We start from the raw sequence: 52,644 nt of genomic DNA on the forward strand, positions 1-52,644 counted from the left end.
AAACAATCGACTAGTGGATGGTGGAAAGTGGGAGGGTGGCAAGTCACTGAGACCCGGAGGGTTCTCCCCGTTCTCCAGCTGACTGGAAGTCCTCCAAGGCTGCTACTCCCTCCTCTTCCTCCCCTGGTTGCTGTGATGTGGGGGCTTTTGCTGGCTGTTGATATGACCGTTTTCTTCCGATGACGCAATAGCGAGTTATAGATTAATAACCACAACGTTCTTTGAAGCCTTGGTAACAAATTATTATCGACGTTATAACAAAACAACATGACCTGGGACGACATTATGCAAGGACAGCCTGGTACTGTATTTTGAAGACTAATCGAAAACAAACCTGTGTGGTACTGTGCACACACGACTTGATTGCCAGAGAGGTAGGCCACAACGCGTTGGTACAAACAGAGTCTTTATTAAGAGCTCGCACTTCAGCACTGGGCGGGCTCGAGCTTAGAGCCCGCATATATGTCCCGAGGCCACGCCTTGTCCCCGGGCGTGGCCGATCGGTCGAAAGGCAGGACATGCGCTTTCGTTCCCCGCCTGGACGCTCGCGCCACCCACTGGTGCGCGGAATTATTGTCCCTTGTGCCCGCCACACGTGCCCCCCCCAGAATTCCCGCGCACCTGAAGGGTGAGTTTGCGGGGAAGCCGGATGACCCGGCCGAAACGCCCCCTGGTGATGTGTGCAGGGCTGGGGGGTAGCGGGATGGCGGGGCTGGGAGGTGCCGGGGGTCCGACCGCCGGGGGGCGGCCTCGACGCGGAGGCAGAGCTGCTTGCGGGGGGTGGTCCGGATCGAGGTGGGCCGGCTTCAGGCGGTCCACGGAGATGCGATCCGGGGCACCGCCGATGTCGATGGTGAAATATTTGTCCCCGGTCTCCAGCACGCGGAAGGGCCCATCGTACGGGGGCCGTAGCGGTGCCCGGTGGGCGTCGTGCCGGACGAAGATGTACTCCGCCGTGCGAAGCTCCGGGGCGACGTGGGAAGACGGGCAACCGTGGTGTGCCGTCGGCACCGGGGCGAACCTCCGGGCGGTCTCCTGAAGGGCGGAGCGCTGCTGCGCCGCGGACCAAGGAGCCGTGGAGTCGGGGATAAATTCGCCCGGTACCCGCAGTGGTTGCCCGAAGACCAGCTCCACCGAGGACGCACGCAGGTCGTCCTTGGGCGCCGTCCTGAGGCCCAGCAGGACCCAGGGGAGCCTGTCGGCCCAGCTGCCGTCGCGGAGGCTGGCCCGGAGAGCGGCCTTCATCGAGCGATGAAAGCGCTCGCACAGGCCATTGGCCTGGGGGTGGTAGGCCGTGGTGCGGTGTAGTTTCACGCCGAGCCCTTGCGCCACCGCGGCCCAGAGCTCCGAGGTGAACTGGGGGCCGCGGTCGGACGAGATGTCCGAGGGGGCACCGAGCCGGGCAACCCAAGTGGCGATGAAGGCTTGCGCCACATCAGCCGCAGATGTCGTCGCCAAAGGGACGGCCTCCGGCCACCGTGTGGTGCGGTCCACCATGGTGAGGACTGAGGTGGGTGAACCCCCGCGAGGGGGGCAGAGGTCCCACCAGGTCGACGTGCACGTGGTCGAACCGACGCTCGGGCACCGCAAACGGGGCCAACGGGGCCTGGGTGTGGCGGTGGACCTTTGCGCGCTGGCATGCGAGGCACGTCCTGGCCCAGTCGCGGACGTCCTTCCTGAGGCCATGCCAGACGAACTTCGCCGCGACGAGCTTCTGGGAGGCCTTCGTGCCCGGGTGGCACAGGCCGTGGATGGCGTCGAACACTGGGCGCTGCCAGCCAGCGGGCATGATGGGGCGAGGCCGGCCGAGGGAGACGTCGCACAGGAGGGCCGCGCCCGCGGCGTCGAATGGCACCTCGGTGACGCGGAGGCCCGTGACGGCGGTCCGCAAAGCCTGGACGCCGGGGTCGGCGGTCTGGTCCTCCGCCATCCGGGCATAGTCGATCCCGAGGTGGACCGCGTGCGCGACGGATTGGGAAAGGCAATCCGCCACCGGGTTGTCTTTACCCGCCACGTGACGGATGTCCGTCGTATACTCGGACACGGCAGAGAGGTGCTGCTGCTGCCGTGCCGACCATGGCTCGGCGACCTTGGCCATCGCGAACACAAGGGGCTTGTGGTCGACGAAAGCCGTGAACGGGCGGCCCTCCAGCAGATGGCAGAAGCGTCGGACCGCCAGGTGGAGCCCGAGCAGCTCGCGGTCGAAGGTGCTGTAGCGGCATTTGTGCGGGCGAAGCTGCCGGCCAAAAAACGCCAGCGGCTGCCAAGCACCACGCACCCACTGCTCGTCCACCGCGTAGTCCGACGCGTCGGTGGTGAGGGCGATCGGCGCATCGGGCGTCGGGTGCGCCAGCATGGTGGCGTTGGCCAGGGCCAGCTTTGCGCCCGCAAACGCCGCGGCCATCGGCTCCGACCAGGTGATGTCACCTTTGCCCGGCTTGCCCCGGAGGGCCTCGTGCAGGGGGCGGATGAGCTGGGCGACGTGGGGCACGAAGCGGTGGTAAAAATTTACCATGCTCAGGAACTCCTGGAGCCCCTTGATCGTGCGGGGTCGCGGGAAATCCCTGACCGCCTCCACCTTGGCCGGCAAAGGGACGGCCCCCATGCCTGGTGATGCGGTGCCCCAAGAAGTCGATGGTGGCGATGCCGAAACGGCACTTTGCGGGGTTGATGATTAGGCCATGCTGGCCCAGGCGTTCCAAAAGCGTGCGGAGGTGGAGCAGGTGCTCCTCCCGGGATGCGCTCGCGACTAGGATGTCGTCCAGGTAGACAAAGAGGAAAGGTAAGTCGCGCAAGGCGCTGTCCATAAGCCGTTGGAACGCCTGGGCCGCATTCTTCAACCCGAAAGGCATTCGCAGGAACTCGAAGAGGCCGAAAGGGGTGATGACGGCCATCTTCGGGACATCGCCTGGTTGTACGGGGACCTGGTGGTAGCCCCGGATGAGGTCCACCTTGGAAAACACGGTCGTGTTTGCCAACCGGGCGGAAAAGTCCTGGATATGCGGGACCGGGTAGCGGTCGGGGGTGGTGGCATCATTGAGCCAGCGGTAGTCCCCGCACGGCCGCCATCCCCTGCCGGGCTTCGGCACAATGTGCAGAGGAGAAGCCCAAGCGCTGTTGGAGCGCCGTACGATCCCCAGCCGCTCCAGCGTGGCGAACTCTGCTTTCGCCACGGCGAGCTTTGTGGGTTCGAGTCGGCGTGCCCGGGCGTAGACCGGTGGCCCGACCGTGGGTATATGGTGCTCCACCCCGTGCTTAACGGCCACCGCTGAGGTGGGCCGCGTGAGGGCCGGGAAACTGGCTAGGAGGCGGGTGAAGTCGTCCGCTGCCGGAAGCGTGCAAACTAAACTCGCCGGGACGGAACCTTCCAGCAAGCCGCTCGGTGAGCCGCTCAGTGAGCCGCTCAACGAGCCGCTCAGCGAATAAGCGAGCGAGCTGAAGGTTTCGGCCTGGACGAGACGTCTGCACTTCACATCGACCAACAGCTCATGCGCACATAGGAAGTCCGTGCCCAGCAGGGCCATTGGCACGCTGGTGGTCACGAACGACCATTGAAAGCGCTGCCCTCCGAACCGCAATGAGAGGCAACGCTTCCCGAATGTGCGGGTGGGTGTACCGTTGGCGGCAAGCAAAGCGGGGCCCCGGCCCGCTGCTTGCTTGTCGGACGTGGAGGCGGGAAGGACGCTTACCTGCGCTCGTGTCGCAAAGGAAACGGCGCCTGGACAAGGTGTCCGTGATGAACAGGAGGCTGCCGGAATGGCCGACGCTCAGGGCCGCTAATGAGCGCCGGCCCGGTCATTTCCCGACCCGTCAAAAGAGCACGGGGGGCAACACGTTTTAGCCTTGCGGCCGAACCTGGCGTGGTAGTAGCACCAGGTTTGCGGCGGTGACGGCCACGGCGGCCGTGGTGGTGGCGGCGGCGGTAGTGGGCGGGGCGCAGCAGCGGCCACGAGGGAAGCCGGGGGCGCTGTAGCCTCTGCCCCGGGATCCACTACGGCAGCACCGTAAACCGACCGCGTGTCGCAGGCCGCGAAAAACTTGTCGGCCTCTCCGGCCAGGGCGCGGGGTTCCGTGATTTTGGAACCGGCCAGCGCGGGGCGCACCTGTATCGGTAGCTGGCGGAGGAAAAGTGCGCGAAACAAGAAATCCGGGCTCTGGTCTCCAAGCAGCGACAGCATGTAATCCATCCGGACGGATGGTTGTGTGTTGCCGAGGGCGGGAAGGTCCAGGAGGCGGTCGGCCCATTCGATCTCCGTGAGCCTGAACGTGGCGAGGAGGAGATGTTTGAGCGCCTCGTACTTGTTGTCGCCCGGCGGGCGCCGAAGGATGGACACGACTCGGGTGGCAGTGCCGGGCCCGAGGGCGGCGACCACGTGGTAGTACCGGGTCTCATCTGCCGTGATGCATCGGAGCTGAAATTGAGCTTCGGCCTGCACAAACCAAACGTCGGCTTGTGCTTCCCAAAACTCCGGGAGTTTGACGGCGACGGCGTTGGTAGCCATGGCGCATTCGGGGGTCAGCAACTGCTGTACCAATCGGGGTCACCAATGTGGTGCTGTGCACACACGACTCGATTGCCAGAGAGGTAGGCCACAACGCGTTGGTACAAACAGAGTCTTTATTAAGAGCTCGCACTTCAGCACTGGGCGGGCTCGAGCTTAGAGCCCGCATATATGTCCCGAGGCCACGCCTTGTCCCCGGGCGTGGCCGATCGGTCGAAAGGCGGGACATGCGCTTTCATTCCCCGCCTGGACGCTCCCGCCACCCACTGGTGCGCGGAATTATTGTCCCTTGTGCACGCCACACCTGCTGTTTTAATACACTTTGGTTCTGAATTCGTCCCGATCGCATATTGCCCAGAGAGGAGCGAATTTTGTTTTTTTTACTCAGTCTGCCTGCCTTCCAGTGAAAAATCAAATCAAATCATTAAAAACAGGAAACTTACTGTTTTTAACGACGTCGTAAAGGACACAAACAACAGGCACAAAGAATGAATGTAACGTGTTAGAGTGGTGTAAAAGACTGCGTAAAATGGTGGTAAATCCCAGAATTAATTTATTTATACAACTTTTACAATCTTTATTTTATTTAAATTGAATTATTGACTGTACTTGAATACTGTAGAACACAAATAACCTTCTTTATACTTTCAAAATTCTTCTGTTTAACAGTACGTGAACATGTTCAATAAGGTGGTGTATAAGAATGTTTCAGTAGCGCTAAACGTCCCGATTTTTTTTAACGATCTTTAAAAACTTTATTTTATTTAAATTGAAGTTTATACTTGAACAATGCATGGGCTCACCTTCTCTTCGCAAAGGACTCCGTGGGATCTTTAATGTCCACAAACTAATGCCGGCAGACGAGACGCCTAGTTTAACGTCCATCCGAAGGATGGCACAGACATTGATGAATCACCCTGCCTGTGAAACATGGACATGACAGTCTACAGCTGTGTCAGTATTCAAACCCAGGGTAGACTGCTTATTAGGCATGTGCATGTACATATAGGCCAACCTGTCAGCCCTAGCAGCTTCTGCACTGAAATAAGCAAATTGACTCGGTTGTTGGTATGTTTAATGTGAACAGCCGTTTTTTTTTTTTTGTTTTTTTTTTTGTATACAAGATCGAGGCTCGTGAAAGAGCTAACATTAATCACACAAAAAGACAAACCGACACACAAAACACAAGGGGAGCGGTAGACAAGATGGGGAGAGAGGGGGAAGGACACAAAAGAGAGGGGGAAGGACACAAACACAACATTTGAGAGCAGGGACATCGGGAGGACTTGGGGGGAGGTGGGAGAGGATTAAACCATATGAACACTGCAAGGACTCTGGGGTGAATTACCGGGGGTAGAAAAGATCAAGGTTTTCGATGGGGGAAGATAAGAGATGGTGGTGAACAGCTGTTTTAAAGACCTGGAGGGAGGAGTGGGATTGAATGGGCCTTCTTCAGATACAAACGTCAACCACAGTCCAGAGCATTTTAATTTTTAACATTGGATTCTATAATAGTTTGACCAGTCATTGTACCTGCCCATTCATACATTTCCATTCTGCCAGTTTCTAGGTGCATGTTATTCAATTTGATTTTGAACTCAGGATACAAAAGGATTTGATAGACAGCACACAACCTTCACTGTTGTGCAACATCAAACATTCTCAGTTTGAGTGAATAAAGCCGTTATGCTCCACTGCCACATTTTATTCTTATTCCAAATTATTAGAACTGGAAAACCAATTTGGAAGAGTACATCAAATCACCCACGGTTCAGACGATAGTGTTCATATAGTGTTGGTGCATGGAAGGGGGGGGGGGGGAGGGATCCATAGCTAGACTGTGGTAAGTGTCGTATGGCCTGTGTTTTGAGTAGGTTAAATTGCCATGTAACAGAGACCTGTCAGACTAAGTCGTTTGTTACATGTGCCGCTGAGAAGGCAGCATATGTAATTTATGGACAGGTTAGACATTAATGTTGTGGGTGTAAACACCTCTTGTTTGTCAACAAGACTGGTGAGGATTTCCCATAACAGATGCACACGTGTCACATGTGAGCGAAAGGCCGATCACTTTCTCCTTAGCCAGTGTGTGTCAGCCATGGTGGCACAGTGTGCTGTGGAACCAGAAGTGCCAATGTGCAATTTATTGTCCCCCATCGCACAGCGGAGCGAAAGGGGGACTATGGCTTTCCCCTCCGTCCGTGTGTCCGTCCGTGTGTCCATCCGTGCATGCGTAGGCGAAGGACCGCATTCGAATTTGGTGTGTGGGTGCAACCCCCGTCAAAATCCAAGATGGCCGCCGCCATGTATGTCTGATGCCATGTATGTCTGAACCTTGTAACCTCCATATCTTGAAAAATAAGCGAAGTACCAACTTCTAATCTGGTGTGTGGGTGTATCTAGGCATAAGGAAGAACGCTATTGAAAATTTGGTCGCCACGTCAAAATCCAAGATGGCCACCACTATATATATGTCTGAAACTTGAGCGAAATATCTCGAAAAATAAGCGAAGTACCAACGTCTAATCTGGTGTGTGGGTGTATCTAGGCACAAGGAAGAACGCTGTTTAAAATCGGGTCGCCACGTCAAAAGCCAAGATGGCCATCGCCATGTATGTCTGAAACTTGTGAGATGGATATCTTGAAAAATAAGCGAAGTACCAACTTCTAATTTGGTGTGTGGGTGTATCTCGGCATAAGGATGAACGCTATTGAAAGTTGGGTCGCCACGTCAAAATCCAAGATGTCCGCCACCATATATATGTCTGAACATTGTGAGCGAAATATCTTGAAAAATAAGCGAAGTACCAACTTCTAATCTGGTGTGTGGGTGTATCTAGGCACAAGCAAGAACGCTGTTTAAAATTGGGTCGCCACGTCAAAATCCAAGATGGCCGCCGCCATGTAAGTCTGATGCCATGTATGTCTGAACCTTGTAACCTGCATATCTTGAAAAATAAGCGAAGTACCAACTTCTAATCTGGTGTGTGGGTGTATCTAGGCATAAGGAAGAACGCTATTGAAAATTGGGTCGCCACGTCAAAATCCAAGATGGCCACCGCCATGTATGTCTGAACCTTGTGAGATGAATATCTTGAAAAATAACCGAAGTACCAACTTCTAATTTGGTGTGTGGGTGTATCTCGGCATAAGGACGAACGCGATTGAAAATTGGGTCGCCACGTCAAAATCCAAGATGGCCGCCACCATATATATGTCTGAAACTTGTGAGCGAAATATCTCGAACAATAAGCGAAGTACCAACGTCTAATCTGGTGTGTGGGTGTATCTTTTGGGTCGTCACGTCAAAATCCAAGATGGCCACCGCGATGTATGTCCGAACCTTGTGAGATGAATATCTGGAAGAATAAGCGTAGTACCAACTTCTAATTTGGTGTGTGGGTGTATCTCGCCATAAGGAAGAATGCTATTGAAAATTGGGTCGCCACGTCAAAATCCAAGGTGGCCCCGCCATGTATGTCCGAACCTTGTGAGATGAATATCTTGAAAAATAAGCGAAGTACCAACTTCTAATTTGGTGTGTGGGTGTATCTCGCCAGAAGGAAGAACGCTATTGAAAATTGGGTCGCCACGTCAAAATCCAAGATGGCCGCCACCATATATATGTCTGAACCTTGTGAGTGAAATATCTCGAAAAATAAGCGAAGTACCAACTTCTAATCTGGTGTGTGGGTGTATCTAGGCACATGGAAGAACGCTGTTTAAAATTGGGTCGCCACGTCAAAATCCAAGATGGCCGCCACCATATATATGTCTGAACCTTGTGAGCGAAATATCTTGAAAAATAAGCGAAGTACCTTCTGGTGTGTGGGTGTATCTAAGCATAAGGAAGAACGCTATTGAAAATTGGGTCGCCAAGTCAAAATCCAAGATGGCCGCCTCCATGTATGTCTGACCCTTGTGAGCGAAATATCATATCATAGCATGTTTTCTGCGTGTTCCACTTGTTCAACTCACATCACTTCCCCGACGGGGGACCTAGGCGTAACGCTTGTTGTTATGGGGATCGCCCCGTGAGTGGGACACGGGACAGCCAGAGGAGATCTCTGCCAGGAGGGGGAACAAGAGAACTGGAGATGAGGAAGAAGAGGCTCTCCTGTGTTTTTGGAAAGAAAAGAGGAAGCCTTGTGTGAGAGGACGAGCAGAGCAAGCCGTTCATGGAGGGGTTTCAGAGGAGAGATTGCTCGTGGTTTTCTCGGGGTGAATTGACCCAAACTGGAATCACCTTGTGTTTTTGGAGGGCCTGGATGAAGAAGATCGAGGGCAGACCAGGAGACCTCAATCTAAAAAGGACAAAGGGTTCCATACCATGAGGCCTGGTTGAGGAGCTACTCAGTCCTGGCCTGCGTCGTGACTGATTTTCGTGCTGTTTGGCTTTCCAAATCGGGTGCTACTCGTCGCTGGTGCTGCTTGTGAGTTTTTCTTCGTCTTTGGATCAACTCTGTCACTGGCTCTCGCCTGGCACCTGGTTTCCAAAACAGGCTACATTGAGTCCTGTGTCCACCCTGCACATCGTAGAGAAAAGGGAAGTCCTCGTCTGCATGTTTAACTTTTCGTACAACTGCAAGTCTGACCTGTGACGCCGATAATAGGTTAGGATTTGCTTTATTTATAATTAATCGTTGTACATGTTTGCATATTCCCATCTACCTTTTTGTGTTTTGATTCGCCTGGTTCATACCGTTTGTTATTAGCGTCTTGTCCACCCTCATTTTGCTGACCTCGGAAGGATAACAGGCTGTCAACCCACCTGGCGTTATTTCAATAGCACAACAAGACCCTAAGATCTTAAGCCAGCCACCTTGACCATTAAGCCAACACCAGGCATACTGTAGATCATTTATGGTCCCAAGATAATTTATTCTCCTCTGCATTTTACGACTCCCAATTTAACAAAACATTTTCCTCCACAAGTCGTCTCTCGATGAAGACAAAACAGAAACTCAGGAGGTCGTGTCTTCGACCCGCCTGGGTCTCTCCCCCAAACTGCAAAAATGTCGTCTGGCAGGGTGTTGCATCTTACAAGGTACTATCATTCAAGGAGACATTAAGGCAGCCATCTTGTTTGCTACGAGTTGCAGGTGGACATCAGGAGATCCCATGGTGCCTTTTGAAAAGAGAAAGCAATAATGTGCTGGCACCGTGGCAAAATTGGCTATTTCTGCTATTGTGGAAGGGTACTTTGGACGCAGCCGGGACTGGAGTGGGAATTTGTCTGGGAGATTTGCAGCAATAGAAACGTTCAGGATTTATCATGCAAGGAATATGGGAAGAATTGATTATAAACTCTGGGACTGATCTGTTTGTTCTTTCTTCCTCAGCTGTTCCATGACGGAAATGAAAACGACGCTCCAGCTGGCGGTGATTAGAAAAGTACGATTTTTCCCAATTCACTCTGCATTTTGTTCTTTAAACTCCTGCTCCCAAACGAAGGGAGATGTTTGGCAAAATTATAAAAACACCAAATATTGAAACAACATCATTCTATTACAGAGATCAAAATGTAATGAAAACTTGCCTTTTGCTTTTCAGATCCATCAAGAAAAAGATACAGTAAAACTTTAAAAGTTGTTGGAATGCAAACTTGTTTAACTTTTACCTCCTTGTAGTTGAAACACTTTCCTTTTGGGAGATAAGGGCTACTGCTCAAAGACAGCATTGAATGCACAGCCCAAGTTTCCCCAATAAAATGGTGTGTAAACCACTACCCTACCATGGGGGAAGGTTGGTGTTGTTTGGGAATTGCAGGATTTCAACCCAGCTGCAGTGAAGGAGCAACAACATATGTCCAAGTCAAGATGTGTGCGACTCAAGGTGGTAAACTATTCATCACGAAGCAACGTTTGTGGTTTTTCAGATGACAGCTTGCACGGGTGTGAGTTGTTAGACCAGGAAGGGCAGGTATATAAATACTATATTACAAACTGCAGCTACACATCATCTAGACTCTAGACCTAGAGGTTCTGAACGGAGTCGTGTTTTCTGAGAGTCTCTCGCTCCACTTAACACAACATCGCTCATTCGCCTTCGTCCTTTCCTGACGGGACAGGAGAGGCTATTGCAATCGGTGTGTCAGTGAGGCTCTGCATGAAGATAAACTAACACAGAAGGTTACATTCACCACAATCTACAGTGCATTCAGAAAGTATTCTTTCTGAATTCAAATCTGTCTCCAACCAAACTAAATGTCTGAGGTTTAAATAAGACAGGTTCCTCCAAGATCCTCTCTAACGATGTTCTAATCATTTGCACCTGAGCTGGTGCACCTGATTCTAATTTTAGGTATTTGAAGTAGTGATAAATGTAGGGGTGTACTTACTTTTTCCACATGCGAAATTTGCATTTATTTAAATTATACAACGGACTAGAAAATGTTTCATGATATTTGTTGTATTATATCACCTTTATCTATCAATATTGTTGAAATGAAGATCAAATAGCTGTATGTTGAAATATGTTGAAAAAGTCTTCGCTCTTTCACGAGCCTCGATCTTGTATACAAAAAAAAAAAAAAAAAAAAAAAAAAAAAAAAAAACTTTCCATGGGGTGTACTTACTTTTTCACGTGACTGTAGCTATTTGGGCGGTGTACAAGCCAACAGATCGCTCTCTCCATCGATCTTGCCAAGGCCGTAACACCTACCGGCTCAAAATCCTTTTAACTGTTGACTTGGTAGTTTTTACAATGAAGGAAACATTAACAATATTGTTAAAAGTTTATTTTGTGATTAATTTGTGATTGGAGTTATGTTGTTTGGAATGAAAAGAGATATCGAGTTCAAGTGAATGACATGCCGTGATGGTTTCTACTTTCTAAACGTGAACTTCGTGGATCGCCATATGCCGATTCGCCACGGAACCACGATCGATGTTTCTACACGTGAACGTACCCGTTTGTTTGCAAACGGGTATGTTTTTCATGGAAGTCCTTCACGAATTTGCTGTCCATGTCTGACGTGCGACCGAAGGTGCTACAGGAATGTGGAATTTATTGGTTTCATGCTTTAATAGCATTCGCCGTATCTGCCTTGCCTGTTTGCTTCTGGCCTCCCACCCATGCGTAGCACGGGTATCTCACTGGTATACATAATTTGCCAACATCAGTATTTTCCTCGTTGAGCAGAGCAGCAAATCTGTCTCCAATTTCAATTTCGTAGTTTCTTCTTGTGGTGTAATGGACAAGTTTGAAAATGTCATACCGCTTAAGGTAGTTTGGCTTCGGTTTCAACCTCAATTTTAGTTTCACATTTGTGAGCACTAATTGGTGATCGGATCTTGTATCTGCACTTGGGAAACTTCTTGAATTTGTGATGTGTCTCTTCCATTGGTTCTTCATCATAAAGTAGTCAATCTTATTGTGAGCCCTTTGATCAGGTGATTTTCTAAGTCCATTAACAATGAATTTTGCCATCATCTGTCCAGTGTTTCAGCAATTTCCCATTTGAATTTCTACATCTAGTTTAGTAGTATGTCAAAAGTTTCCTTGCTAATGCAATGTCCTAACATTCCATGTGCCAATTCATATCTTGGTTTTGGTCATTAGTAGCACCCTCTGATCCCTGGGTATATCAGCTTCAGTCCTTCCATTTGAGTTTCCTCGTTGAGTTGCTCCATTTAAGTTAAGAGCTGGAGCATCATGTTGCTCTATGCCTATGGGGTCTCCGCTCTGTAGGCCCCTCGGATGATGGCAGGTTTGTAGAAGCAGGGGCTCTAACTCTGCTGCTGTATCGTTTCATCATCAAGGTTCAGTTTCGCTCATAGTTCTCCAGGCGATTGAGACTTTCCTCACCTGGACACCCTGACCAATTCAGTTCCTGAACACCACACGATGCAAATCTGCTACGCTCAATCGAATCATAGCAATAGATGGAATCATTATCACATCGATAAAAGTATAGTAACTGCCACGAAAAGCAAGGAGTATCCGACTGACGTTAACCCAAAGAAAACTCCACCGAAGGGTTAATGCCACAAATCTCAGCTTCTTGCTTCCCACTGTGGGTTCGTATGCTTCAATCAGTTTCTCGTGATTCCATGAATTGTTAGCTCACCTGGAACGAAGTGCAGGGGAGTTTATGCAATGGCGCGTCGTCAGTCTGTAAACACTTGCAACTTCTTCTCTGAAACCGCTGATGGGATTGCAACCAAATTTGGCATAAATGATACTTGTTGTGTTGTGACAAATAGGAATTTGCTATGTCCTCTGAAACTACACACACTATTTCGATGAAACTTTATCACAACCTGATGTACCGAAGATTGTTCACCGCACTACAAAAATCGAAGTCTGAGGGGGTCTATAGGGAGGGGGGGGGGTCAAATTGGTCCAGATTTGACCCCCAAAATAGATATTTGCTTTCTTCTCTGAAACTACACACACTATTTTGATGAAACTTGACCACAACCTTCACCACCTGTGATGTACCAAAGTTTGTTTACTGCATTAAAAAAAAAAATCTGTTCCTTTGGGGATTAACGGGGAGGGGGGGGGGGGGGCGTGTTGCCCCAAAAATAGGTATTTCCTTTTTTCTCAGAAACGACACATGCATTTCTGATGAAACTTGACCACAGCCTTAATCACCCGTGTTGTACCAAAGTTTGCTCCTGGCATCAAAAAAAAGAAAACACGAGGTCTAAAGTGGTATTTGGGGGGGGGGGGCTTGCCCCCCAAAATAGGTATTTGCTTTTTCTCAGAACCTACACACTATTTCGATGAAACTTCACCACAACCTTCATAATCTGTGATGTACCAATGTTTGTTCAAGGCAATGGAAAAATTGTGGTCTGAGGCAGTACACGGGGTGGGAAGAGGGAGTTGCCCCCAAAAATAGGTATTTTTTTTTTGTTGTTTGAAGTCTTCCGATTATGTTAGTATGATTCTACGTGCTGCCCTGGCTTCTTGCAAGCATTGGAATTGGTTTAAAATACCTTTAGTCAGTGCAGTATAGATTATTCTACCAGGTGAGTGCCAGGGGTATTGCCTCAATGTTTGTAGGTGCCAATATACCTGTGTGCCAATGCAGAAACACGTTTTCCAAATAACAGCAATAGGCTTCTCTGTTAATTCCACATCAAGTTAATTTTTTTTAAACGCTACTTGCATCACGAAACAACCAAGTCAATGACTTTTCACAACTAGAGCCGACAAAGAAAAAGTATCAAATAGAGTATTGCGAATGAGGTTCAAGTTCATTTTTCTTGTAAATGAAAACAAGGTAAAATCGAAAGGGCGAAGTGATTTCAGTGTAACCACTGAAAGTTTAAATAAGAAGAAAGAAGAACCACCTTTGGAGGCCACTTTTCCCCGCAGAGCAGGGGTTGACATTTTTTGGGCACCGTGGTCCCCTTTTTGAAGCAATGTTTTATGGCCGGATGCCCTTCCTGCCGCCAACCCTGTTGGTTGCCTCTTGATGCACAGGGAATTACCAGTGAACTGGTGCTCAATTTGCCAACCTCGGAAGGAGGACAGGCTGAGGCAACCCACCCTGGCGTTAATTCAGCGATTGACCGGGATTCAAACCCAGGATCCTAGGATCCTAAGCAGGCACCCTAACCACAAAACCAACACCAGGCTCGACTGAAAGTTAAAATGAAATTTTAAAAAAGTGTTTTGTTCAAAATATTACTATTTTAATTCATAATACATAGTGACCGAAGACAAGAGGCATTCTTAAATAGTACAATGTAAACAATGAAATAGTGACGTGAATTGGCCATTTGACTGCACGAGCTCTCAAGTTCATAGATGCATCAAGGATGGATGGGTGAAAACAGTCACATTCGTTTTTGCTAGATTTCAGACACATACATTAGTATGCTCCTCTAACCCACATTCACTTTTCAACAATTGTAAAATCCAGCCAGATTTCATGAAAACAGGAAACAATCATGTTGGGGGTGGCTTTCGATCACTCCTCAGACCTGCAGGCTTCAATGGTCACAGACTCCGTCTTTCCACTTTGTTGGTCCATAAATGAAACCACTAAGTTTCCATCTCTGAAAAACGAAAATCGGATACATGAAAGCAATACAAAAAAAATCCTCAAACATTTCCTTTACTGGCACCCAAACAACTGCAGTGGTGTCAAGATGGAGTTTGCTCCAAATTATACCCACCGTTTCATTGTAAAGATGCTTACGAGGTCTCGCATGGCCTCTATTGGAGGAAGGTCTTTCAGGACAACCTAAAACACAGTACCCGTTTGCATGTCAAGAACAAGGCTCATTGGGCAGTTTTCAAATTATGCGATTAACAGTAAAAGTCCAGAATGTATGGGGGAAGAGTCATTTGCTGCACCTGAGACAGAAATACAATTGGGTATAGGTTAATGATACATACCAAATCATTCTGATTTTAAAAGTAGGACAGCAATGTGACAAAGCCATCATAATCTTATTTATCATTTTAAAGTGAGCTTGATAAGAATACTATATGAAAACTAGAAAGCATTCCATCCTGCACACCTGAACTCCCATCAATATACAAGGCCTTCATCCACATCTTGGTGGAGTATTGCTCTCCCCTCTGGGCTGGCGCCCCTGCCTCACACCTTACTCAGCTTGACGCCATGGAAATCAAGGCCTTCAAGATCATTGGAATCTCCTGCAATGAAGCCGAGTCTATGGTCTATAACTTTGTCATTGCTGACAGGTCGGTGGTCTCTCTGTCTTCGACGGTCACCTTTCTGTCTTGCACTCTGCTCTTTCCGTACTTTGTTCCCCACAGGTCTCTGTAGGGCTCACGCAGTCCACCATCAACCCATTTATGGTGAAACTACCCAAATCCAGGATCATGACTCACCTCCACTCATTTGTTCCTCTTTTTCCCACCTGTGGAACAAACTTAAAAATTCTCTTATTTCCCTGACTCAGGACAAATATTTAGGGTTTGAACAAAGTTTTCACACGTAACCACATTGGCAAGACTGGTGCTTGCCACTTGGACATGGTGTGCTGTCTGGAGAGTGAACACTCCCTTTAACCTAGGTGGTGAAAGGTATGCGACCCAGCTGTAACGAGCGCTGGTGTGCTGCACATGTACCCATTCATTGCATGTGTCGCCATTGACCGAACCGCGCACTCCAACGACTGAAAATCATTTACCATTTATTTTAAACCCCATTTTCATTCAATGGCTATGTGAAAGAGTCATTATAAACTCAAATTGCAAGTAAGTCACAAGTCCCTAGACACCATGTCTGAGTCACTTTCGTCAAGTCCGACTCAAATCCAAGTCACCAACTCTGGATCACTGACAGGAATAAAAATGCACCAACATTAAAAAAAAGTGTAGAATTCAATCTTAAGTTGTGTGAATTGTGCTGAAAAATACTTGAGCCAGGGGGATGTTTGCCTCTCCTTCCAGCACACGCAGATAGATCGCAGGCACAGAGCCCGAAGCACAGAACGTGTGCTGCCGTCGTATGGGAAGAGGTGTACCAGAGGGCAGAACAAGCTGCATTTCATCATCGTTCCCATTTACCACCTATATGGTGGAACAAATGCCGACAATGATTCAATTATGGTGGCAGATAAATCGTTTGGGTAAGAATTCCGAAAAGCAAGAAAGCATTTAAGAAGAGAAAAGCTGAAGTATTCAAAAAGGAAGCTTTCAACAAATCAAGTATCTTAACGATGTTTTCAAATTCAAAGCAAACTGACAAAACCTCGATGTTCAGAACCTCCCACACACCTTGACAAAGATGTCCTGTGCTGAACATTCGACTTTAAAGCCCAACTCATTGGTTTCTGCTTGAGCTCCACCTGCCCAGGCCTTCCCAGCTGCAGCCAAAAGCAGCCCTGCTTGCACGGCAGCTCCCATTGCCACAACCTCGTCTGGGGGAAAACCACCTGGAATTTCCGCCCCAGGGAACATTTCGCATATGAGGGATCGCAGCCGAGGTACACGAGAAGCACCACCACACAGTACCACCTGCAAAACAAATAGGTAAACAACACAAATCCAGGTGCACACGAATCAAAAAAAAAAATTCTATTTATATGTATGGAACAAAAGCCACGGTGGAACTTCCACGACAAAAGATCCCAAATGATGATTGGAATGCTTTCTGTCATGATGCAGTCTAATCCCTCCCCTTCGCACCCTCCTCGTTCCCCAAAAGAAAATGATGAATGAATTTTTCTTTTTTCATGAACAATATTCCACAGATCTCCTGATGTCCCTGTTCTCTACTGTTGTACTTCCCTCTCTCTCCACCTTTTGTCTCCCGCTCCCTTTATTATTATATGTTCTCTGTGTTAGCTCTTATGCCGGTGTGTGCCCCGGTTTAGAATAGGTACACCGTATCCCTACGTGTCGTAAGAGGCAACTAAAGGGTTGGCGTCAGGAAGGGCATCCGGCCATAAAAACATTGCCCCAAAAAGGGAACCATGATGATTGTCATGGGGTCCGCAAGGCTAACCCCCGCTCTAGCAGGGGAAATTGCCTTAAAAAGGGAATTTTATATCTTTTTTGTGTTAGCTTTTACACGAGCCTCGACTGAATATCCCCCCCAAAAAAAAGGAATTAACAAATATAAACAAATAATATTAATCTTACTATAATGGAACAAATGTAGATGTCACCAAAAAATTGACATGTAACAGTTCTCGGGCCTACATAGAGGTTCAAAACTGGGTTCTACCTCCAGTTTCAACCCTAATACTGGCCCCTCAAGTAGCCACCCAAGGCCAGCTGACGAGCACGTACTTTAGCCTTACTTGCAGTCCAGTGCACATATTCTGGCTTGAGCTCCGATAAACTGAGAAGGGAAGGAGGGGGGATGCCCACAAGTAATCCTACTATATATTAAATAAGGCAATTTTTTGTACGTGTGTACATCTGAAAAAAAAAAAAAACAGCTGGCCCAACCTTCACTAAATTTTGCACACAAGTATCGAAGGTTGGAGCCGATACGCATCATTGGCCTAAGGATTCAGGTCTCTGTCAGCCTATGGGTCAGTGCAATTGGAATTATCAGAGCTATTGCCTATACATCGCCCAAATAAAGGCATGAGCAATTGGTATAATAAATGAAGGTTTTTTGTACGTAATTTCTATTTCAGCCTGAGTTTTCAGGCAGGTCGATGTGAAAATACAGAAGGGTCGCCAGTAATAAGCATTATAGTCATGTTTTTGCTTTATGTATGTCACCTGGGTTATTTTCATTTTTAGAAGCGATCAAGGCAGTGGTCTGTTGCCTATACTGCCCAAATAAATGCATGATTTCATGCACAACTTTTGGTTTTAGCCCTTTTTTCCAAGGCTGAAGGTTGGAAATACAGAAGGGTCACCCGTCATTTTAACAGGCTTTTCTGCTGAGTGTGTGTGCGTGTTACACTTCGATGCATTCCTCAACTGATGGACTGCAACTGCAAGAAATTCAGTCCCTTGAAATTCTGTGCCTCAACATCAGCCTCGACCTCTCCTGGGCAAACCATGTAATCAAAGCTCATGTTAGCCACAGCCAACTGCAGACTGAGTATCCTCCATTGTGGCAAGTCCTTCCTCTGTAAAACTGAACTTCTCATAGCATACAAGGCATTTGTCCATAGCTCAATGGAATGACTGCCCAGATTACTTCTCAATTTCATGGTTACTGTGAAGGGCCGGTCAAAGCTCTATTCATCAGCATCTCCCACAAAAGGCACAGAGGAACAGAGCCCGTTGCTTTCTCATCACAATTCAACGCTTCCCTACAGGGCTTCAAAACAGAAGCTACATATTTTGTATCTCAGGGGATGAATATGGAAAATTCAACTTGTGTCTTGTCTACATGGTTGCCGATCTGTAATCTCCAATGTATGAGTAGAGTCACAATTGAAGACCTACCATTTGGATGTCATCGGGGCACAGACCAAGCTGAGCCATGAGGTCCTGCACCGGCTGCAGGGCCTGCTGGAATAGATGGCCACATAATGACTCGAACCGGGCCCTGCACAACGCACACATCGACAATACAATGACTCCAACAGGGAGCGGTCTTTTAAGCAAACACAAATCTCAATCACAAAAAACGAATGTATAATAGACCTGGAGATAGAGCAGTCAAAGTCTTTTCCAGCATGTAAAGAGTCCACAAAAGTGTTGGCGCTATTCTGTGTTGTCAGCACCAGCTTAGCAGCTTCAGCACTTCCTCGAAGTTTCATCATAGCCCTCGCATGAGTGCGCAAATCAATACGGTACATCCTACTCACGAGAACAAACCCAGTACACAATCCCAAATTAATCGTATCACCAACAGCAACAAATAAATAAATAAAGTCACATCAAAATGCAATGTCATATTTTCTGATGATTAAACAAACCTCAAAATAAAATAAAAATGCCCTCACTCACGATCCTCCCCTCGTTTTAGTACCTTTCAAACTCTGCAGCCATGTGCTGGGCCAACATCTCGCTGAAGGACTCGCCTCCTACAGCTCCGTCTGCAGTCGCACCCAGCATGCGGTACATGCCGCCCACTACCTTCACCGCAGTCACCTCCACCCCGGTCCCACCAAACTTGTACACCAAAGCTATTCTGCAGAAATACAACAATAAGCTCTTTTATGCAGACCACTTAGCATAATCACAAAAACCTAACACCTTCTGGGTCAGCTACCTTGTGGTCTGAGGGTTGTTTTGGCCCACCCCATGAGCAAGCAGTGCCGCAGCTGGTTCACTAATTATCCGCAGCACAGACAGGTCAGCCTCCTCAGCTGCGGCCCTAACAGGGTAAACAGAAAACAGACATGCCAGTGAGGATCCTGGCATCAAATAAAGTAATTCAATAAAAGTTGTTTTTAAACTGCTTTCAAACTTAACAGCTATGAAATTACTATCAAATAGGCCCGGCTTGTATAGTCATTGCAAGACTAGAACGACACTCTTCAACATCACGACATTGACAGATATGCCTCCACCCACATTATCACAGCATGATACATACTTATACCAAGTTTGATTGAAATACATTCAGCTGTTCTCAAGTATCACATTTTTACCTGCCATGACCTCTAACCTCACCAAAATCACCTCACTCCTCACCTTTGATGCCAAAATATAATCAGTTCATCTTTGCATCATAATATATACTTATATAAAACTTGGGCAAAATGTCATCACTGGTTCTCAAGCTATCACAGTAACAGGATTTTTAACGAACATGACTTTTGACCTCTTGACCACAAAATTTAATCAGTTTGTTTTTGCATCATAATATATACTTATATCAAGTTTGTTCAAAATCTAATCACTTGTTTAGAAGTTGGTATGGCAACATAATTTTTACTCAACATGACCTTTGGCCTTTGACCTCGTGACCCCAACATCTAATCAGTTCATCTTTACCTCATCTATACATATAAATGTGAATGTCTGTTTGTTCGGTTGTGCCTCATGGACAGCCTAAGGATGTGACTTAGAGGGAAGAGGGGGTCCACAGAGGGTAACTTTTCACGACAAAAAATATGGGCACATCACATTTAGACTAGGGGCGTGCCCAAAGGGCGTGGCAGCAATAATATACAAGGTATAAAAAGCCCACTAAACTAAATTGAGTGACTGACTATTTTCCGGGAAACACTGGTAACTCTGCTAGTTATACATACCTGCATCAAATTTGACTAACATCCCTTCAGCCATTCTCAAGTTATCGTGGTAATGAAAACCTATCATGGATGGACGGATGGACAACATGAAAACATAATGCCTCCGGCAACTTCGTCGGTGGTGGAGGAATAAAAAAAAGATTTGAACTAAATAGACAAATCTAAAGGTCAAAATGAATGAATAAAACCAGAAAGCTGCCAATTCCCAGAAGGGTCTCATTTGAGAAAATGTAATTATATTATTTTTTTAATCACTACAGATTATAGAGTTTTCATTAAATATTTTTAGCTAACCTAGAATGTAATTGGCACATAGCAAATAGCCCAAAATAGGTATTTGCTTTTTCCTCTGAAACTACACACGATTTTGATGAATCTTGACCATAACCTTCATCACCCGAGAGGTACCAAAGTTTGTTCACGACATTTAAAAGATAAAACAAAATCGGGATCTGTGGGTGTGTAAAGGTGGGAGGGTTGCGGGAGGAGTTTACCCCCAAAATATGTAAAATGTCAGATTTTCGGTTTTTCACAGGCGCAAAAATATTTTTGATGGGGAACCATGAGTGGTTATTTAGTTATACATCTTGGATTTTTTTTTTAGCTTGAAGTCTTATTCCCTTCATTTGGGAGGGATCATTTGCCTGCCTGTGTGGTGAAAATGCAATGCCAATCATCATATCCTTAGGGCCACCAAGCAACATTAGTATGATTCTACATGCTGCCCTGTCTCCTATCAACCATTGAAACTGGTTTAAAATACCGTGATACTGTTTAAAACACCTTTAGTCGGTGTACTATACTGCTTTATTCTAACAGGTGAGTGCACAGGGGTATTGCTCCTATAATATTATACAGTAAGTATTACAAAAAAAGGACAACGTTGGATAAAAATATACTCCATTAGCAAGGATATAAAATAATTCTAAGCTTCTTGAAACAGGGACTGGAAAGAAGGCCAGGTGGTATGTGCACTCACCTATGAGATGTCTCGCCTCGGTTTGATTGTCAACCCAGATATAAACTGGCATCCTGGGGTTTCACAAGCATGGCGAAGCATCAATGTTTGTACCATCCCTCGGATAGGCATTAAATTGTGTCCCGTCCACCAGCATTAGGTGGTGGATGTTAAATACCTGACTGTCCTTTGGGAAGAGTAAGTGAGCTATCACCAGCACTCTGGCCAAATTCCAAATTCCTGCACACTCAGTCGAGTATCCTGCACCAGAGTGGCAACCACCCAGGATTGTAAAACGAGCCAAAAAACTGCTTCAGCAGAACAGGTGCTCTATATAGAGCACAGTACATGATGATAACGAAAATTCTAGAACCAGCAAGTTCCAAGAGACTTACCATGTCATCATTGATTGGATTCGCGAAGCCTAGGCCGTTTATTCCTGAAACATGAAACACCCTGCAACCCATGCCTACAGAAAACAAACTTTTTGGAATGCTGACATTTCCCATTCAATAATCATGTAACTTTGTTTAAAAAAATTATCCATGGGTAGGCTATGTTGAAATTTTGGGTCAATCGTTCAAGTGGTTTTGGACAAAACAAACTTAAAAGCGAATAAAGGTTAAAAGTGAAGGCCTATTACTTATGGATGACTTGTTTGCTGGCCTATTCATGAGGGCCTATTAGTTGTGGCTGACTACTACTAGTTATAATAAAATAAATAAATGTCACTCATTTCAAGGGAGGGATCATTTGCCTGCCTGTGTGGTGAAAATGCAATGCCAATCATCATATCCTTAGGGCCACCAAATGAAAAGGAAGGACTACAGACTTTCTGCGAACAAGACTAAAGCTGATGTTAAAAAAAATGATGAGAAAAAAAAAATACAGTATATAAAATGGCTTTCACCTACACAATCAATAATAATTAAAATGGTGGTCCATAACTAGACAGAGCTTTGGGAATTCACGGCAATTCGAGAAACGTTTCAAGGCGAGGGTGTTGCATTCCTCATCCTTCAGATAGGCAGACAGCAGCCTCTTCCCCCTCAGCAGACCTTCATAGAATCAGGAGCTGATCCAAAACTTAGAATATGTCTTTCAAACCTGACAAATCCCACAGACTCACTTTGTCTTGACAAGAGGACAGTCTGGCAAACTCTCCAATAACAAACCTCTTAAAGAGGTTAAGGTACTCAAACTTTTGGCTCTCACGATTAGCCACAATCTTTCTTGAGCAAACCACATTTCTAAGGTGGCCCTCAAGGACAGCCGCAAACTGGGCATCATCTGTCGTGCCACATCTTTCCTTAGCAAATTCGACATCTTATCAGCTTACAAGGACTCTGTCCAACATCTGGAGAGAAACCAAGAAATAAAAATAATAAAAACTAGAACGGCACTCAGTAGAGAGCATACCTCCACCAAGTGAACAGTTTACGTTTTGTATCCTAGGGTAGACCAGAAAAATCACAATACAGAATCACATTGAATTAAAATCGTCCATCCACAACTTTTTGAGATATCCTGATACATATCGTTTTTGGTCCTTTTCCCCCAGTGGTGAAGAATCACTTAAAAAATTATACTAGCCGGATCCAGATCTTCACCAAAATTGAATCGATTCTTCCTTGTCACACACACAACCTGTCCATCAAGTTTCGTCCAAATCCGTCAGGAACGTTTTGAGACATTCCCCCAAGTATCGTTTTTGTCCCCATCTCCCAATGGTGAAGAATCACTTTAAAAATTAATAATTCTCAAATCCGAATCCATATTCAGATCTTCACCAAAATCGAATCAATTCTTCCTTGTCACACACACAACCTCTCCACAAAGTTTCGTGCAAATATGTCCATAACTTTTTCAGATATCCTGCTATGTATCATGGGCGTTGAGGAAGTTATGAGTGGAAAAATGGTTGATCAGAGTAGTGATGGCAATGTACGAGAGAGCGCGCACAGCTGTAAGGATGAAGGACGGGAACAGTGGTTAGTTTGAGGTGAAGGTGGGAGTGCACCCGGGGTCGGTACTAAGTCCACTACTATTTGTAGCTGTGATGAAGGTGCTGGCTCGGAATGTAAAGGACGGCTTACGATGGGAGTTATTGTATGCAGATGATCTGGTGTTTATTGCGGAAAGTATGGATGGACTGAAGGAGAAGATGAACAAGTGGAAGGAATGTATGGAAACAAAAGGTCTGAAGGTGAATATCGGAAAGACGAAGATGATGGCAAGTGGTAAAGCATGTGGTGAGGTGGAAATAACTGGGAAGTGGCCATGTGCTGTGTGTGCGGGAAGGGTGTCGGAGTGAACTCCATTCAATGTACAATGTGCGCTGTGCGCTGAGTGGGTTCATCAAAAATGTAGTGGTCTGAGAGGGTCATTAACCAGTGTGGCAGCTACATTCAAATGTAAGGTGTGCACAGAGGGAGCTGCAGATGGAGGAAACGTTCAGTTGGATGTTGGAGACGGAGTGAAGCTGGAAGGTGTGAAAACATTTTGTTACCTAGGAGACATGCTGAATGGAGAAGGTGGTTCCGACTTGGCAACGGTTGCAAGAGTGAGATGTGCATGGAAGAAGTTTCGGGAACTGAGTGGCGTGCTGACGAGGAGGGGAGTGTCGTTGAAGCTGAAGGGAAAGGTGTATGCTGCATGTGTGAGAAGTGTTATGATTTATGGGAGCGAGACATGGGTAATGAACGTAGAGTAGCAACGAAGGCTGGAAAGGGTGGAAATGTGAATGGTTCGGTGGATGTGTGGAGTATCGTTGAGAGAGAGGAAGAGAAATGATGAATTGCAAAAGATAATGGGAATAGAGCCTGTGATGGATGCTGTGAAGAGAAACAGGTTGAGATGGTTTGGTCATGTGTTGAGGAAGGTTGAAAGTGACTGGTTGAGAAGAATGATGGAAATGAATGTAGAAGGAAGTAGAGGACAGGGAAGACTGAGAAAGACGTGGCTAAAGATGGTGGAAGAAGAAATGCGGGCAAGGGGGTTAACAAGGGGAGATGCAGAAAATAGGGCAAAATGGAGAAGATTGTCATAGGGCCCACAAGGCTAACCCCCACTCTAGCAGGGAAAATGGCCTTAAAATGCCTGTTGTCTGTTGTTGTATCGTTTTTGGCCCCATCTCGCAATGATGAAGAATCACTTTTAAAATTCTAGTAGCCGGGTCCGAATCTTCACCACAATCTAATCATTTCGTCCTTGTCATATACAGACTTAGCATTTAATATGGAAATTTTTTTTTTTCTTGACTTGGGTTTACTTTCTGAACTCAGTATATCAATCTGGTGAGTTTCTTTTACCCTTCGGTGATGTCTTTGTTGAAAGAACCATGTCACTGATTGTCTTTCGCAGCAAGAAGTCAATAACAGGATTATATCACAGGTGGCGTGACAAAATGTAAGGACAGGTACATTTGACGATTGGCTTCACAATCGGGTATATAAGGGTTGTTGCGTTCTGTATTGGTGGAAAACAACTGCTGCACGTCTACAAAAGTTATTGCCGCTTCCTCTCGAGATGGTCCGTCAACTTGACAATGCTGTTTGTCATGGAGTGGTGGCTTTACGTAATTCTGGCATGAAACAGCGTGCTATTGCTCGGCAGTATGGCATCACTCAAGGTCAGGTGTCAAAGATCCTGAAACGAAATGCTCAGAGGGGTGTCCCTACTCCAATACCGAGGCCAGGACGTCCACGCAGAACCACAAGGAGAGATGATCGCCAGCTGCACCGGTTAGTCTGCAATGGCCGTACCAAGTCAGCTAATCAGCTTAGGGCTGAGTGGCAGCAACTGACAAACGTGCCTGTATCCAGAAGGCTAGTCAACCAACGACTGGTTCAAGCAGGCTATCATGCCAGGCATCCCATGAGAAAGCCACGCCTGAGCAGACAACACAGCCAGCGCCGATTGCAGTGGGCCAGAGAGCACCGTCAATGGCAGCCAGGACACTGGAATCACGTGACCTTCAGTGACGAGTCGAGATTTCTGGTCTATCGTCAAGATGGCCGCGTCCGAGTGCACAGACAAGTGCATGAAGCCCACAACGAAGATTGTATAGTGCCAAGAGTCCAAGCTGGAGGTGGTGGGGTGACCCTTTGGGCTGCTTTTCATACAGGGGGCAAAACTGACCTGGTTGTTCTGAATGGAAACCTGAACCAGTTCAAGTACAGGGTCATTCTGGAAGAAACATTGCTTCCATTTGCTCGTGCAGCCTTTCGAGGAAACTTTGTCTTCCAAGATGACAATGCACGGCCTCATCGTGCTCGCATGATCCAACACTTTCTTGCTGACCGTGGTGTAGAGCATATGGAGTGGCCTGCCATGTCCCCGGGTATGAATCCGATAGAGAACTTGTGGGCAGAATTAACGTGTCAAATCGACAACTTGGACCAGCAGCCTACCTCTGTGCGTGAATTGCAGCAGGCTATTGTTACTGCATGGCAAGCGATTCCTGTCCAAACCTTGGCAAATCTCGTGAACAGCATGCCTCGACGTGTATGTGCTCTCCTGAATGCTCGTGGGGGTTAAACGAAGTACTGAACTGTAATTTTACTGTCCGTAATCCCAGTCATAATTTAGCTTTTGCTTTTATTGAAAAAAAATTGGCTAATGTGCAAAATAAAGAGATACTTCTGGAAAACGTACAGAAGTTTAACACAGTACTGTCCGTGAATTGAGTTCGATATCAGTTTACATCACTTTCAAGGATCAATTTATTTGCTTCGAAATGTCAAATGTGGTTTTTGTTTCTTTTAAAGGTCACATTAACAAAATCTAGAATAATTTCAACATCATTCCAATGAACTTTTGGTTCTAAGACATCTTGAAAAGTAAGTTCACCCCCACAAAAAAAAAATTCCATATTAAATGCCAAGTCTGTATGTTACCTCTCTGCCAAATTTCTTCCGAATCCGTCCACAACTTTACGAGATATCTTGTTCACAAACAAACAGACAGACAGACAGACAGGCAGACAGACAGGGGTGAAAACATAACCTCCATCCACCTTTGGAGGCGGAGGTAATAACCAGCAGTAGTTACAATAAAGATGGTTTGGATTAAATGCAAAGGGTGAAAAATCACCAGAAGTCATCAGGCATGTGGGTGGGGCAGTTTTGAGTGAGCAATCGAGAGAAGTCAAGTTGTACCGCAGTGCAGCAAGCTGTGCAGCAGAAAATCCGATGGGTGCAGCAAGCACTACATTCCGCGTATCTGAACCAGCTGCAGCTTGGGCTGTGTCTGTAATCAGAGGAATCAAGACATTCATTCCCACAGTTGAAATATCTCCTTGGTTGATATAAATCCTCATTTTCACAACTGCAACAGGATGCCATAAGGGATCTGCATTTATGGAGAATTATAAATGGTTGCAATGCAAATTCAGAACGAGCATAATTTGGGGTGTCCATCTCACATGTATTTAGCTAGTCATGTTAGTCGCACCGCTGTGGCACACTTTATTTTTGGTCATTGGTCATGTTGCATGCAAATAATATAAAAAGTGATCCAATTCCCCAAAAAATGGCGATGTAATGTATTTTAATGAACATATCCCTTATCCTACTACATAAAATTAGGCAATTTTCTGTTGTACATGTACGTCTGATTTTTATAGAATCAAAAATGGCTGGGCAAGTCTCCACCAAATTCTGCATATGTGCTGAGGGAGTACTAAAGTTCAGGTCATGGGCACAAAATAATCCTCCCTGAAAGGTTGGGGACACGACTTATGATGTCCACCTGTACACGTGGCACAGTGCAAATGGTTTACTGACCCCTGGTGGAGGGAGGGGGGGATGACTAGCCAAGGCACAAAATACATTTACTCCAACATTCACAATCCCCCTTCTACCAACACCTCAGAATTCCCCCCTCCCCTCCCCCCCAAGGCCACTTCCAGAGGGAGCAGTGTTTCTAGCTATATTAAAACGAGAACGAAGTCGATGGCACACCATCGCAAATCCCCATGCTTCCCACCTAAAGCAAGGTTTGAAAGATGGCAAAAAGTTTTACCAAGAATAACCAAATATCAAATTTTGAGTTGAAATGTTTTCCCATTTTGACCCCTGTGACCATAAGTACACACCCCTTGGGGCATGAACCAGGGGTCAAAACCCAAAAAATGATTGTAAGTACAAAGGTATTTGACCTTTTGACCCTAACCCCCAAGGGGCCAGGTCCAAAAACGACAGTACAAAGTTTTGTGAATTTCTGCACAACCGTTTGACAATATAGTGTCTGTCTGTTACACTGACAGCATGACAGGATGACAGGATGGCCAGCCAAACAGACAGACCCATTACATTTAAATAAGCATGGGAATAATAAGGAAATGTGCAAGTTCAGCACGTACACTATGTGGACGTCCACTATGTGTGTACGTCCTGTCATTATAGAATCAAAAACGGCTGAGCCAATCTGAGGAGACGACTTGCAATTTTTTCCTGTACATGTGGAATAGTGCAAGTGGTTTAAACACTGATCCCTGCCGAATGGAGGGGGGTATTGACACCATATTTCACTCCTGTAGGGAGCAGGTATTACTGGTGGTTTACAGGGAACAACATGCAATATTTCCGAGTTCATACCAACCTCGCATCTTTGCCAAAACAAGTACTACAACTTGCTGGGGGGTGATCGTACGTGCGCCGCGAACTTCGGAAATCTTAAACACCGGCCAGCCATCGTTTTCAACAACCTGCGGCCACATTACATAGCAATTGTACATATAGCAGAGCAGTTAAGAGGAAGCATCGTTCATTTTTTCAGGAAAGCACCAAATTTGGCACAGATGTAGTATGGACCTATACAATTGTTTTCCTGAGGGGCGCCCAAACATTCAGAACCCCTGGTGGCCGCCATATTGAATTTCAACATGACCGCCCTCTGTGACCTATTTCCCTCAATAACTTCTATACTATGAGTGGTCTTGGTCTTGTATTGTGGTCTTGGCAATAGCACACTACTTTACCTACCAGTCACACGGTGTGGAGGAACTCTGGATTGCCATTGGCACTGGTAAAAGCTACCGCTACCTTGCCATCCATAAAATTGCCACCGGCCTTGGCCGCAGGAAGTCCGAGTCTTTGCCATTATTTCATGCCTTCACTGGCTGCGACACTGTCATTTTTTGCCCAAATTGGGAAAAAGACGGCCTGGAAGGCTTGGGAGGCATACCCCAGCATCACGCAGACCTTTCATGCTCTCGCTTATAGGCCATCTGTGGACGCTATTACTATGGAACTACAGAGCATAGAAAGATATGTTGCCATCCTCTATGACCGGACTACCGAGATAAAGACAGTGAATGACATGCGCCGACGCTTGTTCACGAAGAAGGCAAGAACAATTGATCACATTCCCCCAACAGCAGACGCCTTCGAACAACACCTAAAACGTGCATGTTTTCAGGCTGGACACGTATGGAGTCAGGCACTTGTGCCCTACCCAGAACTTCCATCACCAGCTGATTGGGGCTGGATGAAAACAGGGACTTCTTGGACACCAATTTGGACCACAATACCACTGATACAGGAGGCATGTTCAGAGCTTACAAGCTGCCATTGTAAGTCGGCCTGTAAAGGCAACTGTAAATGCTCCAGGGCAAATCTGCCCTGCACATCACTGTGTGACTGCGATGGACAGTGCTTGTAGTACTACGCGTCTGTGTGAGAGCCTCCACCTTTCAAGTGCCCACAATATTTTAAGTTAAAACTGCAACTGTGTGTAACTTTGATTAATTAATACCATTCCATTGTTATCAGAGACCAATAAAACAATGTGTATCACTTGGAATTGAAATTTTACCTAAAATACTATGAGAGATTCAAGGAAAATGGAAACACCATGGCGGCCATCTTGAAATTAAAGATGATGGGTGCCAATCTTTATGCAATTGATCCCATTGGATTCAGAGACCATGAAAACATGGGGTAAGACACTGGAACTGTGGTGTTATCGCTCATAGTATAGAAGTTATTGAGGGAAATAGGTCACAGAGGGCGGTCATGTTGAAATTCAATATGGCGGCCACCAGGGGTTCTGAATTTTTGGGCGCCCCTCAGGAAAACAATTGTATAGGTCCATACGACATCTGTGCCAAATTTGGTGCTTTCCTGAAAAAATGAACGATACGCCCTATTTTTCGGTCTTAACTGCCTAAGTAATACAGCATTTCACTAAAAAAAAAAAAAAAAAACCGCATTTAGAGGCCATTTTTCCCCGCAAAGCGGGGGTTGGCCTTTTTCCGGGACCGTGGTTGTTGTTGTTTTTCGGTCCCCTTTTTGAAGCAATGTTTTACGGCCAGATGCCCTTCCTGCAGCCAACCCTTTTTGTCGCCTTTTACGACAAGCAGGGAATTACCAGTGAACTGGTTCTCAATTAGCCGACCTCGGAAGGATGACAATTGACAGGCTGAGTCAACCCCCTGGCGTTAATTCAGTGATCGACCGGGATTCGAACCCAGGATCCTGGGATCCTAAGCTGGCACCCTAGCCGCTAGCCCAATACAGTATTTCACTGCAGCAAACAAATCTCTTATCCACGAGACTTTATAAGCAAAGTTATTCAGTTAAGTTTGCCTGTTTGGCATCACAATCCACAATGCCATGGACAGAGGTTTCATTTGTTCATTATCGACCAAGGCCTTGCATTTTATTCATTCACAAGTCCTAGGACTTAGACCATCATTCTTTAGCTATGTGCATGTCATGATGATCGTCACATTTTATTCACAACTCTCAATCCTTCTTAGCACTCTCGCTTGAATCACACACTAACACATTTACCCAAGTTGACTCGTTCCGCTTGATGTACTGCTGCACCTCGTCGTCACTGAACCTACCAGACAGGAAGGAGCAAAACGTCACGAGGAACACAATATAATCACACAACATCATTAACCCCATAGCCATCATTATTAACTTATTTGCCTTCAAGCCACCAACTCTGATGGAAAAAGGAAAGCATTTAAGAATAATGACTTTACCACTACATGCATTTGATCAACCACCAACCTCCCTAAAAATATTTTTAAAAGTTAATATTTTTTGCAAATGGAAAGAGTGTTAAGACATCTTTCTGTTATCTGTGAGCAGTTCAAATAGACTTTCAGAAAGGCTTTAGATTTGGGAAAAGTATTCAAATGTGTGCACCAAAGCCCTCACCTGCGACCAAGGATGCGCTTTACACCAACCACTGTGCTGTTGGCATTGCGGATCCGGCCCTGTTTTGCTGCAAGCCCCACGAGCTACAACGGAGTGAAAATAATTAATCAAATTTAAAAACACTTTGATCAATTCAGAGATGAACAAAAAATTGCTAGTTAATGTAAGCATAGAAGAACATACCGTCTCGCCATCGCAGAATGCCACCACAGCAGGGGTGACTCGATCTCCTGCATCATTGGCAACAACATCGACATGGCCATCCTATCCAGACACACAGAAAAGTAAAAGTAAAGAAATAAATGAGCAACAGACAACAAAGTTATGTTGCAGTTGCATCAACGCCGCTGGCACCCAGAGTATCCCCAGAAGTGATGGCATATCCCCAATGGTCAATGACTGTGCTCGTCTCATCCAACAGTCTTGTGTTGTGCCTCGTGTAATCTTGTCTTGCATGTCGACATTTATATGTGTCCATGTGTGCGAGACGTGCGCGTGTAGCAGTTCCACTACAAACTTAGATCCTGAAACACTCAAACTTAAACACTTAAACCTGAAAAAATAAATAAATAAATACTGCACTGCTCGGTTTCTGTGGGTTCCCGAGAGCATCCAAACGACCAAAATTCATATCACAACTTACTGCTGCACGCAAGAAAGAACTGTTGTAATTTTCATTTTGTTCACATCACTCACACATGATTGTCCCAACAAGGTGGGACAACACATCCAATATCATACCCAAGCCATTTTCAGCAATTATGATGAGAAGGGATTATAACTAGGTAGGAGCTATTGTCTTTATTACTCTTTAAAACCCAATACAACAACAACAGCCATTTTAAGGCCATTTTCCCTGCTAGAGCGGGGGTTAGCCTTGCGGTCCCCATGACAATCTTCTCCATTTTGCCCTATTTTCTGCATCTCTCCTTGTTAACCCCCTTGCCCGCATTTCTTCTTCCACCATCTTTAGCCAAGTCTTTCTCGGTCTTCCCCGTCCTCTTCTTCCTTCTACATTCATTTCCATCACTCTTCTCAACCAGTCACTTTCATCCTTCCTCAACACATGACCAAACCATCTCAACCTGTTCCTCTTCAGAGCATCCATCACAGGCTCTATTCCCATCATCTTTCGCAATTCATCATTTGTCTTCCTCTCTCTCAACGATACTCCGCACATCCGTCAACCCTTTAAAACCCAATGCAAACTGCAATCACATGATTTGCAAATACTCAAGGGAATCGAGCTAAAATACACAATTTGGTGTCTATCTGTCTCTGTCTGACTGTTTTTTTGACTGCAATACATTTGGTCATTACTTATCCAATCTCAACCAAACTTGACAGGATGACTAAGGATCACACGATGGAGTTTGTAGCAAATTAATTTCCCTCCTACCTAAGGGGGTTGTCCACCTTGAGCAAAATGCATGTTAACCCTAGATAGGTGTACCCCTGGATATACCCATTCTGTATGGATGGGTATACCCAGGGATGTACTTATCTAGTGTTAAGATGTATATCCGTATCTAGTGTTGGCGTTTTTCCAAGGCCGTTTTTACGAACAAAAGTAACAACAACACCAATTATAATAGCATAATATTAATGTTATATTTAATAATTACAAAACAATATTAATACTAATAATAATCCCCCTTCCCAAGAGGTTCTTCCTCGTTGGACAAAACGCCATGTTAACGTGAATAAATAGCTTATCGTGGCATATTGTGGGGCAATTATCCTACCAGAAGTTTAAACAAATAAATTTCGCACCCGTGCGAAAGTATACACTGAGAACTGAGGCCACTGAGAACGTCAGGTCCGAAGTAGTTCAGTTTGGCATTTTCTAATATGAAATACGCAAAGCCTAGAAACGAACAAAACCCATTAGAATTACCCTTTAGAACCGTTGAAAATTACCCTTTGGAACCAAACACGGTGGATTGAAAGGTTATTCTTTATTTTTGATGGACGGGTGGAAGGACATAACGAAATATTGAAACGGTTAAAAATATTACAAACCATAAACACCGATAATTTCCTTTTCAAAGTTTCCACTGTTGTTTAACACTAAATTGAAAAATTTGGAAGAATCCCAACAACCTCGAGGCATTATATTATATGCTTATCATGTCCATCACAGACCAACGGACCCAAGCCTAGATCTACTGTAATCTATATTTACCCGAGAGGATAATATCATACATGACCCTTGCTGCTGCTCCATAGGCATAGGGAACGAGTGTATTAGGAAATAAAAGGAAAATAAATATATATAATTGCTATGACGTTGCAGATAATTAAATTAGTTAAACTATTCCAGTTGTGGCGAAGGATACAGCCTACACAGACCCCCTGAAGTTATATAGCCTATACAGTAGTTATATAGCCTGAAGTTAATTGAAGTTATATAGCCTACAGGCTCTATAAGGTATGTATACGCACGGCTCGCCATAGAGGGAATACTATAAGAGTATATTAAACAGACTGTCATTTGAGCAGCAATGAGAAGCCTTGAGCCTCCACAGGTAAACTCTGAGGTAGCACGTGGTCCACGTGGTACGTCAAACGATGACACTCGCACCGAGTGCCGTAATCCACAAGTGACAGATCGCTCCGACTCGGTGCGATTTGATGAGATTCTCATGCAAAAATGCATCGGAGGGCTTTATTTACAAGAGTATCTGTTTATATTATACGGACAATGGTACTTACTTAACGCAACGGTAGAGCTAAACAAAGAAACAAAACAAGAACCGATACCCGACGCCATTAGCTTAAAGCGGCATCGGATTCGGATGCGAAATATCCCTTCAATTCAATGTGCACTTCGCTATTTATAAATGGTACCTTGCACACAGCCACGCAAGCGCTGCTCGCACCGAAATGCACACCAACCGCCGCCATAGAGAGAACTCAATATCCTAAACCAATCGTTGACCGTTTTACTGCAAGCAGACGACCAATCACAGGCCGGCTTACTACTGACGGTTAACCAATTACATCGTCCTATTACAAACCTTTGAAAGCCATTCCTTGATACGGTGGGTGGAGTCAGCCTTCCCTCTAATGACGTCATTGTGGGTGGAGTGAGGCCAGCTGTTCAACCAATGGGCGTAAAGAGAGAAACATACGAACAGCAAACTGCCGCTACTTTAATATGTGTATAGAATAGAGGCAGAGATTACAAGAGGACCTGAGATATATATTTAAGATATTAATGGCGGTAGAAAATACGGTTTTGGATTGGGGAGGATATGAGATGGTGGTGAACAGCTGTGTTGAAGATCTGGAGGGAAGAATGAGATTGAAGAGGATGTAAAACTAAAAGTTGGTTCCACAGACAGGAAAAAGAGGAACGAATTGGTGGAGGTGAGCAGTGAACTTTCATTTAGGTAGTATGAGTATGACCAGGAGGTTAATGGTGGACCGGAATTGCGCCATACAGAAACCTGGTAGAGGGTCAGGGGGTGGACAAAACACGGAAAGAGCAGAGGGTGCATGACCTGAAATGAGGCGGTGGAAGACAGAGACCAGTCTGCGATGGCAAAGTGGGAGGTCCATGGACTCGGCTTCATGGTGGGAGATTCCAATCATCTTAAAGACCTTGATTTCCAAGGTGTCAGGCTGAGCAAAGTGTGAGGCAGGAGAGCCAGCCCAGAGAGGAGGGCAGTGCTCCATCAAGTTGCAAATGAAAGCCTTGTCGATGGATAGGAGTTCAGGTGTGCCAAGGACGGACTTTGTACGACGGAGGATGCTCAGTCGGCGGCTGACTTTGAAACGTGGTTTGGGCAAGAAAGGTCATGGCTGATAGTATCCAGAAGAAAGACCCAGGAGTTTGAATGACTGATGATCAAATCACATCAAGATTCTGTAAAGTATGATCAATTCACATCAGGATTCTGTAAAGCATGATCAAATCACATCAAGATTCTGTAAAGTATGATCAAATCACATCAGGATTTTGTAAAGTGTGATCAAATCACTTCAGGATTCTGTAAAGCGTGATCAAATCACTTCAGGATTTGGTAAAGCACGATCAAATCACTTCAGGATTTGGTAAAGCACGATCAAATCACTTCAGGATTCTGTAAAGTGTGATCAAATCACTTCAGGATTCTGTAAAGTATGATCAAATCACATCAGGATTCTGTAAAGCATGATCAAATCACATCAGGATTTTGTAAAGCGTGATCAAATCACTTCAGGATTTGGTAAAGCACGATCAAATCACTTCAGGATTCTGTAAAGTGTGATCAAATCACATCAGGATTTTGTAAAGTGTGATCAAATCACTTCAGGATTCTGTAAAGCGTGATCAAATCACTTCAGGATTTGGTAAAGCACGATCAAATCACTTCAGGATTCTGTAAAGTGTGATCAAATCACTTCAGGATTCTGTAAAGTATGATCAAATCACATCAGGATTCTGTAAAGCGTGATGAAATCACATCAGGATTCTGTAAAGCGCGATCAAATCACTTCGGGATTCTGTAAAGTGTGATCAAATCACTTCAGGATTCTGTAAAGCGTGATGAAATCACATCAGGATTCTGTAAAGCGCGATCAAATCACTTCGGGATTCTGTAAAGTGTGATCAAATCACTTCAGGATTCTGTAAAGCGTGATGAAATCACTTCAGGATTCTGTAAAGCGTGATGAAATCACTTCAGGATTCTGTAAAGCATGATCAAATCACATCAGGATTCTGTAAAGCATGATCAAATCACATCAAGATTCTATATAGTATGATCAAATCACATCAGGATTCTGTAAAGTGTGATCAAATCACTTCAGGATTCTGTAAAGCGTGATCAAATCACTTCAGGATTTGGTAAAGCGTGATCAAATCACTTCAGGATTCTGTAAAGTATGATCAAATCACATCAGGATTCTGTAAAGCGTGATGAAATCACATCAGGATTCTGTAAAGCGTGATCAAATCACTTCAGGATTCTGTAAAGTATGATCAAATCACATCAGGATTCTGTAAAGCGTGATGAAATCACATCAGGATTCTGTAAAGCACGATCAAATCACTTCGGGATTCTGTAAAGTGTGATCAAATCACTTCAGGATTCTGTAAAGCGTGATGAAATCACTTCAGGATTCTGTAAAGCATGATCAAATCACTTCAGGATTCTGTAAAGCGTGATCAAATCACTTCAGGATTCTGTAAAGCATGATCAAATCACTTCAGGATTCTGTAAAGCGTGATGAAATCACTTCAGGATTCTGTAAAGCGTGATCAAATCACTTCTTAGTCATCTACATTCCAATGGAAACAGATTGAAATTTCCAAGGCGTTGCTCTTCAGAGAAACGTGCTTGCCCCTGTTCCATGCGTGTTGCACAGCGTTGCAATCTCGCTTCAGAAAGAGCCTCCATAGTGGTAGACGGTCGAACAAAGTTTGCGTCGGCCATCTGGAAAATTGCTTGGTGTAAATTAATGTAAACAAGAGAGAATCGGAAGGAATGCATCACCAAGCGTGCTGTTTGCTGCTACATTTGTCTGCATTGAGGCTGACTGTGTGCATTGCACGAATTCCAAGGTTGGTGATACTATCAATCGTCACAAGGTGCACTCCACCCAAACAGCATTGCACCGTCGAGGGGACCGGTCCGAGGAGCATAACCCCACATTTGGTCGGGTTCACTTTCATTTGACACAGTTGTGTTCACTCTTCAAGCTTGAGTAGGTCCACCTGCAATGCCGGATTGGTGTCTTGTTACATTTTCGTTACACCCAAGATTGAGGTTATTAACGATCAACAGCTGAAACAATAAACCAAGACATCAATACCATGGCAGCGCCTCCTCCTTTGGAATATTTTAATGACTAGGGAGATACCCGTGCTACGCACAAGTGGGAGGCCAGAAGCAAACACGCAATGCAGAACCGGCAAATGCTGAAGCATGAAACCAATAAATTCCACATTCCTGAAGCACCCTCACTCGCACGTCAGACATGGACAGCAAGTTCCTGAAGGACTTCCATGAAAAACGTGCCCGTCGCAAACAAACGGGTACGTTCACTTATAGAAACATCGATCGTGGGTCCGTGGCGAATCTGCATATGGCGATCCGCGAAGATCACGTTCAGAAAGTAGAAACCATCATGGCACGTCGTCATTCACTTGAACTCGATACCTCTTTATAAAATCCAAACAACATAACTCCAATCACATATTAATCACAAAATAAACTTTTAACAACATTGTTAATGTTTCCTTCATTGTAAAAACTACCAAGTCAACATTTGAAAGGATTTTGAGCCGAAAGGTGTTACGGCCTTGGCAAGATCGATGGACACAGTGATCTGTTAGCTTATACACCACCCAAATAGCTATGTGGAATTCTCTCATGTAGAGATTAAACTCACATCGTTTGAACTTTGGCCGAAATCATTATTTACTTTTAACACTAGAACCCCGGAGCGGTCAATTTGACCGCAAGCACATGTTTGGTAGCTGACTATGAGTGTAATTTTTTTGTTCACACTTTTGATTTTCCTTGACTTTTCTTGGTTCTGGGTGTTGAATATTCATACAAAATATTGACTTCCTGACCTCAACCACATTTGAGTTACAGGCTATTGTACCTAAAACCGCCACTGCGGTCAATTTGACCACTAAGGAAATGTATTGCACAAAACACATGGGTTCAGCATTGATGAATTGTAATTTGAAATAAGTTATCATCAATACATCATGTTTCGATGAGTTTTTTCATCTCTGTGTGCCGAATCTGCTAAGCAGGAAGTGCATGTAAAATTTTCAAAATTTTCTTTCGTTTGTTCATTCATTCGATTTCAGACAGTGCACTGTATTCACGCAATACAGCAAACATGTCACGGCGGCCAAGGCTCAAGGACAAAGAGATTTTTGAGCTATTTGGTAGGTGGGTGAGGCTGGAAGTTCTAGTGTTAATGATGTTTATATACGAATCAAAAAGAAGATAATTGGTTTTTGGTCGGCCTTTCCACATATCTCGTGGGATTGCGAGTTGGAGAGACGACCGTGATGGCAGGGAGGGGGTTGGCATTCTCTCAAGCAGGGATTCAACCCATGTCCTTATAAAAGGTCTTTGTCCGAGGTCACCGAGTCCGATCGGTGCAGCCGTTTGTGCGGCACCCGGGAAAATAACGTTATGCGGGACTCCAAACCTGAAAATGCTGGAGGCCAACGCTGAAATTGGAAAAACAATATACCCTATTTTACTCCAGGCGATCCCAGGATTACCCACCCAAAATATTGTTGCGATCGGTTCAGCCGTTTTTGCGGTACATATGAACGGACGGACAGACAGACGAACAGACAGACGGACGGACATTTGGTGAATTATAGTAAGATAATAATGACGTCATAGATCGCGTGGTACAGGGGCCATCTTGGAAAAATCGAAAAATGTTGCACCTCCATATCTCTGAAACCACTCCATGGAAATTTTTTGAAACATGGCTCATTGTAAAGAACTCCACATGCGGAGTAAGATATGTTAATGATGATGTCATCAGTACCTTATTTATGACATCATAATTGGACAAGTACAATGCTTGATTCGATCAGTATGAATTGTTTTTTCTCTGCAATTCTTTGACTGATTGACACAAAATTTTCACCAAAGGAGCAACTCCTCCTGTAGACCTCGCATGGGGAATAGGTGTTGTTAACGATGATGCCATTGGTGTCGTAATTATGACGTTATAATTTGAAAGGGACAACGCTTAGTCTGATCAGTTTGAAATTTATTGAGCGTGATCTATCACGCTTTTACAGAATAGAATCCTGAAGTGATTTGGTCGCGCTTTACAGAATCCTGAGGTGATTTGATCATGCTTTACAGAATCCCGAAGTGATTTGATCACGCTTAACAGAATCCTGAAGTGATTTGATCACCCTTTACAGAATCCCGAAGTGATTTGATCACCCTTTACAGAATCCTGAAGTGATTTGATCACCCTTTACAGAATCCTGAAGTGATTTGATCACACTTTACAGAATCCTGAAGTGATTTGATGGTGCTTAACAGAATCCTGAAGTGATTTGATCACCCTTTACAGAATCCTGAAGTGATTTGATAACACTTTACAGAATCCCGAAGTGATTTGATCATACTTTACAGAATCCTGAAGTGATTTGATCACACTTTACAGAATCCTGAAGTGATTTGATCACACTTTACAGAATACTGAAGTGATTTGATCACGCTTTACAGAATCCTGATGTGGTTTGGTCATGCTTTACAGAATCATGAAGTGATTTGACCATGCTTTACAGGATCCTGAAGTGATTTGATCATGCTTTACAGAATCATGAAGTTATTTGGTCGTGCTTTACAGAATTCTGAGGTGATTTCATCATGCTTTACAGAATCCTGATGTGATTTGATCATGCTTTACAGAATCCTGATGTGATTTGATCATGCTTTACAGAATCCTGATGTGATTTGATCATGTTTTACAGAATCCTGAAGTGATTTGATCACGCTTTACAGAATCCTGAAGTGATTTGATCACACTTTACAGAATCCTGAAGTGATTGGATCACGCTTTACAGAATCCTGAAGTGATCTGGTCGCAATTTACAGAATCCTGAAGTGATTTGATCATGCTTTACAGAATTCTGAAGTGATTTGATCATGCTTTACAGAATCCTGAAGTGATTTGATCATGCTTTACGGAATCCTGAAGTGATTGGATCACGCTTTACAGTATCCTGAAGTGATTTGATCACGCTTTACAGTATCCTGAAGTGATTTGATCATGCTTTGCAGTATCCTGAAGTTATTTGATCACGCTTTACACAATCCTGAAGTGATTTGATCGCGCCTTACATAATCCTGAAGTGATTTGATCGCGCCTTACATAATCCTGAAGTGATTTGATCACACTTTACATAATCCTGAAGTTATTTGATCACGCTTTACACAATCCTGAAGTGATTTGATCGCGCCTTACATAATCCTGAAGTGATTTGATCGCGCCTTACATAATCCTGAAGTTATTTGATCACGCTTTACACAATCCTGAAGTGATTTGATCGCGCCTTACATAATCCTGAAGTGATTTGATCGCGCCTTACATAATCCTGAAGTGATTTGATCACGCTTTACAGTATCCTGAAGTGATTTGATCATGCTTTGCAGTATCCTGAAGTTATTTGATCATGCTTTACACAATCCTGAAGTGATTTGATCGCGCCTTACATAATCCTGAAGTGATTTGATCGGGCCTTACATAATCCTGAAGTGATTTGATCACACTTTACATAATCCTGAAGTGATTTGATCGTGCCTTACACAATCCTGAAGTGATTTGATCGCGCCTTACATAATCCTGAAGTGATTTGATCGTGTTTTACAGAATCCTGAAGTGATTTGATCACACTTTACAGGATCCTGAAGTGATTTGATCACGATTTACAGAATCCTGAAGTGATTTGATCATACTTTACAGAATCCTGAAGTGATTTGATCACACTTTACAGAATCCTGAAGTGATTTGATCACACTTTACAGGATCCTGAAGTGATTTGATCATGCTTTACAGAATCATGAAGTTATTTGGTCATGCTTTACAGAATTCTGAGGTGATTTCATCATGCTTTACAGAATCCTGATGTGATTTGATCATGCTTTACAGAATCCTGATGTGATTTGATCATGCTTTACAGAATCCTGATGTGATTTGATCATGTTTTACAGAATCCTGAAGTGATTTGATCACGCTTTACAGAATCCTGAAGTGATTTGATCACACTTTACAGAATCCTGAAGTGATTGGATCACGCTTTACAGAATCCTGAAGTGATCTGATCGCAATTTACAGAATCCTGAAGTGATTTGATCACGCTTTACAGAATCCCGAAGTGATTTGATCACCCTTTACAGAATCCTGAAGTGATTTGATCACCCTTTACATAATCCTGAAGTGATTTGATCACACTTTACAGAATCCTGAAGTGATTTGATGGTGCTTAACAGAATCCTGAAGTGATTTGATCACCCTTTACAGAATCCTGAAGTGATTTGATAACACTTTACAGAATCCCGAAGTGATTTGATCATACTTTACAGAATCCTGAAGTGATTTGATCACACTTTACAGAATCCTGAAGTGATTTGATCACACTTTACAGAATACTGAAGTGATTTGATCACGCTTTACAGAATCCTGATGTGGTTTGGTCATGCTTTACAGAATCATGAAGTGATTTGACCATGCTTTACAGGATCCTGAAGTGATTTGATCATGCTTTACAGAATCATGAAGTTATTTGGTCGTGCTTTACAGAATTCTGAGGTGATTTCATCATGCTTTACAGAATCCTGATGTGATTTGATCATGCTTTACAGAATCCTGATGTGATTTGATCATGCTTTACAGAATCCTGATGTGATTTGATCATGTTTTACAGAATCCTGAAGTGATTTGATCACACTTTATAGAATCCTGAAGTGATTGGATCACGCTTTACAGAATCCTGAAGTGATCTGATCGCAATTTACAGAATCCTGAAGTGATTTGATCACGCTTTACAGAATCCTGAAGTGATTTGATCATGCTTTACGGAATCCTGAAGTGATTGGATCACGCTTTACAGAATCCTGAAGTGATCTGATTGCAATTTACAGAATCCTGAAGTGATTTGATCACGCTTTACAGTATCCTGAAGTGATTTGATCACGCTTTACAGTATCCTGAAGTGATTTGATCATGCTTTGCAGTATCCTGAAGTTATTTGATCACGCTTTACACAATCCTGAAGTGATTTGATCGCGCCTTACATAATCCTGAAGTGATTTGATCGCGCCTTACATAATCCTGAAGTGATTTGATCACACTTTACATAATCCTGAAGTTATTTGATCACGCTTTACACAATCCTGAAGTGATTTGATCGCGCCTTACATAATCCTGAAGTGATTTGATCGCGCCTTACATAATCCTGAAGTGATTTGATCACGCTTTACAGTATCCTGAAGTGATTTGATCATGCTTTGCAGTATCCTGAAGTTAGTTGATCACGCTTTACACAATCCTGAAGTGATTTGATCACACTTTACATAATCCTGAAGTGATTTGATCGCGCCTTACACAATCCTGAAGTGATTTGATCGCGCCTTACATAATCCTGAAGTGATTTGATCGTGTTTTACAGAATCCTGAAGTGATTTGATCACACTTTACAGGATCCTGAAGTGATTTGATCACGATTTACAGAATCCTGAAGTGATTTGATCGCACTTAACAGAATCCTGAAGTGATTTGATCATGTTTTACAGAATGCTGAAGTGATTTCATCACGCTTTACAGAATCCTAAAGTGATTTGATCACGATTTACAGAATCCTGAAGTGATTTGATCGCACTTAACAGAATCCTGAAGTGATTTGATCGTGTTTTACAGAATCCTGAAGTGATTTGATCGCACTTTACTGAATCCTTCGGTGAGTTGATCACGCTTTACAGAATCCTGCAGTGATTGGATTGTAGTGGCTACCGCTGGGTTTTCACAATCGCCTTGCACCTATCAAGGATGCGGAGCGATCACCATGCCGGGCTCGTCCAGGACGCCCGGGCAGGCCCACGCTCAACTTGCCAGGCCGCAGCCAGGACGCTGGGCCACGCCCCCTCTCGCCTTTCCTGGGCAAACGCTCCGGGATAATATGTATATATATTGCTGCCCGATAAACGGGCTTTTCAGAGTGCCTGAGTGTTTGGTTTGATTAAAGCAACTCGGATGAATTCCAGCTTTTTGTCGCGTCCATTCTTCCGATCGACGTGGGAGCCCCAGCTCCTTCATTGGTGACCTACCGACATGGACACGGCAGTCGCCCTTAAACTGCCTACCTTCTGGGAGGCTCACGCGGCGGTTTGGTTCGCACAGGCGGATTCCCTGTTCGCCCTGCGAGGCATCACGGCCGACGACACCCGCTTCCACCATGTGGTAGCAGTGCTCGGTTCGGCCACCGCGGCCCGTGCCCTGAGCCTCCTCGAGAGCCCGCCAGCCGCTGACAAATACGGCGCGATTAAGAAGCTTCTCCTCGACGCTTTCGCCCTCCCATCGGCGGAATGCGCACGGCGCCTGCTCGACCTGCCCGAGCTCGGCGACACGCGCCCTTCCGAGCGAATGGACTACATGCTTTCACTGCTCGGCGAGCACTCTCCGGCATTCCTGTTCCGGGAGCTGTTCCTCCATCAGCTGCCTAACCCGGTACGCCTCGCCCTGGCAAGCACGACGATCACAGATCCCCGGGCCCTTGCCAGAGAAGCCGACAAGATCTCCGCCGCAGGACAGCGCATCGCAGCGGCGACATGGGACCCACCGCCATCCGGCGCAACACCCATGGCGCCCGAGCACCCGGCACGGTCGACGACCGAACTGCCGACGCAATTGGCGGCCGCTACACCAAGCTGACCACCTCCAGCACGACGACCGGGGCCTCCACCTGACCAAGCGTGGTGTTACTATCATGCCAGGTTCGGACAGAAGGCCCGGACATGCCGACCCCCGTGCACCTTCGGCAGGCCAGGAAACGGCCGGGCCGGCGTTCATTACCAGCCATGAGCGCCGGCCACACGGGCAACTTACTGTTCATCACGGATAAAGCGTCCGGACGGCGCTTCCTGTGCGACACCGGCGCCCAACTGAGCGTCATACCCGCCTCTGACCAGGACAGGCAATCCGCGGTTTGCGGCCCCTCCTTGGTTGCGGCCAACGGATCGACCATCCGCACCTTCGGCCCGCGCAACGTCACCCTCTGCTTCGGCGGCCAACGCTTTGCTTGGACGTTTGTAACCGCAAACGTGCCCATGGCTCTGATAGGCGCCGACTTCCTCTGCGCACACGGACTGCTGGTGGACGTCCAACGGCGTCGTTTAATCAACGCCGAAACCTTCAGCTCCCTGGTATGCACATTGAGCAGCTCCGCGCCGACCGAGCTGGCATGCGTCGTCCCGGCGGCGAACGAGTTTGCTCGCCTGCTCACGGAGTTCCCGGCCCTCACGCGGCCGACGTTTTCGGCCGTCGCAGTACGGCATGGGATCGAGCACCACATACCAACCACGGGCCCGCCGGTCTACGCCAGGGCCCGCCGCCTCGACCCAGCCAAGCTCGCCGTGGCGAAGGCCGAATTCGACGCGTTGGAGCACCTCGGCATCGTGCGGCGCTCCGATAGCGCGTGGGCCTCGCCACTGCACATCGTGCCAAAGCCGGGGGGTGGATGGCGCCCGTGTGGCGACTACCGCCGTCTCAATGACGCTACCACCCCCGACAGGTACCCGATCCCGCATATCCAAGACTTCTCCGCCCGTCTGGCGGGACGGGTCATTTTTTCGAAAATTGATCTCATACGGGGATATCACCAGGTACCTGTCAGGGCGGCCGACGTCCCTAAAACGGCAGTCATCACGCCGTTCGGCTTATTCGAATTCTTGCGGATGCCGTTTGGTCTCAAGAACGCGGCTCAGGCATTCCAGCGCTTGATGGACGGCGTGCTGCGTGACCTGCCGTTCCTTTTCGTTTACCTGGACGACATCCTCGTCGCCAGCACGTCCCGGGCCGAGCACCTCCTCCACCTCCGAACACTGTTCGGGCGCCTCAGCGAGCACGGCCTCATCGTCAACCCGGCCAAATGCCACTTCGGCACGACGGCCGTTGATTTTTTGGGCCACCATATCACCAAGAACGGGGCCGTGCCGCTGCCAACCAAGGTCGAGGCCATCACCACGTTCCCGCATCCCCGCACCATAAAGGCCCTGCAGGAATTCCTGGGAATGGTGAATTTTTATCACCGCTTCGTGCCCCGCGCTGCTCAACTCATGCGGCCCCTCTACGAAGCCCTCCGGGGCAAGCCGGCCAAGCACGACATCGCCTGGTCCGCAGCAATGGATGCGGCCTTCCAAAGCTCAAAGCGGGCCCTCGCCGACGCAACACTGCTCGCTCACCCGGTGCTCAACGCTCCCATCGCCCTCACCACGGATGCCTCCGACTACGCGGTGGGCGCCGTACATGAGCAATGGGTGAACGGGGTTTGGCAGCCACTCGCTTTTTTCAGCCGGCAGCTCCGGCCGAACGAGCTCAAATACAGCACGTTTGACCGGGAGCTCCTCGGTCTACACCTGGCCGTCCGCCATTTCCGCCACCTCCTGGAGGGCCGACCTTTCACGGCGTTCGTCGACCACAAGCCGTTGGTTTACGCCATGGCCAAGGTCACGGAGCCGTGGTCGGCCCGCCAACAGCGCCACCTCTCCGCCGTGTCGGAGTTTACCACGGATATCCGGCACGTCGCCGGCAAAAACAACGCCGTGGCCGACTGTCTTTCCCGGGCCAGCGCGAACGCGGTCCACCTGGGCGTGGACTTTGCGCTTATGGCGGCGGACCAAACCACCGACACCACGGTGCAAGCCCTCCGGGCGGCGGACACGGGCCTCCGCCTGGCCGACATCCCCTTCGCGGACACTGTCCTGCTCTGCGACGCCTCCCAAGGCCAGCCTCGCCCCATCGTGCCCGTCACCTGGCAACGCCGCATCTTCGCCTCCCTCCACAGCCTTTCCCACCCGGGCCGGAAAGCTTCCCAGAAGCTAGTGTCGGCGCGATTCATCTGGCACAGCCTTCGTCGGGACGTCCGCGATTGGACCAGCACCTGCACGGCCTGCCAACTGGCCAAGGTCCACTGACACACCCAGGCCCCGCTGGCACCTTTCACCGTGCCCGAACGACGTTTCGACCACGTCAACGTGGATCTGGTGGGCCCCCTCCCCCCGTCACGGGGGTTCACACACCTGCTCACCATGGTGGACAGGACCACCAGGTGGCCGGAGGCCGTTCCCCTCGTCTCCACCACCACCGCCGACGTGGCGCAGGCTTTCATCGCCACCTGGGTCGCCCGCTTCGGCGCACCGGCGGACATCTCGTCAGACCGCGGACCACAGTTCACCTCCGAGCTGTGGGGCACGGTCGCCCGCAACCTGGGGGTCAAGCTCCACCGTACTACGGCCTACCACCCCCAAGCAAACGGGTTGTGCGAGCGATTCCACCGCTCCATGAAGGCCGCGCTCATGGCCGGCCTTCAAGATGGCGGTTGGGCCGACCGGCTGCCGTGGGTCCTTTTGGGCCTCCGCACGGCCCCCAAGGAGGACCTCCAGGCATCCACCGCCGAGCTTGTCTATGGCCAGGCGCTACGCGTCCCGGGCGAATTCGTGCCCGACGCTACCAGTCCCTGGTCCGCAGCTCACCAGCGCTCGGACCTCCAGGAGGCCGCCCGACGGTTTGCCCCCGTGCCAACATCCCACCACGGTGACCCCCAGTCCTACGTCCCCCCAGCACTTCGCACAGCGGAGTATGTTTTTGTGCGTCACGACGCACATCGGGGGCCACTCCGGCCGCCGTACGACGGGCCCTTCCGGGTGCTGCGACGGGACGACAAGTCGTTCGTCATCGACATCGGCGGCAGGTCGGACCGGATTGCGGTGGACCGCCTCAAGCCGGCGCACGTGGACGTCGACCACCCACCACGGGTGGCCCTTCCGCCGTGGCGAGGCCGCCCCCCGTCCATGGTGCCCCCCACTCGACCGCCCACCACCACACCGGACCCCCTCCCACGACCCGCCAGGGGTCGCTTCGGCCGGGTCATCAGGACCCCCCTCAAATTGACCCTGCCGGTGCAAGTCGATTCTGGGGGGACGTGTGTAGTGGCTACCGCTGGGTTTTCACAATCGCCTTGCACCTATCAAGGACGCGGAGCGATCACCATGCCGGGCTCGTCCAGGACGCCCGGGCAGGCCCGCGCTCAACTTGCCAGGCCTCGGTCGGGACGCCCGGGCATGCTCGCCCTCAACTTGCCAGGCCGCAGCCAGGACGCTGGGCCAAGCCCCCTCTCGCCTTTCCTGGGCAAACGCTCCGGGATAATATGTATATATATTGCTGCCCGATAAACGGGCTTTTCAGAGTGCCTGAGTGTTTGGTTTGATTAAAGCAACTCGGATGAATTCCAGCTTTTTGTCGCGTCCATTCTTCCGATCGACGTGGGAACCCCAGCTCCTTCAGGATCACGATTTACAGAATCCTGAAGTGATTGGATCACGATTTACAGAATCCTGAAGTGATTTGGTCACACTTTACAGAATATTTTACAGGAAAGTAGTGGCTAAGGAAATTTGTGGTATAATTTGAGAAGAAAACGTTGACAGGGATTTGCTATGTCTGTAGATTCAGTAATCAGTAATCAGTACCAATAGTCCGGCAGATATGTGAAGAATTGTGGTAGAATTGTGCCTTTGATGATACAAGCATGAAACTTGGCACACAGTTAGGGCATACCCTTACAGTGAAATTTGGATGTAGGGGCATTCCAGATTTCTCCTTGGCCCAAAATGGCGGCCATTTTACAAAATGGCGGCTAAGAAGGACATATTTACCTATTATTTCAGACTTGTCATTTGTGCTGCTATTGAAACACAATGTAATGAGCATATTATAAATTGTCATGTACATGCTATGCAATACCTTCATACTGGGTTCAAAATTGGAATCTACGGTGGCCTATAAGGGGCAGAACAAATGGTTTACCATTGCAATAGACAGGACTGGTCTAGCGGTTTAATTATTTAACTTTGCATGACTATCTGATTTCTCCTGGGTGTAATTTTGGTTCAATACCTTTATATGAACAACTTTGATGTAGCTTTATGAACTTTCCTATCATAGACTAGGTGACTATAAGGAACAATGCAGGGCTAGTGAAAAGTTACGAAAGCGAATTACTATATTTATGATAATAATGTACCTATGTATTTCTTTTTCAGATGATAACTCGACTGCACTGCACCTTCGCTCATTGACTGTAGTAGCTACCTAGATTTGGTTCCCAATTTGTATATTGATTGGATGGTGGTGGTGGATAATGCTTAATTGACAATGGCCAACAAAAATTTCAAGCTATTAGACCCCCAAAGCCCTAGTACATCTGGAACAAACATGCCTTATCTGACAGATTGGGAGAAGTGTGTGTTATGTCAGGAGGTCACCGATGAGGCCCTTGCCTGTCCAGCTGATTCCAAGCGAACCACAGGGTCCGGATACCAAACTCTTGCAGATTATCTCCTCACCTTCAGCCAGATGGGCTGCCTGCCAAAATCTCTAGAACTGTCCCGCCTGGACGATGGTGAAGGTATCCAGTCAACCTTCCAGAGCCACAAGGCTAAGTGGCATGATTCATGCAGACTGAAATACAACAAAACTGAACTGCATCGGGCACAAAAAAGAGAAACGTCTAGTGAAGAAACCGCAAGTGTCTCAAGAAAGTACACCCGTCACAGAGTACATGTAGACCACACACAGCCACAGCCTGAAAAGTGTTTCTTTTGTGACAAACCAGCGGGTACTAATTCTCTGCGAAAAGCTTCCACCTTCGACCTCGATAAACATGTCAGGACAGCTGCCCTGAAACTAGGAGATCAGGCACTTCTTGCTAAACTGAGTGCAGGTGACCTTATAGCACAAGATGCACAGTACCACGTGAAGTGTCTGGTGTCACTTTATAACAAAGCAAGGGCCACAAGCACAACACTGAATGAACAAGATGATATCAATCACGGTATAGCACTTGGAGAGCTAGTGTCCTACATCGATGATGCCCGCACAGATGCTCTTGTGACACCAGTGTTCAAGCTGGTAGACCTAGCAAGACTATACACCACCAGGCTGGAACAGCTTGGAACAGTCTTGACCAGGCGTGTCCACTCCACCAAACTCAAAGATCGAATCATGACATATTTTCCAGACCTAGAGGAGCACATGTCCGGTCGAGATATTCTGCTTGCTTTCAACCAGGATGTTGGCTCAGCCCTTCAGAAGGCATGTGATCACGACACTGACAGTGATGGAGTTTGTCTTGCTAGAGCCGCAAATATAGTTCGTAGAGACATGTTGAAAATGAACTCAACATTTAGTGGTTCATTTGAAGCCCACTGCCAAGAACATTCGGTACCTAATTCGCTTGTATCACTAGTTTCTATGATCTTGAATGGTCCTAACATCCAAGAGCAGTCAAGCCACTCGTCGGTATCAACACCTACTCTCACAATCTCACAACTCCTTATGTTCAACAGTTACTCACGCCGCAGAGAGAGTAGCAGTACTACCACGTCCACGAGGCACAGTCACAATCGGGAGACTCCCCTGCCTGTGTACCTGGGCACCCTTATCCACACAAAGACTCGAAAAAGAGACCTGGTTGATACTATGTTCAACCTGGGTCTCTCGATCTCCTATGACAGGGTGCTTAGCATCTCCACGGACTTGGGGAACAGAATCTGCCGTTTCTTCCAAAATGAGGGTACAGTTAGCCCCCCTGAGCTAAAAAGTGACCTCTTCACAACTGGGGCAGTGGATAACATTGATCATAACCCCAGTTCAACAAGTGCCCACGACTCCTTCCATGGCACTGGCATTTCACTTTTCCAGCACCCAAATAGCGATAGCCGTGGAGTTCAACGGGTAAACCCAGATGACACATCAACAACAGATGCACACCTGCCACAGTCATACACCATCGTACTTCCTGTTGTTCTGGGTAAATGTGACCCACCTGTACCCAAGCTAGCGGGTCCCAACAAAAGCAACTGCCAACTCATCCCTGAAGCAATGCAGATTGAGTACAGGTAACTGATTATTGTGTTTGAACTGTGGACAGTTATATGTGTACCTAAATAACCAAGACTTGTTAACTTGTGTGGACTTGTTTGTTCTTAATTGTGTTCATTATCTTGCATTTTGACAGGTGGCTGGAGCAGATGGAGAAGACAGTGCTATCTGACACACCACTTAAGGGAGACGAGACAGTATCATGGGCTGGATACCATGCCAGCAAGCAGTCTATTCCAGAAGAACCAGAGTGTAGTGTGGCCTTAACTTCATTGCTGCCTCTCTTCTATGACCAGGCAAAATCTGTGGCAATGATTCGTCACTCCATGGATGTCATCAAGAAAGCAATCGATATTCTGAATCCAGGTCAGATCCCTGTAATCACACTTGATCAGCCACTGTACACACTTGCCAAACAGATCCAATGGAGATGGCCAGAAACACACGGAGAAGATCACTTCGTCATGGTCTTTGGTGGACTCCATATTGAGATGGCAGCATGGAAAACCCTCGGTGACCTTCTGGATAGCAGTGGGTGGACAGGCGTTCTGATGCTTGCAGGGGTTGCTACAAGTGGTACTGCTGATTCCTTCCTGAAAGTGACAAATGTGACACGCACACGACGAGCACACCAAGTCACAGCCAGTACTCTCTATCTTCTCCTGAAGGAAGCCTACAGCCAGTACACCAGTGGACTAGATGAGGGACAGGATACGATACCACTAGATGACTGGTGCGGTGAACAAGCCAATGCAAGTCCACAGTTTCAGTTCTGGTTCCTAATTATGCAGCTAGAACTGGCAGTCCTGATCTATGTGAGATCCGTCCGTGAAGGAAACTTCCAACTGTACACTGATGCTCTGACCAAGCTTGTACCATGGTTCTTCGCCTTGGGACATACAAACTATGCCAGGTGGATCCCAGTTCACTTGCGCGACATGGTGACACTTGCAACAAAGCATCCAACTGTATACGCACAGTTTCTGGCAGGAAACTTCACCATGAAGAAGACTACACGTGCATTCTCTGCCATAGCCTTAGACCAGGCACACGAGCAAAATAATGCATTGGTGAAAGGTGATGGAGGGGCTGTAGGTCTTACGGAGAATGCTGCAGCTTTGCGCCGATGGATGGTGTCTGGTCCAGAGATGGCCAAACTGATCTATAAGTTCGAGGCCACAACAGAAAAAAGAATTAGGAAAACTGAACTAAAACACCATGAACAGACAAAGCACACGCAGGTAGCCTTTGCTCGAGATGTGAGAGCACTCACCCGTGTCATAGGAGAGATGGGGAACCCATTCTGTGACGACAGCAAAGATCTCTTGGTGCTAGACAGCAGAGACCTGGCAGACCCAGCAGTCATCAACACCCTTTACCAGATCGAGAAGCTGGGAAAAGAACAGTATGACACATATGTGAACGAGAGGCTTGTACATCAGACAAAGCCTATCACTGACCCAATAAAAAGAAACAATCTCCCTCTCTTCAGCCGACCCCCAGTCAGAGAGAAGTCAAGAACAGAGTTGAAGGTGGTATCTCTGAAGAATGACTGCGTTCTGTTCTCCAGGCTGTTTATTGCATCCCAGACACGGAATGGAGATCTTGATGAATTCTTTGCACATGAAAACCAAGCTTGTCCCCCTGCATTGTCACAAATGGGCAAAATCCGGCTTGGAACCAAGTCTGATCTGGTTGGGTGCTTAGAAGATCTGATCACCTCACGGGAAAATGATGATGTAAGCCCCCCTGTTGAAGTCATGATCCTGGATGGAGCAGCCATCGTGAACATGCTGGCACCTCGTAATGCGAAGACCTTCTCTGAGTATGCATCACTAGTATTCTTGCCATACATCACATCTCAGATACAAAATAAGAGCAGGGTTGATATTATCTGGGATGAATATTTCCCAGACAGTTTGAAAGCCGACACCAGGAAGACGAGGGGTAAAGGCACCAGGAGACGAGTTGAGCCATCTAGTTCCATCCCTCGAAACTGGCAGGCCTCCCTTCGCATAGACGAGAACAAGGTGGAGTTGTTTGACTTTCTAGCAACGAGGATAGCAAACATTGAGACTGACAAGCAAATCGTCACCACAAACCACAAAGAAGTTTTTTGTACACAGCCACGAGATGTTACTGGTCTTTCCCCGTGTAGTCACGAGGAGGCAGATACAAGGATACTACTCCATGTCCAAGATGCAGTCAGACAGGGCTATACCAAGGTGTCAATCCGCACAGTGGACACAGATGTTTTGATCCTTGCAGTGGCAGCAACTGGATATCTTGACATCGATGAACTCTGGGTTGCTTTTGGCACAGGGAAGAATTTCAGGCACTTGGCAGCTCACGAGATGGCTGTGGCACTGGGACCAAACAAGTGCCGAGGGTTGCCATTCTTCCACGCCTTCACTGGGTGTGACACCGTGTCCTGCTTCGGCGGAAGGGGGAAGAAAACAGCATGGGAAACATGGAAAGCCTATGATGAGGTCACCTCAGCTTTCTGCGCACTGGCTGCCACACCAACCATTTCAACTGCAAATGACAACATGGATCCACTGGAGCATTTTGTTGTTCTGCTCTACGATCGAACAAGCAGCCAGGAACATGTTAACGATGCCCGCAAGCATCTCTTCACCCAGACTGGTAGATCAATAGAGGCTATCCCACCAACGCAAGAAGCCCTCAGACAACACATCAAGAGAGCTGCCTACCAAGCCGGCTTTTGTTGGGGCCAGATGATGATTTGCGCACCTGAGCTCCCATCGCCAAGTGAATGGGGTTGGAAACAGAGTAATAACGGCTGGGGGATATATTGGACAACCCTCACAGAGGCAACTGAGGCATGCCGACAATTGATTAGATGTGGATGCAAGAAGGGTTGCAGGAAACGGTGCAAGTGTGTTAAGGCCGCACTCCAGTGCTCAGCTCTGTGTCACTGTGCAGGGGAGTGCACACGATAGTATACAGGAGGAATAACACACCTGTTACATATACACAAACATGTGGAAGACTGTTTTGTAGACTGTTTTATAGTGAAAGTCACTTCCACAGCGTTAATGTGGCATTTTCACTTCATTTCCATTGTGTTTCTGGAGTTTGCTCAAAATAGCTCAAAAAGTAATTATTTTTGTAAAGAATAAGGACCAAATAAATGTTATGTGAGTTTGTTGACATTTAATTATGATCTTACAACCTGTTTACGTGAAAAAAACATCATAGGTGTGCTTGAGCAATAAGTAAATCTAGTTTTATAGACATCGGTACTGTGTATCTTATTATCCGTAAACGGCCATTTTTAAAATGGCCGCCATTTTGTCCCTAGGAAAAGATTTGAATGCCCCTATATCCAAAAATCTTCCTAGTAGTATGCTCTATCAGTGTTCAAAATTTCATGCTTGTATCACCAAAAGCACAATTTTTTCACATATCTGCTGGGCTACAAATACAAGGAAACGGATTTATTTGCATCGTGCCAAGCTGTCCACCGCGTCGGCTTTCTCCCTCCAAATCACTCCTCCCAATTACACGTCATCAACTTCGGGACAAAGCAGATATTGTGCAGCCAAAGTAAGTAATAGATGCAGCGGGTTTGATCCATTTACCAACTGGCTTAAACACTAAAAAGAAATGCTTGATAAGGAATGGCTGGCATGGCAAGCGCTCGTAAGCTGATTGGTAACGAATGGTAGGTACCACAGGTGTTTTGAAGTCGCTTGTGAAGTATTATTCCATCGATTCATAAACAG

At 46.6% G+C, this 52,644-nt stretch overlaps 2 protein-coding genes across 4 annotated transcripts in view; one reads left to right on the forward strand and one right to left on the reverse strand.

The window, feature by feature from the left end:
• The window catches only part of FBXO36 (F-box protein 36), a 19,257-nt gene extending 8,784 nt beyond the window's left edge, over positions 1–10,473 (forward strand). For both annotated transcript variants that reach the window (XM_068129974.2, XM_068129975.2), the window contains 2 exons: positions 9,845–9,896; positions 10,056–10,473. In XM_068129974.2, coding sequence (XP_067986075.2) covers positions 9,845–9,855 — 11 coding nt within the window. In that variant the 3' untranslated portion in view covers positions 9,856–9,896; positions 10,056–10,473. The remainder of the gene's footprint in view (positions 1–9,844; positions 9,897–10,055) is intronic.
• Positions 10,474–14,130: 3,657 nt separating this feature from the next.
• Positions 14,131–33,290, reverse strand: HSPA14 (heat shock protein family A (Hsp70) member 14). 2 transcript variants are annotated; one of them, XM_068130953.2, is made up of 14 exons: positions 33,098–33,290; positions 30,431–30,511; positions 30,248–30,330; positions 29,870–29,921; positions 27,675–27,780; positions 26,231–26,321; positions 19,126–19,230; positions 18,883–19,044; positions 18,555–18,710; positions 18,354–18,456; positions 16,215–16,454; positions 15,855–16,007; positions 14,639–14,706; positions 14,131–14,518 (listed from the first exon to the last, which is right to left on the reverse strand). In XM_068130953.2, the coding sequence occupies exons 1-14, from the start codon at positions 33,152–33,154 to the stop codon at positions 14,431–14,433; spliced, it is 1,545 nt and encodes a 514-aa protein (XP_067987054.2). In that variant the 5' UTR covers positions 33,155–33,290; the 3' UTR covers positions 14,131–14,430. The 2 variants fall into 2 exon arrangements, with proteins under 2 accessions (XP_067987054.2, XP_067987055.2); XM_068130954.2 differs by lacking the exon at positions 18,555–18,710 and having other exon boundaries at positions 33,098–33,182.
• Positions 33,291–52,644: the final 19,354 nt, after the last annotated feature.

The sequence above is a fragment of the Myxine glutinosa genome, chromosome 11 (assembly GCF_964187855.1).
Source record: "Myxine glutinosa chromosome 11, kmMyxGlut1.1, whole genome shotgun sequence".
Classification (NCBI taxonomy): domain Eukaryota; kingdom Metazoa; phylum Chordata; class Myxini; order Myxiniformes; family Myxinidae; genus Myxine; species Myxine glutinosa.

Coding starts and splice junctions, on each gene's coding strand:
- HSPA14 (XM_068130953.2), bottom strand. CDS start 33,154: ATGGCGGCGGTTGGTGTGCATTTCGGTGCGAGCAGCGCTTGCGTGGCT. Junction 30,331..30,430: donor CATTCTGCGATGGCGAGACG/GTATGTTCTTCT, acceptor ACTCCGTTGTAG/CTCGTGGGGCTTGCAGCAAA. Junction 29,922..30,247: donor AAGCGCATCCTTGGTCGCAG/GTGAGGGCTTTG, acceptor CCTGTCTGGTAG/GTTCAGTGACGACGAGGTGC.